Raw genomic sequence first — 72089 nt, 5'->3', positions numbered from 1 at the left:
GTGGCTGGATGACTCTCTGTAAAGGACAAAACATACGAATGGTTAAAAGAAATGAGTGTCCACCTGCTGGGTGCCACTCAACACGTAGAATCGTTGGTAAATGAACAGAAAATGATGTCCGATGTTCTGGTTACAGGCAATAGCACGACCACCCACTGCATTTAACCGTTCGTTGGCACAGTGTGTTTCGTCATTTAGTCCCCCTGACCCTTCAAGGACATCATAGACTTACTCACTTGTATGTGTCAACCTGTAAGAGGTTGCAGAAGGCAAAATTACAGCAGTTGTCCAACATTGATGATCAACAACAGTATATGTCTGATTAAACCATTTCCTTTTACTATATGTTTGATGAAGGACTGGGACTTAAGTGCTCTATAACAATTAAGGGATTCAATTGATTATAAGTGGTGCAAATTCCCTCAAAATGTAGCTCTAGGCATTATGGTGTCTATAGTAGGACAACCTGCTGAGACTGAGGCTGCCCTAATATGGGTACCATACTCTACAAGATGATTTTCAGATGAGAGTTTCGTCATCATGACTAAACTTCTACCTCGCTATGAGACTGTGAAAGTCAATTTCGAACTCGTTTTTACACAATTCAACCCCTGGTCCCACTGACAACGCAACTAGCTCTAGCCTAGTAAATCTGAAGCAAAGATGTATCCGTTGTCCACTCTATTCTGTCTATTTTCTTTTCACGTTTTTCAAGTTATTTTTTTCAAGTCTGTGTGACCCAGTAAGAGGATGATACAGTAGTGTTAGTACCTACTGTGCTGGCTAGGCAGCGAGGAGCCAGTGCCGGTAAGTGTGAGTAGCAGATAGCTAACTGACACATTAGCCTCTAGTTCTACTGGCCGCCTCCTGGACTCTGTTTCCCTCTCCGCCCTTGTTCCTACATGATTTACAGGGCCCTGTCAGGTTTCACGCTGCTAGTCTCAGGTTCTAGCCCCAGTATAACTAGATCCCACCATTACCTAAGCACATGGGCTCCCTGGTCTCAGTCTCTCTCTCGCTCTCTTTCTCTCTCTCTCCTCCAGGAACTCAGCAGCCACGTCAATTATTCAAGCCTAACAAGCTGTGGGAACACCAAACTCAATTGCGCATTTTAATTAAATCTCTCTCTTGTTCTTTGCTTTGAGGAAGAAGTGTTAATGCCAACACTCAATAAAAATCTATAAAAAAGTTCAACAATGCCTGCACAGACTGAGAACTGAATGTCAACACCCGGATACTCTCCAACTACTACAGCTGTCATATAGAGAGTGTGCGTCTGTCTGTTTCCTGGCCTGGTACACTTGGCTGTCAGCAGCCAACAAGGGCATCCTCAGGAGAACTGTAAACCTGGGGTCCAAGCTCTGTGGGCTGCAGTGCAGGAGGCTTCAGGGCCTCTATAATAGACGGGTAAGGGACAAGGCCAAACGCATCATAGAGGACCCTACACACAATCTTGCCCAATGTTTTCAGCAAGAATAGGAGCAAGGCAAGTTTCATTCCGATGGCCATCAGGCTGCTGAACAGTGGGACATAGGACAGATGTAGACCAATACATGGTCGGGCAGTAGACTGCAGAGACGGAATAATGATGTTGTACATTAATTCATCTTTCCAGTGTTTTCCATATTGAATGTATTATAGTGTATTGTATCGTTTTGTGTATTTGTATGCTGGCTTCACAAAATGAATTTCCATGTAAATGTATATCGTATGGTATGATATGTGGGGTGATGATGTCATGATGTACGGTGTAACAGGACTCAGTCCACTAAGACAGAGAGGTCCCTTGACAGAGGAGTGAGGGGAGGAAGGTGGGAGGTGAACCAAAACAGGTGTAACATGTTAGAGGAGGTGCTGTGGGGTCTAATGCTGTGCCAGCTCTCTTGTCTCTGCTGCTTGCTTTCAGGTTATTCCTGGAGTGGGGGAATGATTGTGTTTCCAAATAATTTAATCAAATTATCTCCTGTTATTGAAATACTTTATTTAAGCAACTTACAGTACATACAGTTCATTATTTAAATAATCGGGACAGTACTGTTTTTTGTTTTGTATGTATTTTTAAATATTTTATTTGTTCAAAGGACAGTGACAGTAGAAAGTGAGACGGATTTTTATTTTTATTTAACCTTCATTTATCTAGTTTAGTCTCATTGAGATAAAAATCAATTTTTCAAGAGAGACCTGGTCCAACCAAGACAGCAGCATGGGAGAATCATTTTTTGAGACAAATATCAGACATACTGTAACAACGTACAGACATAGACACACCATAAAAAAGTTTTCAATTACAGAAACATACAAGCATCATAGATAAAAAACACTTTTAGCCATGATCCGTTCTGATTTTAGGAACCGTTAAAAGTAAGTAGGAGTGAGACCGTAACTGGTATTTATTTTCTGACCTTATCAAAGAAGAACAGAGATAAAGTGGCAGTTTTCCCAAAATGGCCTTACAGATCATAGTATACCAATGTTTAAGCCTACGTAGAGTCAACGAAGACCAGCCAGCAGCACTATAGAGATCACAGTGATGTGTCAGATGCTTTTGGTTGGTAATAAACCTAAGAGTTGCATGATACACGGAATCAAGCACCTTCAGGGTAGTGCTTGAAGTCTGCATAGAAATGACATCACTGTAGTCCAAGACTGTCACGATCGTCATAATGAGTGGACCAAGGCGCAGCGTGATATGCGTACATCTTTTTTAATGAGTACTTAAACAATGATTACAAAACAACAAAACAAAACGTTAAGTCCTCGGTCATAAACAAACCTACACGGAACAAGATCTCACAAAACACAAGTGCACAACAGGCTGCCTAAGTATGGTTCCCAATCAGAGACAACAAGCAACAGCTGATTCTCGTTGCCTCTGATTGAGAACCACCCCGGCCAACATAGAACCACATAACCTAGAACAGAACATAGAAAACGAAACATAGACACTACACAAAGAAACTAACACCCTGGCTCAACATACAAGAGTCCCCAGAGCCAGGGCGTGACAGTACCCCCCCCCCCCCCAAAGGCGCGGACTGCGACCGCGCCAACATAAACCCAACAGGGGAGGGGCCGGGTGGGCATTCCTCCTCGGAGGCGGATCCGGCTCCGGGCGTGACCACCACCCTCTAACAACCCCCCCGTAGCGCCCCTGGTCTGGTCCCGCTGGCTGGAGCTGGACTGGACATCGGTGGAGCGGATTGCTTAGGCTCCGGTGTGGAGCAGCTGACCGGTACCTGACCAGGCACCGGTGAAACAGGCACGGGCTGTGCCGGACTGACGACGCGCACCACAGGCTTGGTGCGGAGAGCAGGAACGGGCCGGACCGGGCTGACGACGCGCACCATTGGCTTGGTGCGGGGAGCAGGGACGGGCCGGACCGGGCTGACGAAGCGCACCACTGGCTTGGTGCGGGGAGCAGGAACAGGCCGGGCCGGGCTGGCGACGCGCACCATTGGCTTGGTGCGGGGAGCAGGGATGGGCCGGACCGGGCTGACGAAGCGCACCACTGGCTTGGTGCGGGGAGCAGGAACAGGCCGGACCGGGCTGACGACGCGCACCATTGGCTTGGTGCGAGGGGAAGGAGCAGGCCGGGCCGGGCTGGTGACGCGCACCACAGCCTTGGTGCGGGGAGCAGGAACAGGCCGGGCCGGGCTGGCGACGCGCACCATTGGCTTGGTGCGAGGGGCAGGAACAGGCCGGGCCGGGCTGGCGACGCGCACCATTGGCTTGGTGCGAGGGGCAGGAACAGGCCAGACCGGGCTGGCGATGCGCACCATTGGCTTGGTGCGAGGGGCAGGAACAGGCCGGGCCGGGCTGGCGACGCGCACCATTGGCTTGGTGCGAGGGGCAGGAACAGGCCGGGTCGGGCTGGCGACGCGCACCATTGGCTTGGTGCGAGGGGCAGGAACAGGCCGGGCCGGGCTGGCGACGCGCACCATTGGCTTGGTGTGAGGGGCAGGAACAGGCCGGGCCGGGCTGGCGACGCGCACCACAGGCTTGGTGCGAGGGGCAGGAACAGGCCGGGCCGGGCTAGCGACGCGCACCACAGACTTGGTGCGAGGGACAGGAACAGGCAGGGCCGGGCTGGCGACGCGCATCACAGGCTTGGTGCGAGGAACAGGAACAGGCCGGACCGTACTGGGAACACACACCACTGGCCTTGTGTGGGGATCATGAACGGGCCGGACCGGACTGGTAACACACCTCACTACCTCTCGCCGTGCCGCTACACTCTCCTTCCCTCTACTGACCAATGGCCCCCGTAACCTGGTGGCCTTCTCTCCTCGTCCACAAACTCGCCCTTTATCTGCCTCCAGCAGCCCCGTCGTCCATGCCGTGTGCCCCCCCCAAAAAATGTTTTGGGGGTGCCTCTCGCCTGTCCGACGACGGCCCGGTTGGCGCCGCTTCTCCTCTCCTGCCTGGGTCTCCCCCTTCATCGCCCTCCGGTAACGGACGGCCTCCTCCTCCGTGATCTGCCCCCAACCGAGGAGGACATCCACTAACGTTACCTCCGGCGTTTGCTCCTGGACACGCTGCTTGGTCCTGTATTGGTGGGATCTTCTGTCACGATCGTCATAATGAGTGGACCAAGGTGCAGCGTACATCTTTTTTAATGAGTACTTAAACAATGATTACAAAACAACAAAACGAAACGTGAAGTCCTCGGTCATAAACAAACCTACACGGAACAAGATCCCACAAAACACAAGTGCACAACAGGCTGCCTAAGTATGGGCCCCAATCAGAGACAACAAGCAACAGCTGATTCTCGTTGCCTCTGATTGAGAACCACCCCGGCCAACATAGAACCACATAACCTAGAACAGAACATAGAAAATGAAACATAGACACTACACAAAGAAACTAACACCCTGGCTCAACATACAAGAGTCCCCAGAGCCAGGGCGTGACAAAGACAGACAGGAATGTACACCGTACCAGCTCTTTTCTGGCCTCCGAAGAAAAACAAGCTTTATGCCGGTAATAAAAACCTATGATCAATTTGAGCTTCTTTACCAGGTTCTCAACATGATTAGTGAAGCTCAGCTTCTCACCCACCCAAACTCCCAGATATTTGTACGTCTTGACTTGCTCTATGGAATTTCCTTCCAAGGTAGTAATGGCATGGTTTTCAGAGTGTTTAGTATTGGAAAATACTAGGGGTGTAACGATTCGTTTTAACAACGATTCGATTTGTATCACGATTCGTGGTTGTCGATACGATTCAAGGACGATATTGGTTCATTTAGAACGATACGATCCGAAACGATTCAGTGACTTGAAATCGATTCAGTAACCTTTTAGCCAAAAATTCATCCAGTGTGACTGAAATAAATACCTGGATACTGGACAGTGCAGGTGAAGTTTCCTAGATTCCTGTTTCTTGTAAGGACCGCAATGGTGGCTTGATAATTTCTCGCTCGTCGGCTTCTCCTCTGTCGTCCGCTATGTTTTGTTGTCTTTGCGCCTTTGCGCTGCTGTTGGCGCGATGACGTCACGGATAGGCAGACTGAATCGAGTAATGTTTAAAGCCTTTATCATTAAAAGTGCTAAGAAAAAACATCCATATAAAGTCTGACGTGCTTAAATCCAATGGGTTATTTCCTAGTATCGATACAATCGATTTATTACATTTTAAAACGATGTTAGATCGATATATGTTGTCCAAAAGCCCAACTCGCCGAGCACAGATCGATGTAGTTGGATCATAGGAATATAAATCGATACATCGATGTAGTAGATGGATCGTTACACCCCTAGAAAATACCATGTATTTTGTTTTAGAGGAATGATGTTAAAAGCTGTTTGAGCTTTTTCAATAGAAATCAGTGTCATCCGCACTACATTTTTACATCAGCTGTCTCAATATGTCTCCCAATGTTGTTGATATAGATAATAAACAACAGGGGACCTAAAATTGATCCTTGAGGAACACTTGAGTGCAGCTCTATGATGTCAGACTTACAACCATCTGCTTTATCAAACTGGGTTCTATTTGACAGGTAGTTCACAAACCACTCTAGAGCATGACCAGTAATCCCAATACATTTCAGTCTCTGCACCAATACAGTATATTCCACAGTGTCAAAACCTTTGACAAATCTATGAACACAGATACACAATGCAACTTCTTATCCAGAGCACAGTGAATATCATCCAAAACCTTAAATGTTGTTGTAACAGTGCTGTGACTTGACCTGAAACCTGATTGCATACCACTCAAAATATTGTTTTCCTGAAGGTAGGCCTTCAGCTATTATTGACTAGGAACTCCAATACTTTTGCCAAAACAGACAATTTAGATATGGGTCAATAGAGTGGAATCACCACCTTTCAAAACAGGTTGGACAAAAGCCATCCAATCATCAGCCGTATCAGACCTTCTTGCTTTAGCTCACACAGCATTCTGTTTCCTTATGATTTCAGCTAGTTCACCTGAGAACCAAGGGTTGTCTCTGCCCTTAATTCTGTATTGTTTGAAAGGGGCATGCTTGTTGCATACAGTGCATTCGGAAAGTATTGACTTTTTCCACATTTTGTTACGTTACAGCCTTATTCTAAAATGGATTAAATCAGGGGTTTTTCTCATCAATCTCAAATCAAATCAAATTTTATTTGTCACATACACGTTTTTAGCAGATGTTATTGTGGGTGTAGCGAAATGCTTGTGCTTCTAGCTCCGACAGTGCAGTAATATCTAACAAGTAATATCTAACAATTTCACAACATATACCCAATACACACACATCTAGTAAGGAATGGAATTTAAGAATACATATATGGACAAGCAATGACAGAGCGGCATGGACTAAGATACAATATAATATTATAGAATAGAATACAGTATATACATATGAGATGAGTAGTGCAAGATATGTAAACATTATTAAAGTGACTAGTGTTCCATCTCTTAAAGTGGCCAGTAATTTCAATAGGCTGCAGCAGCCTCTAATGGGCTAGTGATGGCTTTTTAACAGTCTGATGGCCTTGAGATAGAAGCTGTTTTTCATTCTATCGGTCCCAGTTTTGATGCACCTGTACTGACCTCGCCTTCTGGATGATAGCGGGGTGAACAGGCAGTGGCTCGGGTGGTTGATGTCCTTGATGATCTTTTTGGCCTTCCTATGACATCGGGTGCCGTAGGTGTCTTGGAGGACGGGTAGTTTAATAATAATAATAATAATGGTAATGCATTCGGCAGACCGCACCACCCTTTGGAGAGCCCTGCGGTTGCGGCGGTGCAGTTGCCGTACCAGGTGGTGATACAGCCCGACAGGATGCTCTCAATTGGGCATCTGTAAAAGTTTGCGAGGGTTTTAGGTGCCAAGCCAAATTTCTTCAGCCTCCTGAGGTTGAAGAGGCTCTGTTGCGCCTTCTTCACTACACTGTTTCTCCCAATCTACACACAATACCCTGTAATGACAAAGCAAAAACAGGTTTTTAGAAATGTTTGCTAATTTATTAAAAATAAAAGACTGAAATATCACATTTACTTAAGTATTCAGATCCTTTACTCAGTACTTTGTTGAATCACCTTTGGCAGTGATTACAGCCTCGATTCTTCTTGGATATAACGCTACAAGCTTGGCACACCTGTATTTGGGAAGTTTCTCCCATTCTTCTTTGCAGATCCTCTTAAGCTCTGTCAGGTTGGATGGGGAGCATCGCTGCACAGCTATTTTCAAGTCTATCCAAAGATGTTCGATTGGGTTCAAGTCCGGGCTCTGGCTGGGCCGCTCAAGGAAATTCAGAGACTTGTCCCGAAGCCACTCCTGCGTTGTCCTGGCTGTGTGCTTAGGGTCATTGTCCTGTTGTAAGGTCAACCTTCGCCCCAGTCTGAGGTCCTGAGCGCTCTGGAGCAGGTTTTCATCAAGGATCTCGCTGTACTTTACTCCGTTCATCTTTCCTTCAATCCTGACTAGTCTCCCAGTCCCTGCCGCTGAAAAACATCCCCGCAGCATGATGCTGCCACCACCATGCTTCACCGTAGGGATGGTGCCAGGTGTCCTCCAGACGTGATGCTTGGCATTCAGGCCAAAGAGTTGGTTTCATCAAACCAGAGAATCTGGTTTTTCATGATCTGAGAGTCCTTTAGGTGCCTTTTGGCAAACTCCAAGCAGGCTGTCATGTGCTTTTTACTGAGGAGTAGCTTCCGTCTGGCCACTCTACCATAAAGGCCTGATTGGTGGAGTGCTGCAGAGATGGTTGTCCTTCTGGAAGATTCTCCCATCTTCACAGAGGAACTCTGGAGCTCTGTCAGAGTGACCATTGGGTTCTTGGACACCTCCCTGACCAAGGCCCTTCCCCGATTGCTGTTCACCTTCCTGTTGGAAGGTGAACCTTCGCCCCAGTCTGAGGTCCTGAGCGCTCTGGAGCAGCTCTAGGAAGAGTCTTGGTGGTTCTAAACTGCCTCCATTTAAGAATGATGGAGGCCACTGTGTTCTTGGGGACCTTCAATGCTGCAGACATTTTTCAGTACCTTTCCCCAGATCTGTGCCTTGACACAATCCTGTCTCGGAGCTCTACGGACAATTCCTTTGACCTCATGGCTTGGTCTTTGCTCTGACATGCACTTTCAACTGTGAGACGTTATATAGACAGGTGTGTGCCTTTCCAAATCATGTCCAGTCAATTCAATTTATGACAGGTGGACTCCAATCAAAATGTAGAAACCTCTCAAGGATGATCAATAGAAACAGGATGCACCTGAGCTCAATTTCGAGTCTCAAAGTAAAGGGTCTGAATACTTATGAAAATAAGGTATTTCTGTTTTTTAAAATAAATTAGCAAACATTTCTAAAAACCTGTTTTCACTTTGTCATTATGGGGTATTGTGTGTAGATTGATGAGGGAAAACAAGTATTTAATCAATTTTAGAATAAGGCTGTAACTTAACAAAATGTGGATCAAGTTAAGGGGTCTGAATACTTTCAGAATCACTGTACATCCTGGAATGCTTTGTGGAAGTAATAAAAGGCTAATTGAATGGAGGGAGACAGAGTAAGGGCCGAGGTAGGATTCGTAACACCGTCGCCAGCGGGTATGTGTGGTCCGGCAGCAGCACTACCACAAGACCAGAGTCTGGTACGTTGACATTTACATACAGTGAGGGAAAAAAGTATTTGATCCCCTGCTGATTTTGTATGTTTGCCCACTGACAAAGAAATTATCAGTCTATAATTTTAATGGTAGGTTTATTTGAACAGTGAGAGACAGAATAACAACAAAAAAATCCAGAAAAACGCACGTCAACAATGTTATAAATTGATTTGCATTTTAATGAGGGAAATAAGTATTTGACCCCCTCTCAATCAGAAAGATTTCTGGCTCCCAGGTGTCTTTTATACAGGTAACGAGCTGAGATTAGGAGCACACTCTTAAAGGGAGTGCTCCTAATCTCAGCTTGTTACATGTATAAAAGACACCTGTCCACAGAAGCAATCAATCAATCAGATTCCAAACTCTCCACCATGGCCAAGACCAAAGAGCTCTCCAAGGATGTCAGGGACAAGATTGTAGACCTACACAAGGCTGGAATGGGCTACAAGACCATCGCCAAGCAGCTTGGTGAGAAGGTGACAACAGTTGGTGCGATTATTCGCAAATGGAAGAAACACAAAATAACTGTCAATCTCCCTCGGCCTGGGGCTCCATGCAAGATCTCACCTCGTGGAGTTGCAATGATCATGAGAATGGTGAGGAATCAGCCCAGAACTACACAGGAGGATCTTGTCAATGATCTCAAGGCAGCTGGGACCATAGTCACCAAGAAAACAATTGGTAACACACTACGCCAAAAGGACTGAAATCCTGAAGCGCCCGCAAGGTCCCCCTGCTCAAGAAAACACATATACAGGCCCATCTGAAGTTTGCCAATGAACATCTGAATGATTCAGAGGAGAACTGGGTGAAAGTGTTGTGGTCAGATGAGACCAAAATCGAGCTCTTTGGCATCAACTCAACTCGCCATGTTTGGAGGAGGAGGAATGCTGCCTATGACCCCAAGAACACCATCCCCGCCGTCAAACACGGAGGTGGAAACATTATGCTTTGGGGGGTTTTTTCTGCTAAGGGGACAGGACAACTTCACCGCATCAAAGGGACGATGGACGGGGCCATGTATCGTCAAATCTTGGGTGAGAACCTCCTTCCCTCAGCCAGGGCATTGAAAATGGATCGTGGATGGGTATTCCAGCATGACAATGACCCAAAACACACGGCCAAGGCAACAAAGGAGTGGCTCAAGAAGAAGCCCATTAAGGTCCTGGAGTGGCCTAGCCAGTCTCCAGACCTTAATCCCATAGAAAATCTGTGGAGGGAGCTGAAGGTTCGAGTTGCCAAACGTCAGCCTCGAAACCTTATTGACTTGGAGAAGATCTGCAAAGAGGAGTGGGACAAAATCCCTCTTGAGATGTGTGCAAACCTGGTGGCCAACTACAAGAAACGTCTGACCTCTGTGATTGCCAACAAGGGTTTTGCCACCAAGTACTAAGTGATGTTTTGCAGAGGGGTCAAATATTTATTTCCCGCATTAAAATGCAAATCAATTTATAACATTTTTGACATGCATTTTTCTGGATTTTGTTGTTGTTATTCTGTCTCTCACTGTTCAAATAAACCTACCATTAAAATTATAGACTGATCATGTCTTTGTCAGTGGGCAAACGTACAAAATCAGCAGGGGATCAAATACTTTTTTCCCTCACTGTAGCTATTCAAATATAACCACTCAGTTTTTTTCTATTTGGTTCTGCCACTAGAAACCATCCCATAGCCCTAAACATGTAGTTCCAATGGCTCAGTGGGTAGAGCATGGTGCTGGCAACACCAGGGTTTGATTCCCGCATGGGCCATATATAGTTAATAAATGTGACATGCTGTATACGCACACACACAGACTAGAAACAGTGAAAGAGACAGTCACACATTCAACCTTTACCGTGAACACGCACATACACATAAACTCATACAAGTCCCTGTGTGTGTGTGTGTGTGCGTGCGTTTGTGTGCGCTCGTGTCCGTGTGTGTGTTTGGGAATACTGTATGACTCTGTCAATGTCAACAATTCTGTAAGTCACATTGGTTAAAACAACTGCTAAATGCCTATGTCATTATTACTATGGTAGACAGCTGGAATGAGCCAATACAGTATACAGGAAAACAAACTGGAAAAAGGAAGAGAGACAGACACACATTCACCCTTTACACTTAGAAACTCACACTATACCCCTGTCCTGTCTGCACCTATAAGGTTAACGTTACTGCAACATAGGATTTGGCCCTGTGGTCTCAGCAATAATAAACGCAGACTATCTTGTCATTGAAGACAGGTGACGCTGTCCTTTGGTTTCAGGTCTCAAATACACACACACATGCATGCACGCGCACGCACACACACACACCTCTTATTTTTCTACCTCTATGTTTAGCCTACTGCGAGATACAAATTATACCCAATGAAATAACCAATGGGATGGATGATTCCAGGCTCTGCTGAATTCCACATGACCAGAAACATATATTTAGCTAGGGCCTAGAGTTTTTCCTGGTCCGGTCACCTAGTCAGGGGGACTTGGCTAGTGGGCTCTAATGAGAGCGTCTATGAGTCTATCAGAGATGTGCTGCTGTGTCATAGAGATAGAGGACTCATCATGGATATAACCCGTTTCAGCATGGACATTGCCATTGAGTGCTTCCACCATGCTTCCGCCATTTTAAAGTAGTCAAAGTAGTCAACTGGGCAGGGATTGCAATGGGTTGTAGCCTCAATTGAACTGCCCATGCTGTCACAGACGCTATAATAGCACAGATATAAAGATGAGTCCTCTATCTATCTCTATGTGGTGTGCTGACATCTTTCCCTGCTTCTCCAGACGTCATCATGGTGGTATGAGGCCCTCTAGTGGATGTATGATGGAGTGCAGCAGAACAGTATTTCAGGATTCAAATCAAATCACATTTTATTTGTCACATGCGCCGAATACAACAGGAGTAGACCTTACAGTGAAATGCTTACTTACAAGCCCTTAACCAACAATGCAGCTTTAAGAAAGAATACCCCCCCCCAAAAAAATCACAACAAAATATACAATATAAAATAATACAAAATAAAAGTAAAAAAGAACCGAGTCAATGTGCGGGGGCACCGGTTAGTCGAGAAAGAGGGGGGGAGGGGGGGGCAATGCAAATAGTCAGGGTAGCCATTTGATTACATGTTCAGGAGTCTTATGGCTTGGGGGTAGAAGCTGTTGAGAAGCCTCTTGGACCTAGACTTGGCGCTCCGGTACCGCTTGCCGTGCAGTATCAGAGAGAACAGTCTATGACTAGGCTGGCTGGAGTCTTTGACAATTTTTAGGGCCTTCCTCTGACACCGCCTGGTATAGAGGTCCAGGATGGCAGGAAGCTTGGCCCCAGTGATGTACTGGGCTGTACGCACTACCCTCTGTAGTGCCTTGCGGTCGGAGGCCGAGCAGTTGCCATAACAGGCAGTGATGCAACCAGTCAGGATGCTCTCGATGGTGCAGCTGTAGAACCTTTGGAGGATCTGAGGACCCATGCCAAATCTTTTCAGTCTTCTTAGGGGGAAGAGGATTTGTCGTGCCCTCTTCACGACTGTCTTGGTGTGCTTGTGTAAGGGTTGGGGTGAAGTGTGACCCAGGCGCGGTGCAGGATAGACAGTAGGCAGTAGGCAGAGATGGTGAAACAAGGATCTTTACTGGTGGTCCCAAAACCAGGATACAAAAGCATGGAAAAAATAAAGGAGGAGCAAATTGGTCTCCAAAAACAGGCTGACAGCAAACATTCGAAATACTAACTATGACTGAAAACAACAATGAAACAGGGAGAACACTTCTCAAGTACCTGTACATATGTCTCGTGATCAGACACTGATTAGTACTGTTTGGCATCGAGAACTAGCAGAGAAAACAGAGCAAGGGAACACAGGGAAGTGAGGGCATAAATACACAGGTGAACAGGTAGACACAGGTGACACCAATAAGATAATGATTAGTCCAGACTGTGATTGAGGAGGTGCCTAAGGTTGTCGGAGGTTGACACCTAGTGGGTCGCTCCGGAACTGCGACCCCCCTCCTGTAACATGCCTGGACCATGTTAGTTTGTTGGTGATGTGGACACCAAGGAACTTGAAGCTCTCAACCTGCTCCACTACAGCCCCGTCGATGAGAATGGGGGCGTGCTCGGTCCTCTTCTTTTTCCTGTAGTCCACAATCATCTCCTTTGTCTTAAGCATGTTTGGTTAAGAGTCCATAAAACGGCAGCCATCTCTTCCGGCGCCATTTTAGCATTTAAATCTTGGTGGGGCAACCTAAACAAAAAATGTTTTATGCATGCCAGCAAAGCCACTACACAACATAACACTAAACAATACATTCATTGCACTATAACGGTGACAAACGGTGCCCACAAACTGTTAGAGCTTACATAAAGCTGTCCCAACAGCAGAGCTTTCTTTTCAACTCCATGGATTGAATCCTTACCACCGCTACACCTGGCTATCAGCGGAGCCTTGTCTGGCAGCGAAAAAGTTAATTCAGCCTCATTTATTGCCTTTTAAAAAAACATCGCTGATATGGCTGACTTGCTTCAACAAATGTGGTTCCTACTGACATTTTACATTTACATTTACGTCATTTAGCAGACGCTCTTATCCAGAGCGACTTACAGTTGCAACTCCCCTACGTTATTCTTTTATTTTCATACTGGCCCCCCGTGGGAATCGAACCCACAACCCTGGCATTGCAAACGCCATGCTCTACCAACTGAGCTACCTCCCTGCCGGCCATTCCCTCCCCGCCGGCCATTCCCTCCCCTACCCTGGACGAATTGTGCGCCGCCCCATTGGTCTCCCGATTGCGGCCGGCTACAGCAGAGCCTGGATTCGAACCAGGATCTCTAGTGGCACAGACCACTGCGCCACTCGGGAGTAGACAATTGAGATGTACAAACTATGGCATAAGGGAATGACGAGCGGATAAGAGGCAATCCGTAATTTCAATTAGAGACATTAATGAGCGAGCTAGGATGGATGTAGTCAATATAACTATTTGTTCAGCACTTTTGAAATGTACAGCGTCAGAATTCAGAACATGGGCCGTTCTTACAGTGTTCTCCCTGTACACCAAGTCAGAACCGTAGGATAAATAAAGGGAGATATAAGCGGACTATGAAAGCTCTTACAATATTTGATGATTACATTTCTCTAAAACAGGCTATAGGCTACATGTGCACCATCAAGTCAGAACAGTAGGCTAAGTTATGAGGGAGGAAAGGGACCACAATATTAGGGTGAGGCACATGGGCTACTAACAGCTTACTACACAACATACACTTAGTATTACTTTCTTGACTACAGTATACATATCTCCCTGGCATATTACATCATTTATGTAGCAGCATACAATACATTTTTGGACTCACCTTGTTGCGCTGTGCTCACTTGAACAGAAGGTGGCACGGCGGTCCTTCTTCTGGGCTCTAGAAAGAGGCCCAAAATCTCGATATGGAATTCCGAGTTCAAAATTATTTTCCATATTTTCCCAGTCTGAGCTAGTTTTATCCAAATTCCCAGTTGTCTTGAACTCACTGAAGTCTGAGATTTCCTAGTTCCGAGTTTCCAGTTGTTTTGAACGCAGCAGAAGTCATGCTGGATTGACAGCATGGCCAATTTATTCAAACTCTTTTGGCCCATGGCGTTACCCCCTTTTTCGTGATATCCAATGTGTAGTTACGATCTTGTCTCATCGCTGCAACTCCCCTACGGACTCAGCGCAGGGTGAGAGCCAAGCCGCTGCTTCTTGACACACTGCTCGCTTAACCCGGAAGCCAGCCGCACCAATGTGTCGGAGGAAACACTGTCGAACTGACGACCAAAGTCAGCTTGCAGGCACCCGGCCCGCCACAAGGAGTCGCTAGAGCACAATGAGACAAGGAAATCCCGGCCGGCCAAACCCTCCCCTAACCCGGACGACGCTGGGCCAGTTGTGTGCCGTCCCATTGGTCTCCCGGTCACGGCCGGCTGTGACACAGCCTGGGATCGAACCTGGGGCTGCAGTGGCGCCTTAGCACTCATTGTTGAATTTGTGATTTCGAACTTGTTGTGTATTGTTTATGTCCAATTGCCAATGAGCACCGATACGTTTTATCTATAATTTATCTTCATATGACAAGGATTGAAAAGGATTTGCCAGTAGATTGCCGACTTGATGCATGATGATGACTGCTTGTCTAGCTTGCTAGCTAAGATTTTGAAAATATGGATGTTGACATGATCAGTCCAATCAAAGCTACGGTAGATATAACGTGATTTGACGTAATTTTATCTGTGGCGAATGACCTTGAGCCTTCTTGGATGGGCACTTCTAATGTAAGTCTATGGCAGCACCCAAGGGGCTTGAATTTTCGAGCTATACCCGTAGATTTTGCGGTGACGTATTGTCCCCATGAGTGACAGAACACTGAGCCGATCATGGCGCAACTAGAGAACATTATCAACCCCTATGCTCCATATTTGGTGGCTGCCCCACCACCACAGAAGTGATGTAAAGTACTTAAGTAAAAATATTTTAAAGTACTACTTAAGTCGTTTTTTGGGGTATCTGTAGTTTACTTTGCTATTTATATTGTTGACAATTTTTACTTTTACTTCACTACATTCCTAAAGAAAAGAATGTACTTTTTACTCCATACATTTTCCTGACACCCAAAAATACTCCTTACATTTTGAATGCTTGGCAGGACAGATAGTTCAATTCACGGATTTATCAAGAGAACATCCCTGGTCTACTCTACTGCCTTTGATCTGGCGGACTCACTAAACACAAATGCTTCATTTGTGAATTATGTCTGAGTGTTGGAGTGTGCCCCTGGCTATCCATAAATGAAAAATAAATAAAACTGTGCCATCTGGTTTGCTTAATATAAGCAATTTGAAATGATTTATACTTAAGTATATTTTTGCACTTACATTTACTTTTGATACTTAAGTATATTTAAAACCAAATACTTTTAGACTTTTACTCAAGTAGTATTTTACTGGGTGACATTCACTTTTACTTGCTCTGCCCCACCTCCCCTGAATAACGCGTCGCCACTGCTGCTGATATTAAGCAATAACTGCAGTAGCTACAGTGTATTAGACCAGGACTAGTCATTAGCTGCATATGGAGAAATGTAGCTTTATACACACAAAATCGTACCTGGTCTGGATGGACCTGACCAAATCAAAGATTTCGGTAGCAGCTACACCTCTGTGAGCAAATCACCGGATGTGACGTAAGACACAGAGTCAGGCATCCTTCCTTTTGGTCCCAGGCTGCACGTAGCTGCGGCGGTCTGACAACATAACGTCTCCAGAAGTCAACTGTTGCTGGATTATTGGTTGTGATTTTTATTTTGGAGGGCACTAACCACCCGACAATATGCCCATGTACCAGGTAAAGCCCGTCTTTGGGGTTGACGTAAAGATTAATTTGCCAACCTGCATGTACAAGTTACAGAATATCCACGGGCAGGGAAGTGCAAGTGGCTGCTCCGAACATGCGCTTCAGGTAACTCATTTCATTCCGTCCATAAATGGACAAGCTAATCTCACTAATGTCATAAATTAACTAGCCAGCTAATAAATGTGACATTTGTCGTCAAAAATGAGCTAGCTACATAGCCCCACCCCCACAACAACAACAGTCAGCAGCTAGATACTTTTCCAACTAGTTAGCTAACGTTAGCCTAGCTTCAATCCTACCAATCTCGGCTGATGCAATGATGTGTGGCTGACTAGCTGAGTTAGCTACTGTAGCTAGATGTTTTGGTTGTGCCCCCCAGAATGTGACAGGACGTTACCAGTACACTACACAGAAAATATATTTGCCTCTACAGAGTAAGTTAGATTTTAGCAGCCAGCATATGATCTGCACAGTTCAGACCTTTTGTGTCCTAGACTGAGTCTTGATTATATGGGTGGGTGTACTGACTGCCAGGAATGTACTACTGTAGCTAGCTAACGTTGGCGAGACCGCAGCAACAACATGTCATTATACAGTATGATGAACAGCTAGGTTATATAGCCGAGTAGTCTATTCTAGTAGCCTTTTTCTAAAGGCTACTAGTTAAATCTAAGTTAAATCTAGAATCGGCTTCCTATTTCGCAACAAAGCCTCCTTCACTCATGCTGCCAAACATGCCCTCGTAAAACTGACTATCCTACCGATCCTTGACTTCGGCGATGTCATTTACAAAATAGCCTCCAACACTCTACTCAGCAAATTGGATGTAGTCTATCACAGTGCCATCCGTTTTGTCTCCAAAGCCCCATACACTACCCACCACTGTGACCTGTACGCTCTTGTTGGCTGGTCCTCACTACATGTTCGTTGTCAAACCCACTGGCTCCAGGCCATCTATAAATCACTGCTAGGCAAATCCCCGCCTTATCTTAGCTCATTGGTCACCATAGCAGCACCCACCCGTAGTCTGCGCTCCAGCAGGTATATCTCACTGGTCATTCCCAAAGCCAACACCTCCTTTGGCCGCCATTCCTTCCAGTTCTCTGCTGCCAATGACTGGAACGAATTGCAAAAATCTCTGAAGCTGGAGACTCTTATCTCCCTCACTAACTTTAAGCATCAGTTGTCAGAGCACCTTACCGATCACTGCACCTGTACACAGCCCATCTGAAATTAGCCCACCCAACTACCTCATCCCTATATTGTTATTTATTTTGCTCTTTTGCACCCCAGTATCTCTATTTGCACATAATCTCTTGCACATCTAGCATTCCAGTGTTAATACTATTGTAATTATTTTGCACTATAGCCTATTTATTGCCTTACCTCCATAACTTGCTACATTTGCACACACTGTATATATATTTTCTGTTGTATTTTTGACTTTATGTTTTTTTACCCCATATGTAACTCTGTGTTGTTTTTATCGCACTGCTTTGCTTTATCTTGGCCAGGTCGCAGTTGTAAATGAGAACTTGTTCTCAACTGGCTTACCTGGTTAAATAAAGGTGAAAAAAAAAAATGCCATGTAACGTTAAGCTAATGGATTCAGCCATAGCCGAACGTTATATTATAATGTTGCTAGCTGGCTATAGAAATGGCTCTGAATTCAGCCTTATCGACAATTACTCTCCGTTTACAATCATCAGACCAAATTATCTAGTTAGTTTATAAGAATGCCTCAATGCCACAGAAAATGCCACATTTCTCTTTTCACCTAAAGACTTCCTCAGTAAACACAGCTTTCTTGGCAATCAACCCCTTCACCCTCTCAGTATTCATTCCCCCTCAAACAATTATCTGACTGACTACATAGCTAGTCCCTCAGTGTGACATAGGCCTAACCAATGTTCCCTCTAATTTTCTAAGGCGGTCAGCAAATTTCAGGTCTGCTGTAAGCAAACTTGAATGTTGGGAAAATTCTGTGCAGCTTCCAGCTCACATTTACTGTGAACACTGAGGCTGTACCCGCTTTAAGTTACAGTTTTAACGGTGGCCAAGTAGGCTACTGTGACTATTTGATCATAATGTAGGCCTACCAGAGTGACCTACCATCAAAAACAATGGAGAAAATCCATCCCATAACATTTTAACTTTGAAATAGCTGTTCTATCATTCAGCCTACAGCAGAAGCCAATGTGTGGTGTTCAACGTAGGCCTACATTCCATGAGACTTTTGAAAAAAAACATACAGGGCTTGACATTAACCTGTTTATCCATTTGTCCTTAAGACAAGGAGGTGACTGAACATTTTATTAATAATATAATTATTATAATAATATGCCATTGAGCAGACGTTTGTGTTGTTATTGTGTTGTTTGATGCAAGAAACCACTTCACAAAATAAAATGCATTATTATTCCCATACCATTATTACAGAGAATGAGACAAATTATGCTACGCTCTGGCTATTGGCTACTTAGCTTATTCAAGCCTGTGTCAAAATACAACACTGACCCTTTATGACCAAAAAAAAGATCTTTACCTGACTGGCTTTTCAAAGATGTCTTGAAATGTATACGTTTTGTGCTCTTGTAGGAAGCAATCACTCCCCCATAGCTGACTACAAATAATGTATAACTGGGCTATTAACTCACTAACTAGCAAACAATATGAACAACATGTGCAGACGTGGCTACATGCAGCTCTTGCTTTGATCTCAAAACAAGCGCATCTACTCAAGACCACAGCTGTAAACACAGTCCAGTTCAAAATAAATGGCACAGATCCATATATGGCAATGGTCTATTTGCATATAGGCCTATTGCAGCTATGATTGGTTATGCCGCACTGGTCTGTGTAGAGTACAGGCTGAGTCGTGCGCAATAGGCCTACTCCGAAGTGTTCTCCCTACAACAAAATCTCTTGCATAGTTAGTTTTGTTTCGGTATGTTGCATTGAAAGTGGCTAATATTGCGTTGATTCGATCACAATTGCCACAGTAAAGGGAAACGTTGATAGTGCTAACTAACAGGGAAAACTCTAGAAAGTTGAGAAGTTCAATCAAGCGGCAGTCCCGGGGGAGCTGTGCGGCAGTCTCGGGGCTACTGCGCACCCGCGTGCGGCTTGGAGGGAAGATTGGGCTAAGCCAACCATGTTTAGAGAATGATCATGTAATGTGTGTTTGTGTGTATTGTGTTAACACATTTCTTTCACAGGGCCCTGAGGGCAGCGTGGGTGTGTTTACTTTCTCTTCCTGTCCTGAATAACAGACAGGTAGACCCTGCAGTGCAGGCTTTGGAGCTGCGTCAGCATAAAATCAAGACCGCTGATGTGTGTGAGTTTGTCTTAATGTACAGTATATACCGTATTGGTCCGAATATAAGACGGCCTTTTTTCCCCTCGAAATAGGTCCAAAAAAGTCGGGTCGTCTTATATTCGGGGTCTAGTATTCAGAGCGCAGTTTCTCTTCTTCGGCGCTCCCTTTAAATGTCAATACACATTCGCGGGCACAGATGGCGCCAAAAATTCGTTCCGGACGGAGGGAAGAGGCGTCCTTAACAACCAGCCCGTTACCGGTGTTTAAAGATGGAAAGACAGGCTGACCATTTAGAGACAAGTGGCTCAAAAGTGGGCCAGGTCAATAAACAACAGCGGAGGAGCTATGATGCCAATTTCAAAATAATGGTTGTCAATAAGGCAGAGTCATCTAACAACTGCCAAGCTGCCAAGACATTCGGGGTCACTGAGTGTAATGTAAGAAGATGGCGAGCAGAAAAACAACGTCTAAAAGATGCTAACAGTCAGCGAAAATCCTTCCGTGGTCCTCAAAGTGGTCGTTTCATTGAGGTTGACCGGAGGGTTTTTGAATATGTCAGGGAAAAAAGAAGTGAGGGAATGCCCATTACCAGAGCTGTCATCCAGGTTAAGGCCCTGGAAATCGCCAGAGAGCTCAACATCACTGGATTTAAAGCCAGCCTCGGCTGGTGTCGTAGGATGATGCGGCGTAATGGACTGTCACTTAGACGGAGAACGAGTTTGGCCCAACGCCTGCCGTCAGACTTCGGAGAGAAGCTGCTTTCGTTTCAGCGCTTTGTTATCAACCTGAGGAAGAAGCACTCCTACCCGCTGGATCAGATCGGCAATGCTGATCAGACACCCGTTTATTTCGACATGCCAACATCGGTGACTGTCAATAGAAAGGGAGATGTTGCTTTATTATTGCTTGATATTAATTTTGAATCATACTGTACATAGTTTGCCTTTGTGTTTAATTCACTGTGTTTTTAATATTGTTATTTTAAAATAAAATGAAGTTCTTTGTTCGGCAAATCTAGTCTGCAAATCTGTTTTTCTAAATGTTTGTGTTGAAAAACGGGGGGTCGTCTTATAATCAGGGTCGTCTTATATTCGGACCAATACGGTATGTGGTAACCATAGCTCTCCATCCCTCTCTCCCCCCTCCCCCTGTAGAACGGAGGGACAGAGGTGGACCCTGCGTTCAGAGACCTGGAGGCACGTCAGGATGAGATAATGCGCAGGCTCTATGAGCTGAAGGCAGCCGTGGACGGCCTAGCCAAGACCGTGACCACACCGGACGCTGACCTGGACCAGACAGTGACCTCTCTCTCCCAGAGCCCCACAGCCTTCAGAGGCACTGCAGACCTGGACTCCCTACTGGGCAAGGTGAGGAATAGAGCTCTTGTCAATTAGAGTTCTGATAGGAATAGAGCTATTTTCTGTTAGAGATCTTATAGCAACAGAGCTCTTGTCAATTAGAGCTCTGATAAGAAAAGAGCTCTTGTCTGTTAGAGATCTTATAGGAATAGAGCTCTTGTCAATTAGAGTTCTGATAAGAATAGAGCTATTTTCTGTTAGAGATCTTATAGCAACAGAGCTCTTGTCAATTAGAGCTCTGATAAGAAAAGAGCTCTTGTCTGTTAGAGATCTTATAGGAATAGAGCTCTTGTCAATTAAGAGTTCTGATAGGAATAGAGCTCTCTTCTGTTAGAGATCTTATAGCAATAGAGCTCTTGTCAATTAGAGCTCTCATAGGAACATCAATTCATTAAGTTGAGTTTCGCCTATACTCTGCTTTATTTGTCTATTTCGGCTATGCCACGACTCAAGATTGGTGGAAACACCTTATGATGGTATCATCATCATTTGCCCTCTACCCATTAGGACCTGGGTGCCCTCCGGGACATTGTGATCAACGCCAATCCGGCACGACCGCCCCTCACCCTGCTGGTGCTCCATGCAATGCTATGCCATCGCTACCGGGTGCTCTCCAGCGTGCATGTCCACTCGTCATTGTCTGGTGTGCCCGCGCAGCTCCTCTCCTGCCTGGGGCCGCGCCACACAGACAGCTACGTCCGCCAGAGTTTCCAGCTGGGCTTCACCCTTATATGGAAAGATGGTAAGGGTGGGGGTGGTCAGAGACAGGGTAGAAAAATAGTAGAAGGTTTATGGGGGGACAGTAGGTGGAGAAATATGGGGTGGGCAGATTGGGTTAGGATTGTCACCTAGCCATAGCTCCTGACAGAGAGTCTGCTCACCATTTACTATTCATATGTATAGTCAATGTGTCCTTTCGTTGTTAGCTGCTTTCAACATTTTTAACATCTATTTAGATTGACTCTGGATTAAATGTACCTTTCTCCTCTCATACCTTGCCCTCACTCATTGCCCTTCCTCTCTCTCTCTGTCTCCCCTCTCTCTGTCTCCCCTCTCTCTGTCTCCTCTCTCTCTGTCTCCTCTCTCTCGCCTCTCTGTCTCTTCTCTCTCTGTCTCCTCGCTCTCTTTGTCTCCCCTCTCTCTGTCTCTCTGTCTCTCTCTCTATGTCTCCTCTCTCTCTGTCTCCCCCCCCCTCTCTCTCTCTCTCTCTCTCTCTCTCTCTCTCTCTCTCTCTCTCTCTCTCTCTCTCTGTCTCTCTCTCTCTGTCTCCCACCTCTCTCTCCCCTCTCTGTCTCTCTAGTCCCCAAGCTGCAGATGAAGTTCAGCATCCAGAACATGTGCCCCATCGAGGGCGAGGCCAACGTGGCACGCTTCCTGTTCCGCCTCATTGCCCCTTACCCCAGCGACCCCACCCTGGCTACACTGGTGGACAGTTGGGTGGACACGGCTTTCTTCCAGCTGGCCGAGGGCAGCGCTAAGGAGCGGTCTGCCGTACTCAGCGCCCTCAACAGCGCTTTGGGTCGCGACCCCTGGCTGGCCGGTCCCGAGTTCTCGCTGGCTGACATCGCCTGTTACTGCTGCGTCCTCCAGACAGGCCCCGCCTCCTCCTCCTCTCCGGCCAACGTCCAGCGCTGGCTTAAAGCGTGTGAGAACCTGGGCCACTTTGGCCCGGCCCACCCTCTACTGCAGTGACCACAGCTGCCTAGCAGATCTGAGGGCGCTTCCAGGGAGTAGTTAGAAGATACCCCCTAACCACTGATCCAGAGTCAGATATTGCCCCAGTCCCCTTGTTGGGAATAGGAGTTTGGTGGTGAAGTAGTCGGATCCTAGATCTGTGTGTACGGGTGACTTCTACCTGGAGCGCCACCAGGGCCCAGCCTATGGGGTTTAAATATATCTCTGCACTGTGCTCAGAACGAAAAGAGAAAAATGGAATACCCAGGCCACGTCCCAATACTCTATAAATTCTCCCTTGCTCACTTGGGTATCTAAGCTTCGCAATGACTGAACAGATATAGATAGTGAAAGCAGTATGGTGGAACCGGAAATGTCATTGTTTCTGCCACATTACTTTCACCTGTTTTTAGTCATTGTGGATTGTTGATATCTTGAAGGGAGCATTTTAAGATGATTTGGACACTGCCATGGTCAAGAATTGAATTATAAGCTATGAAAAATACAGTAAACACACATGCACACATAGATCTCCCTCCCACCTCGTGCCTAACAAGATGATCTAATGAGATGCTGTGTGTTTGTGTGTCATAATGGGGTGTTACTTGCTGTTTAACAAAAGAAGCGGTTGAAAATTGTGATGCAACAGGACCTACTGATGTGATATCTACAGTACGAGAAGTAAAACTTTGTAGAGTTTTTGTTCTTAAATCACTAAAATGTCCACTTTGGATCAAACTTTGAACTGTGGTTTCGCCCGTTTCTTTTGTCAGTATGTATGGTTAGTTTCAGCTTTCGTTCATCGCTTGAACCCTACTTCTCTTATATAACCTGAGAAAGAATGAGATTGTTACTTTGTGACATCAATGAGTGTAACTACACTGTACAAAACATGACATAGACTGACCAGGTGAATACAGGTGAAAGCTATGATCCCTTATTGATGTCACTTGTTAAATTCACTTCATTCCGTGTAGATGAAGGGGAGGAGACTGATTAAAGAAGGATTTTTAAGCCTTGAGACAGTTGAGACATGGATTGTGTATGTGTGCCATTCAGAGGGTGACTGGGCAAGACAAAAGGTTTAAGTGCCTTTGAACGGGGTATGGTAGTAGGTGTCAGGCGCACCGGTTTGTGTCAAGAACTGCAACGATGCTAGGTTTTTGATGCTCAACAGTCTCCCGTGTGTATCAAGAATGGTCCACCACCCAAAGGACATCCAGCAAACTGGAGTCAACATGGGCCAGCATCCCTGTGGAACGCTTTCGACACCTTATGGAGTCCATGCCCCAATGAATTGAGGCTATTCTGAGGGCAAAAGAGGGGGCAACTCAATATTAGGAAGTTGTTCCTAATGTTTTGTAGACTCAGTGTATGTGTTAGGTGTTACACACAGACTAGGCTTAAAGATATAGTTCACCCAAATTACAAAATGACATAGTGGTTTCCTTAACCTGCAAGCAGTCTATGGACAAGGTAAGACATCAATCCATGCTTTTGTTTACCTAGTCACTGTCTCGAAATGCTAACTTTTTAGCATATGTGACACAAATCCAATGCAAATCAATATCCCCTATATTAGTTTTTTTTGCGCTTTGTCTCCGCATCATCTTAAAGTAACTTAATTGAGCTACACAATCACTTTTAGACTCATGAATATGAACTTAATGCCACATCTGATCTACTGTAAGTAAGGTTGGTAAAGGAAGCACTTACTACTGCAGTAGGTTGTCTGGTGTTTCACAGCAGGTGTGACAAACTCTTAAGAGGAAGAAAATGTACTGTCTGACTGAAACACTTTTGTTATGTCATAACATAATGGTATCTCTATGTCCTTCCTGGACTCTTAAGGTTATTTTCTATATTACATTATTCTATATTAAACCCAGTGGTGGAAAAAGTACCCAATTGTCATACTTGAGTAAAAGTAAAGATACCTTAATAGAAAATGACTCAAGTAAAAGTAAGTCACCCAGTAAAATACTACTTGAGTAAAAGTCTAAAAGTATTTGGTTTTAAATATACTTAATTATCAAAGTAAATGTAATTGCAAAAATATACTTAAGTAACAAAAGTAAAAGTATAACTCATTTCAAATTCCTTATATTAAGCAAACCAGACAGCACCATATTATTTATTTTTATGATAGCCAGGGGCATACGACAACACAGGCATAATTGACAAACGACGCATTTGTGTTTAGTGAGTCTGCCAGATCAGAGGCAGTAGGGATGACCAGGGATTTTCTCTTGATAAGCGCTAGAATTGGACTATTGTCCTGTCCTGCTAAGCATTCAAACTGTAATGAGTACTTTTGGGTGTCAGGGAAAATGTATGGAGTAAAAAGTACATTATTTTCTTTAGGAATGTAGTGAAGTAAAAGGTGTCAAAAATATAAATAGTAAAGTAGAATACAGATACCCCCAAAATACTACTTAAGTAGTACTTTATAAAGTATTTTTACTTAAGTACTTTACACCACTGATTAAATCACATGGATCTGGAAATCTGGATTGCCAAGAAAGTGTGTATTTTTAGAGTAGTATCCCATCTGTCCAGTAGGTGGCAGGTGAGTCATTTACTATGGCTTGACAAACTAATCTTGTTGGCCTTCCAGACTTCACAGATCAGTTCATCAGTATGCCAAGAGGTGGGAACAGAATAATCCAGCAGGTAAAAAGTTAATTGTTTATACTGTAGACATTTTTCCAAAAGTTATTCACTAAACATGAATGTACTTACAGTACCAGTCAAAAGTTTGGACACACCTACTCATTCAAGGGTTTTTCTTTATTTTTTACTATTTTCTACATTGTAGAATAATAGTGAAGACATCAAAACTATGAAATAACACACATGGAATCATGTAGTAACAAATCAAAAATATTTTAGATTCTTCAAAATGTAGCCACCCTTTGCCTTGATGATAGCTTTGCACACTCTTGGCATTCTCTCAACCAGCTTCATGAGGAATGCCTTTCCAACAGTCTTGAAGGAGTTCCCACATATGCTGAGCACTTGTTGGCTGCTTTTCGTTCACTCTGGTCCAACTCATCCCAAACCATCTCAATTGGGTTGAGGTCAGGTGACTGTGGAGGCTAGGTCATCTGATGCAGCACTCCATCACTCTCCTTGGTCAAATAGCCCTTACACAGCCTGGAGGTGTGTTTTTGGGTCATTGTCCTGTTGAAAAACAAATGATAGTCCCACTAAGCGCAAACCAGATGGGATGGCGTATCACTGCAGAATGCTGTGGTAGCCATGCTGGTTAAGTGTGCCTTGAGTTCTAAATATTTCACAGACAGTGTCGCCAGCAATGCACCCCCACGCCATCACACCTCCTCCTCCATGCTTCACGGTGGGAACCACACATGCGGAGAACATCCGTTCACCTGCTCTGCGTCTCACAAAGACACGGTGGTTGGAACCAAAAATCTCAAATTTGGACTCATCAGACCAAAGGACAGATTTCCACCGGTCTAATGTCCATTGCTCGTGTTTCTTGGCCCAAGCAAGTCTCTTCTTATTATTGGTGTCCTTTAGTAGTGGTTTCTTTGCAGCAATTCAACCATGAAGGCCTGATTCATGCAGTCTCCTCTGAACAGTTGATGTTGAGATGTGTCTGTTACTTGAACTCTGTGAAGCATTTATTTGGGCTGCAATCTGAGGTGTAGTTAACTCTAATGAACTTATCCTCTGCAGCAGAGGTAATCTTCCTTTCCTGTGGCAGTCCTCATGAGAGCCAGTTTCATCATAGCTCTTGATGTTTTGAGGCTGCACTTGAAGAAACTGACTCGTATTGACTGACCTTCATGTCTTAAAGTAATTATGGACTGTTGTTTCTCTTTGCTTATTTGAGCTGTTCTTGCAATAATATGGACTTGGTCTTTTACCAAATAGGGCTATATTCTGTATACCACCCCTACCTTGTCACAACACAACTGATTGGCTCAAACGTAAGAAGGAAAGAAATTCCACATATTAACTTTTAACAAGGCACACCTGTTAATTGAAATTAATTCCAGGTGACTATCTCATGAAGCTGGTTGAGAGAATGCCAAGAGTGTGCAAAGCTGTCATCAAGGCAAAGGGTGGCTACTTTGAAGAATCTCAAATATAAAATAGATTTTTATTTGTTTAACACTTTTTTTGGTTACTACATGATTCCATATCTGTTATTTCATAGTTTTGATTTCTTCACTATTATTCTACAATGTAGAAAATAGTAAAAATAAAGCAAAACCCTTGAATGAGTAGGTGTGTCCAAACCTTTGACTGGTATTGTATGTTGTCTGTGTATCCTGTTTATCGTCTGTCTGTGTATTGTGGCAGCACCATTTCACTGAGTCATATTCCTGTACATGCAAATATATTTGTTCGTCTGTCCATCTGTCCGTCCTCCCACCCGTCTGTCTGTCTGTCTGTCTGTCGGTCTGTCTATCTATCTGCGTGTATCTGTCTGACTGGGCATACGTATTGAACAGGAGTCAGGAGAGTGCAGGAAGTCTCTGTCTTGTCTCCTGGCGACCGCCTGATGAGACCAAACCTCCTGTCTGTCTGACAGCTGGCTGTGAGGCTCAGAATACACTGTGAATGCAGTCACACACACGCTGGCACGGTCGGCAGCTGATTTGTTCTGTACACACTACTGTGGGTTTTAGATCTTGAATAAAATCACTCTATATAGTCTGTCTTGGGGGGAATATAAGAAAGAAGAAAAAACTTGTTTTACTGCTCATCATATAAGGAAAGTTATGATTCCATTCATATTTTAATCTTTATGTTCCTCAGTCTTGACACCACATCAAGAAACAAAGCATTACGCATGTCTCTAATCTGAACTTCACGGCGTTTACGCAGCCATGGATATTGCTGTTGCATGTTTACTAAAACTATTTGTCAGCTGTCTGATCACACTCACTGTGGAGCGCGGGAGGATGGGCTTTGGGGAATCAGTGTGTATAGGAGGGGGGGTTGGTGGAAGATGATAGTAGGGGTGTATAGATGAGCGAGGGAGAACACCAGGAATTGTGTGAGCGTCTAAGAAGGGAAAAGAAGGTGTATGGTTGAGGGAGGGAGGTGACGTGATATGGACGTATGAAGCAACATCAGGAAGCATGGTTGAGGGGGGAGGTGACGTGGTATGGATGTATGAAGCAACATCAGGGAGTATAGTTGAGGGGGGAGTGGTCGACAGTGAAGAACAGAACAACAACAGAAAGAGGTGGGGGGAGGAGGATAGAACAGTAGATGTTAGGGAGTGGGCTGGACATAAATATACATGGGAAAGAATGAAGGAAAGCGTTGATGAGGGGATAGATTATATTAAAAAGGAGATGCTCAGTTGAAAAATTATCTAAGGTGAATTAGAGTCTGAAATGACAGCATATTCCCTATAAAGTGCTATGGGCCCTGGTCAAAAGTAGTGCACTATAAAAGGAATAGGGTGCCGTTTGGGACACAACCCTAGAGTGAACATGTTTACGAGTGTGATAACAATGACATAAAGACACTAAACCCTCTACTAATCAATGCCAGGGGAACTGTGCCTAGATCAGCACTCTTACTCTGAGACACTTTTTGAATAAGGACCCAGGAGTTTTTCTTGATCAGGCCACATGGTCATAAAAGACTCCAGGCCCTAATTATTTGCTGTACAGCTTACAGCCAGCCACACAATTAACTGACTCTCTGTTGCCACAGGGTTTGCTTCCATATCAACTATAGTAAATGCTCCTCAGCTGCAACAGGTAATTGTGCTCGGCTCTCTTCAGACTCCGGTAAGTGATCGACCATCGCGTCAGGCACACACACACACAAGCTATTGACCCCCAGACTACATCTACTGGGCCTGGTGGAAGCCAACCAATCAGAAGCCCAGCATGAGGTCTGGGGTAGATGGTGCTTCCTGTTGCTCCCTCACAGAGGGACAATAGCCTGTAAATTCTGGCCACCGTGACTTTTACTGCCTCTCGTTACATGCTGTGCCTACATACAGTATCAGTCATTGTGGCACACCTGTGTGTCACAGGCTGGCTAGCACAGGCAGGTAGCTCTGTGTATGTCCCACATGGCACCATATTCCCTATATAGTGCACTACTTTGACCAGAACCCTATGGGTCCTGGTCAAAGTACTGCAATAAAAAGGGAATTGTGTGCCATTTGAGATGCAGCCTGTGTCTTATTGCCTTGTGTCTAGTCTTCTCCAAAGGTTAATGTGGCATGAGGTTGTAATATTATTTCATCAATAGCTATAATAACGTACAGGCCTCAGGCTCCATGTGAAGCACAGTGGTGTCCTACAGTCTGATAATACAGCACAAGGGTCATGTTCATTAGGGCAGGCAACGTTTCAAAACATTTTGCAATAGTCCCATCCTGTTTGTCTGTTTTTGTAAGTTTAGTGCCTAAATGTACACCAGGGAGTAAGTAGCCTAAGCTTCCTCTCCAATATATTAGTCTGCTGTGATTTATAGTGTGCTTGATAGTACCATGTACTCAGTAAACATCTAATTGCTTTTTTAACAGCCTGTACAGAGGGCTTGGGCTATCCTGATTGCCAGTCTGTTTAGCTTACATTCCACTCCTTGTACTCCATGTCTTTGGCACATGAACTAGGCTAGGCTTGGGCTGGCTTGGGAGGTAGACCACAGAGAGAGATGTGTCAATACCTGACTGTCATTATTTCTCTGCAGCCCCTCCCTCCCTACCTAATCTCTTCATAGATCAGTGATATTGACAGGTTCTGATTCCAATAAAATGATGTCTATAGAGCAGGAGCAAACCAACTAAAGTGAGTGAGAATGACTTTGTTTGGCTAAAGGGTTTATGTCCCAATTCTCTGCCTTCTATAAAATGTGTATATCGTTAAATTACTTGAATTGGCTGTTTAATCAATTGCATTGTGGTTAACAAGTATCTAGATATTTTCCCCATTGGTTAGTTTCGCTGAGGGTGGGGTCTCGTTTGGTTCCATCGAACTGCCATCTGTGGTATTTCATTTGAGTTTGTACAAGAAGATTCTACCATGGAAGTACAAATCGGGCGAAGCAGAGCTGGAACATAAAATTAACGTGGGGTTAAATATCAGGCGATTCAGAAACTATGAATGGCCATACATGTGGTCCGTCTGCGCGCGTCAGATCAGTGTGGACACCGATTTCTCTCCCGTTCGGAACACTCAAGCTGGCTGTCACACGGAGTGAGTGCTACAGCTCCAAGTGAACATTTTGATCCTGTGTCACCCATAGTCAACACGTAACCTACGTCTCAGCTCCTTGGAGAGGAGAGAAGAGCAAGCAACGCGCAGTGGTCAGGCGGTATGACCAGAGGACCCGCCGCAGCGGTGACGCTGTCCAGGTGTGTGTAGACGGGGCTCTGTGGAATAATATGAAGCGCCATGGCGTGGTGTGACCGTGGGGTTCAGACACTGCTGGCTACCGTTGGGGCTTTCGCCGCTTTCAGCCTCATGACCATAGCCATCGGGACGGACTACTGGCTGTACTCACGGGCGTACCTATGCAACGAAACCAATGCCAGTACTGATGACTCCCAATTACAACCCAAGAAGGCAATGGGAGATCTTACGCACTCTGGGCTGTGGAGAATATGTTGTATTGAAGGTAAGGCAAGTAGAAATAGGCTACTCTTTCTTTCATACTTTGGTCATGTGAAGTCATGTTGAGTTCATGTGGAGAAAGGGTGCTGGTGGGGAGCCTAATATATTAAAAACAAGAAAATGTGAAAAAGTATTTGTCTTTATGTTACATATTTGGGAGAAGAATGATCAAGATAATTGTCTGTCTTAAAGAGGGCGTTATTTTGTTTCTACAATCTGTATTGGCTCCTCTTCGCTAAGAGAGAGGAAGAGACTCCGTCAAAGGGTGCGTTTTTACGCGCTCCAAACAAGGTGAGAGTAAATAGGGTAGTCTTTAATAAGCACTGTTTGTTAGTGATTTGAGTTATACAGGATTGAAATGTTCTGAGCATGACAAACACACTAAAAGCAGCAGGTGTTGGCCGTAAGAATTATCTAGTTTAAATACAGGGAATATGTTTATATCAGAAACGGCGCTATAATTATTTGAGTGGATTATGGGCGATAAGGGAGAAAACAAGTTTATCAACACACTTGTTTAAAAAGTTTATAAATCACTGACAGAGTGAAGTAGGTTGATATTTTCACGACACTGTTGCTGTTTCCAAAACTAAAAGACGCTCTGAGGACCTTTGAGTCCTCTCAATGGAGACTGCTGCGCAAGCAGCCAGTCAGGAGAAGATGCACTCGCACTGCACGAGCCCTGCCTTCATTCACGTCTTTATTGTATTTGAGGCTGTTGCTTGGCAACGTCTCTGTAATTGCTATGGAAACATGAGACTAGGTTTAAAAAATAAAGACGAATCTGTACAGAGAGCTCATTGTCCAAGCAAAGTAAAATATGATGTTCTTATGCCATTAATGATGTACAAATGCATATATTTTCTATAGGTATAGCTAGACATCCTTGTTTAATGTAGTTTTATGTGAAGTATTTTGATATGACGTCTTGTGTAGGCCAGAGCCAATAGGCCTACATGGCTCGTAGTCTAATTGGTCAGAGGCAGAGGCAAGGGAAGCAATACATTACCATTCATCCACTGCCTTTCAGAACAATTGCAATTAAGACTTTTTCGAGGTTTAGGTTCTTTCATCAAACTCTACTTGAATCCTGTGTTTGAAAATGTTCCATGACAGTTTGAGGTTGTTTAGCTTAAGTGGGTGAAACAAATCTGCTAGAATTGCTGTCCAACAAATCACTGACTTTAACCTGTACTTGTTTTGCTTTTTCCAAGGCTTTGGGCTTTATCCTAGCCTATATGACAAGGTTGTCTTATCTCCATGGGACCTTAGGGCTTACCACCCCCTTTTGCAAGTCAAGTGTCCCTTCAGTCAACCCACAGTCACTCCAGATCTCAATGCTGTCAGTAATGGGTTGAGAATACATGTGCTGAGGGGTGTGGATATCACTAGCATGTAGACATACATAAATTAGCGCGCGTCACTATTCTATAAGCACTTTGTTGTGTTCCAATCACTGGTTCCAATCGCAGACAGAGCATAGCGCTCGAGCAGCTGTCCATGGCGTGTGTTGCTGAACTGCGCGGCCAGAATGTTTGACGTAGACTAAAGCCATATGTTGGCCTCCTTACAGTGAATGCATGTGCTCATAAGTAACACTGTTGAAATTATAAATATGGACTCAATTTTAACACACTATCAATTTGAAAAAGTTTACAAGATTAGCCAGGTTACATGATCCTTCGGCGGTATAATCAATTTATGTCATCCAAAGGGTAGGCCTATGTCTGTGTCTGTGTGTTCAGCTCCTCATCCAACACAAATGATTAATCTTTCCTGATCTATCCTTGACCGCTCCACAACACAGACATCCACGACCTGATGCAGGTCATTTTCTGAAAGTCAGGCTTGGCTTGGTCCCTCTCCACGAGGCTTGGACATGCCCAGGGTTGAAGTGTTATCTTTGTAGAGATTTTAAGAGATATCAGAGATTACAAATGGCATGGCAGCGGGAGTGCAGTATCTCTGATGTAGTTATCACACGGTGCTGTCACTGCATGAGTGTTTTATTGCCCCTGCCTGCTGCTTTCTATAGGAAAAGAACAGCTGCAAAAGGTTGATGAGCATGGATGATAGCAGGCCTTTTGATTGGTATAGCTCTTAATAAGATAACAGTGCTTGATGTGTATGATGTAAACGTGTGACGAAATGTTCGCATACCATTATGACGCCACGCTCCAAAAGCGCTGCATCGTCCATCAACCATCACACATTCATCAGACATGGACACCCACATCGACTTAGTTGACTCCGACATGGACACCCACATCGACTTAGTTGACTCCTTGACTCTGTCAATCAAAATGGCTATTGAAATGGACAAGAGAGTGAAGTCTCGAGAATTAACTGAGCTTTTGAAACGAGTCGTGGCGACCGCCCAAGGAGTGAGCCTTCGACCTGAGGCTGGGGATTGGAGCCCCATTCCCAATACTACCACCGCGGAGAAACTCGCTCCAAAAACCATTCAGAACCTTGAGACCCAGCCGGGTTCAAGTGATTTCCACGTGACTACTGCTTCGGCCATCGACTGTGACCTCGCCGCTGCTGCCATTGGTACGACCATTGCTCATGGACTCGCCGCGGCCATCGCTTCGTCTTCTGGTAACCGTGGCACCGCCGCAGCAGCTGCCAAGACCTCAGAGACCCTCGAGATCATTGAGACCCCTGGAGCGCGTGCAACCGACTCCCAGTCGGTGCAGACATCGGGTTATCAGCAAGCAGGTTACATACACATGGCCTATGGCTGCGGCTGCTATGTGCCACCTCAGGTGTACTGTAACACATACAGCTGGGAGATGTACACCTATGTCACATAAAGACGAGCATTATTTTTTCTTACAAGATTTTGTTGTAACCTTTATTTTTACCCATGCGTTGTAGCAAAATAAAAGTCTGAAAAGAGAATACAGTCTCTGTATTTCTTTTTATTTAGGATAGTTTAGTTTAGCCAAGTTTCATTTTTATAATGTAGCCTATACATTGCCAGGTAAAAGCTGAATGGGGCAGTATGCAGCACTATAAGTAGGCTAAAGAAACCAGAAACCATCAATAGTAGTTCAATTTACCACTATCAACACACCAGAAGCCATTTGAGTGGAAAACTGTCCCTCGGTTGTCATGGGGACAATCATCAGTAGATAAGAAAACAAGAGGACGAGACTCTGCCCAGGCGTTGTTGACGCGTGCCAGATCTTAGAGCAAGCAAGAAAGGCATTTCACTGTACTAGTGCACGTGACAATAACTCTGCTGCTACTCTGTTTATCATATATCCTGATGCCTAGTCACTTTACCCCTATACATATCTACGCCTACCACTCCAGTATCCCTGCACATTGTAAATATGGTATTGGAACTGACCCTGTATATAGCTTACTTACTTTCTCCTGTTCTTCTTATTTCTATTTCTCATGTGTTTTGGTTCTACTTGACTTTTGTATTTTTTTATATATATTTTTTTACAGTACTTCTTGATTACTGCGTTGTTGGGAAAGAGCAAGCAAGAAAAGTATTTCACTGTAGGCCTACTTGTGACAATATAAACTAAGATTTTTTATAACTACCCCAAGATAGACCAAAGTCTGTTGTTTCCAATGGGAACAAATTAATCATAGTGGGCAGAACAAGCACGGAGGTGGGCAGAGCCAAGGATGAGCTAGTGAGATCCTATTGGCGCTTTCTAGCATTTATTTGCATATTTCTGTTAGGGAACGCCTACTCGGTGCGCGTGTGCAATAACTCAATCCGTCCTTGCACTACTTCTAAACAACGCCATTTTTAGAAACTTTGGCAAAGGGTAAAGTCTACAAAACACAGTCCACTCTGTTTGTTATATATTGTAGTTTTGGAAACAGAAAACTGTATGAAGATCAAATGTTCCATCGATGAGAAAATTTGCAGAATGTCGGCCAAAATCCATCTCACTCCATTTTCTCCCACTGCTGGCCACTGGGCTTCCTCTAATCACCATATTTGGTAGTGAGTGGAAACGCCAACCGGATGCTTCACATTTATACATCTGGTGAAATATCTGTTTCATTGTTCTATCTGTGATAAAAACTTGAAACTTGAAAATGAATTCTGGGTAATGCTATTGATAGTGTAGTCAGTGAGAAAAGTTATTTGTCACCTGACCTCACAATCCAACCTCCAACTCCATGCATTAAGGAGCAAACAGGATATGTGAGATATGCAGCCTCTCTAGGAGTCAGCGGCTGTGACACCAGACAGTAGAAACACATTGTAACACATCTAAAACATGGGGACAGTAAGCACTTGTTGAGCAGAGTGAATCTAGAGCTGCCCAGTGTTGAAATTAAAGTAGCACATAAGCTAGAGCTATTAGCATGAACACAGCCCACTAATGATGGGGAGATATGCTGGGTTGTGTTCATATTAGCCTCTGTGCTAGTTTGATTTCAGCACTGGACAGCTCATTTCTCAGTGTTCTGCTCAACAAGTGTTCATACTTTCGCCATGTAGATGAATGGGATAAAAATGTATAAGCAGCATGTAGCCTAGCGGCTTGTTTCATTTCACTAATGATAACTTCAGATTGGTCAATGGCCATCTTTAATTATATTCCCTTGTGATTGTAATTTCAGAAATTCATAATTTAGTGCTCTGGAAATCACTATTCCACAAGCACTTTGTGTTCCAATCACTGGTTCCAATCGCAGACAGAGCAGAGAGCTCGAGCGCTGTCCACAGCGTGTGGTGCCAGAAATCTTTGAATACATTTACCAGGCAGAAGAAACACATTTGTCCAGCATCCCTGCCCATCTATGCTATTAGCTGTAGCATAGAGTAAGGAGCCGTCCGGTGCTGAAATCAAACCCTTGTCTTTTACATTTTACATTTTAGTCATTTAGCAGACGCTCTTATCCAGAGCGACTTACAGTTAGTGAGTGCATACATTTTCATACTGGCCCCCCGTGGGAATCGAACCCATAACCCTGGCGTTGCAAACGCCATGCTCTACCAACTGAGCTACACAGGGGGCTTTTGTTAGTTAATTTCAGCGCTGGACAGCTCCATTCTCACTACTGCGCTCCCAATTAGCTTATTTTGAATCTCGCTTGCCATTCTCAGCATGCTCAACAGGTCTGTAATTAAAATGTGTCAGCCGAAAGGCCACAAGGGTGCTAATTAGCCACTGGGCCCTCACTTCCGCCAGCACTGCCACTTTTCTACTCTCCTCTGTTTTCCTCTCTTTTTATCTCCTCTCCCCTCTTTTCCTCTCATCTTTACCTTTTCCTTCCTTCTCCACCTTACACCTCCTAACCTCCCCTCTCCTCCCATCCCCTCTTCTCTTCTCTTCTCTTCTCTTCTCTTCTCTTCTCTTCTCTTCTCTTCTCTTCTCTTCTCTTCTCTTCTCTTCTCTTCTCTTCTCTTCTCTTCTCTTCTCTTCTCTTCTCTTCTCTTCTCTTCTCTTCTTCTCTCTTGCATGCTGCCCTCAACTATGCCCCTCCCCACCCTTCTCCTCCTATTCTCTCCTCTTTGCTTCACTCACTCATAATCTTCTCTCTTCTACACCTCTCTTCTCTTCTTCTCTGTCACTCTTCTGTCCACTATGCTGTCCTTCTCTATGGGGCGTTATTGAGCCAATAACGGGACAATACCATGACATTTGAACCCTGATTACTAACTATAGGCCAATGGAGCACACAATCAGGTGGAGCGCTGCTTGGTTCCATGTGATACAAATTACACATGGGTGACATTTCAATCGGTGAACCGCCACTCAAACTATCATTACTGAATTATTCATTTATTCCTATATTTAGTTTTGAAGCTCAAACCTAAGAGCCAGCTTATTATGTGGGTGGGCTGGATCTATAAAGTGGCTTCCTCACCTCTCATTCAGTTGTACTGATATGAAAACACAGGTTTGAATGCAAAATGGAGGATGCTTACCGGTGACTTGAATTGAACCTATCCAGTTTTATCACATTGTAGCAGACTGCAGATGCAGGAAAAGAGACAAGAAGAGAAAGCTACTTTAGCCTATTGAGATGCACCCCAGTATTCACGTTGGTGCAGATGAAGACAAGGAGAGGAAGCCACTTTGCACTATTGAGTCGCACCCCTAGCGATGCCAGCCTTCAGCACTCCCAGCTGCCTATACCACCATAGAAACAGATTAATATGGCCGCTGGGAGCTGGACCACCCATCACAGAATAATTGTCCCTTCTAGTAATTACATTTCTATGCTACCACCTGAGAGGACCAGGGAACAGTTGCTGGTTGTTTTACAGGCTGGGGAACAGTGTCCTATCTGTTTACAGCTCTATAAAACCAGATTACTCCCCCTGATAGACTCCAACCCACAGCCTCCCTGGCCCCTTTTCACAATGTAATGGTATACGAGGCGGCTGTATAGTACACTCAGTGAATGTAAGGCTGAGTCCCAAATTGCACCATATTCCCTATATAGTGCACTACTTTTGACCAGAGCCCTATGGGCCTGGTCAAAAGTAGTGTAGTAGTTTACTATAAAGGGAATAAGGTGCCATTTGGGACTCTGCTTGTACTATACAGCCGCCTCGTATACCATTAAATTATAGCCCCCAGGCAGTATTAATGACGTTAATTTGGAGGGTTTCCTTAATTAATCTGCTCATAAAAATATTCAACTGGAGAGATTATATGTCTTGAGGATAGGAAAAAGGCAGGGTAGAAACAAGGGAGAGCTGAGAGAGTGTAGGATATGATGCTGTGATAGCCTACAGGGAGGAGGTGAGGGCTCTAGGAGTGTGGTGTCAGGAAAATAACCTCTCACTCAATGTAAAAAAAACTAAGGAGATGATCGTGGACTTCAGGAAACAGCAGAGGGAGTACCCCCTATCCACATCGATGGGACAGCAGTGGAGAAGGTGGAAAGTTCATTGGCATACATACAGTTGAAGTCGGAAGTTTACATACACCTTAGCCAAATAAATTTAAACTCAGTTTTTCACAATTCCTGACATTTAATCCTAGTAACAATTCCCTGTCTTAGGTCAGTTAGGTTCACCACTTCATTTTAAGAATGTGAAATGTCAGAATAATAGTAGAGAGAATGATTTATTTCAGCTTTTATTTCTTTCATCACATTCCCAGTGGGTCAGAAGTTTACATACACTCAATTAGTATTTGGTAACATTGCCTTTAAATTGTTTAACTTGGGTCAAACGTTTCGGGTAGCCTTCCACAAGCTTCCCACATTAAGTTGGGTGAATTTTGTCCCATTCCTCCTGACAGAGCTGGTGTAACTGAGTCAGGTTTGTAGGCCTACTTGCTCGCACACGCTTTTTCAGTTCTGAACACAAATGTTCTATAGGATTGAGGTCAGGGCTTTGTGATGGCCACTCCAATACCTTGACTTTGTTGTCCTTAAGCCATTTTGCCACAACTTTGGAAGTCTGCTTGGGGTCATTGTCCATTTGGAAGACCCATTTGCGACCAAGCTTTAACTTCCTGACTGATGTCTTGAGATGTTGCTTCAATATATCCACATAATTTTCCTTCCTCATGATGCCATCTATTTTGTGAAGTGCACCAGTCCCTCCTGCAGCAAAGCACCCCCACAACATGATGCTGACACCCCCGTGCTTCACGGTTGGGATGGTGTTCTTCGGCTTGCAAGTGACCCCCTTTTTCCTCCAAACATAACAATGTCATTATGGCCAAACAGTTCTATTTTTGTTTCACCAGACCAGAGGACATTTTTCCGAAAAGTACAATCTTTGTCCCCATGTGCAGTTGCTGTCACGGAATCAGCCGAGGCTGCTCCTCCTCCTTGCTCTGGCAGGTTTCGGCGTTCGTCGTCCCCGGAGTACTAGCTGCCACCGATCTATGTTTCGGTGTTTGACTTGTTTTGTCCTGATTGTGTACATCTGTTCCCCATTATGTTGTATTGTTTCCCCTATTTAACCCTCTGTCGTGCATTGTGTGTTGTGTGTTCTTGCATTCGTCTTCTGGAGTGTTAGTGTGCGGGTTGTTCTATATCATGGAGCTCCGCCCCATAGGGGAGCTCTGCTCCTAGTGGTTTACCCTCTGCCCTAAGGCAGCAACAGCCTGAGACAAAATTATGCACACACCTGCAGCCAATAGGAGCACAGGTGTCCCTATAAGAGGGGATGCCTCCCCTCAATCAGCCTCCCTTTATCTTCAGCGACTGGATGACTAGACTGAAGAGCCAAGAAGAGACGAAGCACGAAGACTCAGGACGAAAAAACGCAGTTGATATTCCAGTCATCAACGTCGTCTAAATGAGCACACCGGGAGATTTTCCACCCCCAAAAGCTATTTTCAGAGCTCAGTGCAGATGCACTTCCATGGCGGCCGGTGACCACCACGACCTGTGTTTCGTGTGTTTGGGATCCCAGCATGCCAAGGAAGGCGTCTGCAGTCCCCCGAATTGCGCCTCCTGCGCCCTCCTTTCTTTAAAGGAGAGGAAGCAGCGTTGGGCATTTTTCAGGGAGGACATCCCCCTTGAGGACGTGCTGTCGATACTAGCCTCTGCTTCAGAGGCGTCGTCCGACGGTGCAGACTCGGGGGAAGATAGGGACTTTGAGGAGGGGTCTGGCATTCCAATGGAACAGTCGGACCCCATCCCTCATATTTTCAAGCCCCCCTTTCCTTTGGAGAGCGAGAGTGCTTGTAGTCCCTATAGCGAAGGGTATACGAACTCTGAGAGATCAGAAGCTCTCTCTTTCGCTGCAGCCTCTCTGAGAGCGGATTTTCCGGGTCTCATTGAGAGAGCTGCGCAACGTCTGGAGATAGGGCTGCCCCCTCTTCCCTCCGCACCGGAGGTTGATATGATGGAGGGCGGTCCTTATTCCAGGCCAAGGAAGGCGGCAGAGCCAGTGGCTCCTGCCATGCCTTCTTTGGCTAGGTACGTTGAGGGCTCGTGGGAGGCACCTTTAGCGGCGCGTTCGCCAGTAAAAGCGTATCTCCCATTCACGAGAGTGGAAGGAAGATTCCAGGGTCAGGGAATCCCCAGGTTAGAGAGCGCCATGGCGGCGTATCTCGTACCAGGTTCGAGCCCTTGGCCCTCTTCCAAGAAGGCCACGTTGCCATCCCAGAAGGACCGACTCACAGCGTCGCTGTTAGAGAAGTCCTTTGGGTTGGGAGCCCAAGCTGTAGCAGCAGCTAACAACATTGCCCTCTTGGCGGCCTCTCTGTCCCGTTTAACCACGGGCAAGACAGAGCTGGCACCGGAGGAGGTGGAGGAGGCGTCCAGAATTTCTGGTGCCATACTCCACCTGACACAGGTGTCCGCAGTCTGCGCGGGGAGGTCCATGGCCACTTCGGTGGTCGGGGAACGACACCTCTGGTTGTCCTTGACATCCATGAAAGAGGCAGACAGGACGTCTCTCTTGAACGCCCCCCTCTCTGACGACGGCCTCTTTGGGGTCGCAGTCAAAGAGGCGACGGAGCGTTTTTCCAAGCTAGAGGAGGAGAAGAAACAGCTGGCCAAGCACCTGCCGTTGGCAGGACGACTCGGCCCGCTCCATCCCAAAGGCCATCTACCTCCGCCCCTCCAAGTAGACCGAGGTCTGCGGCGTAATCGGCGTCATCCGGCGGCCACGAGCAGCAAGGGAACGGGCCCCGCCCTTCCAGCAGCTACGGTAGCCCCACTACAGCCGGCGAGGGAGGTGAAGAGGACGCCGACCTGGCCCTCCAAGGGAGGCAAGAGGAGGCGTACGTGACGGGACGCGGGGGAGTGGATAGAGGATGCATCGATGGTGTCGAACATGCCCACTGTTCCCCCCCACCCTTCGGTTGAAGGGATGGGTGTTGATGTAAATGCCTTTGTTGATGTATTTAATAAAGAGTTGGCTCCACCTGACTTTGTCAAAAAAGAGCCTCTTTTCCATAATACGTCCGAGAGCGTTCAAATCTCACCCTCTCTTCCTTACCACTCTAAGAGCCGTTCAGCCCACCGAGGGTGCGTTGCTGAACAGGCACTTAGAGTAGGTATCCATAAGACCTCAATCAGGTCGTCACATCACACTTCACGTATAAGAAGTGCTTTACATAGAAGGCAGCAGTCCCGGTCAGATTCTGACATGAGGACGCAGCCGCTATTTGGGGATGGCGCACTAGCACAGACTAAGGTCTCCGCTAGTACGAGCCAGACTCATGCTGCGTTCACGGAGGGCCCGATTACCGCGGTCACGAAGGTGTCCAGAGTATCGGCGCCCCCAGGCATTGTAACACAGCAGCTATCTGGGGACGGCGCATTATCGCAGACCAAGGTCTCGGTTAATGCGATTCAGACCCATGCTACGTTCACGGGGGGCCGGATTACTAGGGTTATGGGTATAACCAAAGTATCAGCTCCCCTGACAGAACGAGCCAGTACTCACCACACTGAGCGTGAATCAACCCACCAGGGGTGCAGAGTTGAACACACACAGAAGGTGAAAGTTAAGAAGGTATCAAGGCGCCGCCTTGTTTTACCTCATAGAGACCTCATACTACAGACTTCTAGGAGTACTGTAGTGAAGGGCTCTGATAGCGAATTGCAGTCACCTAAGATGACGCAATCGCTTGCTGGGGATGGTGCCCTGCCGCAGGCTGTGACCTCGGTCAGCGCAATTCAGACCCGCGATGCGTTCAAGGAGGGCAGGAATACGACGGTTACGGGTTTAAACGACGTCCCTGCTCCTCTTTCTTTCTCAGAACGCATTGATGGTTCCTCTCCCTTTCACGGGAGGCCCACCTTGGGCTGTTCCACCACTTCAATGTCGGGGAACAGTGGCGGTAAGGGCCATAGAGGAATACAGGTCCTTCCTACTGGATGCACCACAGCTTCGTGCTCAGCCACTTTCTCTGCATTGTTGGCAGTGGCGAAGAAGCTGCACCCTCTCACGCTGGCTAGAACAGACGTTGCAGAAGGGTTATGCCCTCCAATTCCACCGGACCCCACCCCCGTTCAGGGGAGTGGTGGAGACGGTGATGAAAACGCCAGACAAAGTGGCCGCTCTGATGACAGAGATTACGGAACTTTTGGCGAAGGAGGCGGTGACAGTAGTTCCCCGGGAGCAAAGGAACAAAGGGCTATATTCGCCTTATTTCCTAGTGCCCAAAAAGACGGGGGGAGTGAGGCCGATTTTGGACTTACGCATTCTCAACGAGAGCATAACCAAACGGCCCTTCCGAATGCTAACGACAAAACGTCTGCTGGAATGTGTCCAGAGAGGGGACTTTTGTACGAGCATAGACCTAAAGGACGTGTACTTTCATGTGCTGGTTCAGCCGCGTCACAGGAAGTTTCTGCGGTTCGCCTTTCAAGGGGTGGCGTACGAATACACGAGGATGCCATTTGGGTACGCCCTGGCACCTCGCACATTTTCCAAATGTGTGGAGACAGCATTGGAACCGTTGCGTCGTCAGGGAATACGGCTACTAGCCTACCTGGACGATCTACTGGTTCTCGCCCCGTCAGCAGAGCTGGCGATCACTCACACAACACAGACAGTGATGCATCTCACAAGTCTGGGGTTTGCTGTGAATTGGAAAAAGAGCGCGCCCTGGCCCACTCATCAGATTGTCTACCTGGGGATACAGCTAGACACTGTGAGGATGAGGGCTCGAATTTCGGACCCCCGAAGGGTAGCCTTGTTGCTAGCCCTGAGGAAGTGTCGTCCGAATCACACGGTGACGGCGCTGTCGATCATGTCACTTTTGGGTCTCATGTCGTCAGCCCACTCTGTGGTTCCGCTGGGACTCCTGCATATGCGCAGGATGCAGCGATGGTTCGCCCAACTAAGACTAGACCCATTGCGTCAACGTCATCGGTTGGTGGTGGTTCCCCTCTCGCTCAGTGCAGATCTGAACTATTGGAGAAACCCGCGCGTTCTCACGCACGGAGTCCCGATAGGAAAGGTGTCCTCTCACATCCCAGTATTCACGGATGCGTCCCTGACGGGATGGGGAGGGACATGTCAGACCCAAGCGATAGGAGGTGTGTGGCCTCAATCAGGTCGTCATATCAACCTCTTGGAGTTGGAAACGGTTTGACTGGTTCTGACCCACTTCACGTCTACCCTTCGGGGTCGCGATGTGCTGGTCTGGTCAGACAACCGGACCACAGTAGCTCACATAAATCGCCAGGGAGGAGTCAGGTCTCCTGCTCTCCATCGGGCGGCAGAGGAATTGTGGCTGTGGGCTCACGAGCACCTTCACTCATTGAGAGCAGCACACATTCCGGGCTACTTGAACGTAGGAGCAGACCTCATGTCAAGAGGGGGTCCTCGAGACGACGAGTGGTGTCTGCATCCGGACATTGTTCTCCAGATTTGGGAACAATTCGGGAGAGCCGAGGTGGACCTATTCGCGTCACGCGTGAACGCGCACTGTCCTCTGTGGTTCTCTCTGAGGGAACAGGACGAACCGCCACTGGGAAGGGACGCCTTTGCGCACCAACCGTGGCCGAGAGTTCTCCTGTATGCATTCCTCCGCTGTCCTGCATTCTCCCAATGCTAGCCAGGGTGAGGTCAGGGGGGCTGTCAGTGATACTGATAGTGCCCGATCGCCCGGGGGCTCCTTGGTTTGCGGAGATGAGTCAGATGTTGATTGCGCCATCTTGGCCAATTCCACATCGACGGGACAAGTTGTCTCAGGCGGAAGGCACGATAGGGAAGTTGCCCATAATCGGCCAACCACTGAAGGCCTGGCTGCTGAGAGGGACAGGCTAGAGCGCCGTGGGTTATCTGATGCAGTGATCAGGACCATACAGGGTTCACGTGCCAGTTCCACTTCTAAGATGTATGCCAGTAGATGGAACGTGTTTTCACGATGGTGTGTTACACAAGGTGTAGACCCCATGAGCTGTCAGGTGGAGAGTATTCTCTCTTTTCTACAGCTCATGTTTGATAAGCAAAAATCGCCGGCCACTATTAGGGTGTTTGCAGCAGCGATTTCAGCTTGTCATGAGGGGTTTGGCAGAGACAATGTCTTTAGCCACCCTCTAGTGAAACGCTTCCTATTAGGAACGCGGCGACTTAGGCCAACACCTAGAGTCACGCTTCCTCAGTGGGATTTGGCTTTGGTACTCGAAGCGCTATGTAAGTCGCCGTTCGAGCCATTGAATCAAATACCCCTCAAGATGCTGTCTATTAAGACAGCACTGTTGCTCGCTTTGACTACAGCTAAGCGGGTCAGTGATTTGTGTGCTCTTTCGACGAGACCTGACTGCTTGGCCATCAATGGTGACCTGAGCAGAGCAGTGTTACGTCCTAACCCGGCATTTGTGCCGAAGGTTATTAAGAGTTCATATAGGTCACAGACCGTGGAGCTGTGGGCTTTTTCTCCTCCTCCTCATAGAGAGAGGAGTGAGGAAAAGCTCCATCGCCTGTGCCCGGTACGCGCTTTGGCGTGTTACGTCGAGCGCACAGCAGCGATTAGGTCATCGCCTCAGTTGTTTGTGTGTCACGGTGCGGCTGCACTAGGTAGACCACTATCAAAACAGCGGTTGTCTCACTGGCTTTGTGAAGGCATTGAGACAGCTTATGAGGCAGCGGGGCGGCAATTGCCTCAGGGTATCAGAGCTCACTCCACTCGTGGGGTAGCGGCTTCTACTGCCCTTTTCAGAGGAACAGGGGTAGAGGATATCTGTAGAGCAGCATCATGGTCGACGCCGTCTCCATTTATCCGTTTCTATCTCTTAGATATGTCTTCTAACTCTCTGGCTCGATCTGTACTCAGCGTGGCTGAAGGGAGATCTTGAGCAAGAAAAGAGAGGAGAAGCAGGACTGTGGACACAGGTTTCCATCAGGTCCGCTTTGGTTAGGAAGACATGTTTTTGGACAGATGTGTTTTCTAACTCGTTGGCTCGGTCTGTACTCAGCATAGCTGAAGGGAGATCTTGAGCTAGGAAGAGAGGAAAAAGCAGGACTATGGACAAGGTTTCCATCAGGTCCGCTTTGGTTAGGAAAACGTGTTTTTGGACAAATGTGTTTTCTAACTCTTTGGCTCGGTCGGTACTCAGCATAGCTGAAGGGAGATCTTGAGCTAGGAAGAGAGGAAAAAGCAGGACTATGGACAAGGTTTCCATCAGGTCCGCTTTGGATAAGAAAACATATTTTGTAGCATGACTCCTGACTGACAGGTTCAGTACAGTAGAAGCATGCGTTGATTGACAGAATGTGAGGTCATCTATCTGCTTGTTCAGTTTAGTATGACCCATGTTTTGTTCCTGTACACTAATCTCTGGGATTCCATTGAGTGAGTGAGGCGGTCTACCGCGTTCACAAATGTAGAGTGACATTTGGTGTCATTCCATTAGTGGTTGGTAGTGTTTTCACAGGATATTGAGGCACATCTATCTGCTAGTACAGATTAGTATGGCTTCTATTCTGGTGATCTGCCCACTAGTCATTGGCATTGCCATTGGACTAGGTGGGGCGGTTCTTTAACCGATGACGCGGTATATTGTGACGCCCGTAGGGGTTTTTAGTTGCAGTACTGCGGGACTTGGTTGCAGCCATTGCCAGGCCTGACCTTTTCGTTTCAATGGGAAGTGTTAGGCTCGGCAGGGAGTACATTTTGGAGCGCTACGCTCCGCCTTAAACCACTAGGAGCAGAGCTCCCCTATGGGGCGGAGCTCCACGATATAGAACGATTAGTTACCGGAGTGTAACTCCAGTTCTATGAGTGGAGCGGAGCCCCATAGGACTTAAGGCCCTGCCGACCCTCTCTAGTCTCGCTGAAGATAAATATCTCGGGAGGCTGATTGAGGGGAGGCATCCCCTCTTATAGGGACACCTGTGCTCCTATTGGCTGCAGGTGTGTGCATAATTTTGTCTCAGGCTGTTGCTGCCTTAGGGCAGAGGGTAAACCACTAGGAGCAGAGCTCCCCTATGGGGCTCCGCTCCACTCATAGAACTGGAGTTACACTCCGGTAACTAATCGTTTTCCTCCTTGTATGGAGATGGTTTTCTTCTCTGGTTACTTTCAAGTAAAGTACGTTTCCAGTAAGCTCTGTGTCCTGCGTTTGACTTCGCCTACCGCATGTCACCGTCGCCTTCTGACAGTTGCAAACTGTAGTCTGGCTTTTTTATGGCGGTTTTGGAGCAGTGGCTTCTTCCTTGCTGAGCGGCCTTTCAGGTTATGTCGATATAGGACTTGTTTTACTGTGGATATAGATACTTTTGTACCTGTTTCCTCCAGCATCTTCACAAGGTCCTTTGCTGTTGTTCTGGGATTGATTTGCACTTTTCGCACCAAAGTACGTTCATCTCTAGGAGACAGAACGCATCTCCTTCCTGAGCGGTATGACAGCTGCGTGGTCCCATGGTGTTTATACTTGCGTACTATTGTTTGTACAGATGAACGTGGTACCTTCAGGCGTTTGGAAATTGCTCCCAAGGATGAACCAGACTTGTGGAGGTCTACAATTGTTTTTCTGAGGTCTTGGCTGATTTCTTTTGATTTTCCCATGATGTCAAGCAAAGAGGCACTGAGTTTGAAGGTAGGCCTTGAAATACATCCACAGGTACACCTCCAATTGACTCAAATGATGTCAATTAGTCTATCAGAAGCTTCTAAAACCATGACATCATATTCTGGAATTTTCCGAGCTGTTTAAAGGCACAGTCAACTTAGTGTATGTAAACTTCTGATTACTTGTGTCATGCACAAAGTAGATGTCCTAACTGACTTGCCAAAACGATAGTTTGTTAACAAGAAATTTGTGGAGTGGTTGAAAAACGAGTTGTGTAAACTTCCGACTTCAACTACTGTATCACTGACAAACTGAAATGGTCCACCCACAGAGACAGTGTGGTGAAGAAGGCGCAACAGAGCCTCTTCAACCTCAGGAGGCTGAAGAAATTTGGCCTGTCACCTAAAACCCTCACAAACTTTTACAGATGCGCAATTGAGAGCATTCTGTTGGGCTGCATTACTGCCTGGTACGGCAACTGCACCGCCCACAATCGCAGGGCTCTCCAGAGGGTGGTGGGGTCTGCATAACGCATCACCGGGGGCAAACTACCTGCCCTCCAGGACACCTACAGCACCCGATGTCACAAGAAGGCCAAAAAGATAATCAAGGACAACTACCACCCGAGCCACTGCCTGTTCACCCTGCTATCATCCAGAAGGCGAGGTCAGTACAGGTGCATCAAAGCTGGGACCGAGAGACTGAAAAACAGCTTCTATCTCAAGGCCATCAGACTGTTAAACAGCCATCACTAGCACAGAGAGGCTGCTGCCTACATACAGACTTGAAAATCACTGGCCACTTTAATACATGGAACACTAGTCACTTTAATAATGCCACTTTAATAATGTTTACATATCTTGCATTACCCATCTCATGTGTATATACTGTATTCTATACTATCTATTGCATCTTAGCCTATGCCACTCTGATAATGACATTGCTCATCCATTTATTTATGTATTCTTATTCCATTCCTTTTCTTAGATTGTGTGTAATAGGTTTTTGTTGTGTAACTGTTAGATATTACTAGCTAGATATTGCTGCACTGTCGGAACTAGAACCACAAGCATTTCGCTACACTCGCAATAGCATCTGCTAACCATGTGACCAATACATTTCATTTTGATTTGATACTGTCATTTGATTGGTCTATTCCACTGAGGCTCTCGCGTTATTGGCTGAGCTGAGTTAATTCACAATAATGGCAAAGTACATCACCCTGTTGCCCACAGCAATGCTGTGCTGTGATAGCTGTTTCACTCACAGGGCGTGTGTATGTGTGTGTGTGGGTTCATCATGTAATGTTTGTGTTTCAAATCAAAATGTATTTGTCACATGCTAGGTAAACAATAGGTGTAGACTAACAGGGAAATGTGTTTCTGTGTGTGTGTTGGGGGATATATTTCTTCAGGGGTTAGGGGGCTGTTGACAGGGAGTCATGTGACAGGCTGTCGGTGGTTGCCAGCTGTACTAAAGCACAATGAAGATGTCAAAGGCATCCTTGGAGACATTATGGAAATCAGGCTATTGGAACAGAGCTGGGGTTGCCATGGAGAGAATGTGCCCAGCCTCCGTCTCTAATCGGATTACCGGTCAGATGCAATATTCTCTTTACCTCTTCCACTAGACAGACAGACACACACACACACACACACACACACACACACACACACACACACACACACACACACACACAGGTGGAAGGGGCCATGGCGGCAGACAGACTGGAGAGATAGGAGCTGGGGTCTGAGTGAGACGGTCTGGGGCACTGGGGGAGGGAGGAGGGCGATTCGATGAGATGGGTGAGGAGGGAAGAGACAAGAAAGGGGAAATGCTGGACATGACGTCCAAACACAGATAAATAAATGACTGCTCACCCATTACGTCCATTCTAGCAATGTCATTGTTATGTCCAAACATCTCTTCTTTTAGGAAGAACAAAACACAGATGTGAATAACAGTCTTGGTAACGACAGTGGTGTGTATTCATGGAGCCAAGAGAAGCCAGGCTTCCCCAAAATATTGACCAAGAAAAAAAGAAAAAACATCAAATAATTTATCTTTCGTCTCTGTGTGTTTCATAATTTTCCTTACATTCGCAAGAGTCTGAATGTATCTCACCAGAGAAAGCATCCGAGCAAGCAAAACAGCGCCTCTCTGTTTCTCTATGTTTAGCCCATCAATCTGATGCTGTCTGGTCATAGAGTATGACATTGTTGCCGCCCATAGCATTGAAGGCAAGGTAAGCCAGCGGCCATTTGGCCTCCCTTGACAAAAAAAGTATAAAATCATAGCCAATCAGCGTTGAGCTAAACTGAGTGAGTTCAACTGTGAATGCTCCTGGCGCACCAAAAAAAAGTGTCAAGGGAAGCCAGTTTGGATTTGGCATCACTCCTATGAAATCGCATCGAGAGCATACGTCATTGACAGAAACAACTTGAATTGTTGCATCTCGTTGTGTTGTTGTCCTCCAGTGGCTAGCTAGCCTTCTAAAATTGGCCCTTTCCTAAATTAGCCATGGATGGAGATAGGGATTTGGACTTGTGGTTTTACTTAATTCTCCGTACTGGCCAATGATTATAACGGCGATTCTGATCCAACCATTAATTAATACATTGTGCCCCTGGACTGAGAGGATGGAAGTTGAATATGTAGCTAGATGTAGAAGGCTAATGTTAACTAGCTAACATTGCCCATGAATGGAAGTTAGGCTAGCAAGCAAGCATTTTAGCTAGGTAGCCTAGGACAACAAAAACTAAAAGCGTGTACTGTATGACAGAGTCATAGACCATTTTGTCAACCTGAAAGAGAGGATGGCATTGGCATTTCTCTACAAGTAGGGTGAGTCAACATGATTTTTCCACTTGCACGAACACACACACACAGAAATCAGAAACATGGACTGCCACATCATATTTAGCTTACGTTGATTGGACTAAATCGTTTTTGGTATCTTTTAGTTGTCACTGTATTAGACTAAGCATACAGTGGCTTGCGAAAGTATTCACCCCCCCTGGCATTTTTCATATTATGTTGCCTTACAACCTGGAATTAAAATGGATTTTTGGGGGGTTTGTATCATTTGATTTACACAACATGCCTACCACTTTGAAGATGCAAAATATTTTTTATTGTGAAACAAACAAGAAATAAGACAAAAAAAAGGAAAACTTGAGCGTGCATAACTATTCACCCCCCCCCCCGTAGGTCATGTAACTGTTTGTTACGTGCAATACGCTTTGTGGACTTCACCGGACAGAGGTTACTCTCCGGTTTTGTGATGAAACAAAGGTGTGGTTGAATTTATTCTGCCACTGTGTCTTCTTATTGTCTCGGCCTTTAGACCTATATACACAACATGACCAAAAGTATGTGGACACCTGCTCGTCGAGCATCTCATTCCAAATTCATGGGCAATAATATGGAGTTGGTCCCCCCTTGATGCTATAACAGCCTCCACTCTTCTGGGAAGGCTTTCCACTAGATGTTGGAACATTGCTGTGGGGACTTGCTTCCATTCAGCCACAAGAGCATTAGTGATGTCGGGCACTGATGTTGGGCGATTAGGCCTGGCTCGCAGTCTGCTTTCCAATTCTTCCCAAAGGTGTTCGATGGGGTTGATGTGAGGGCTCGGTGCTTGCCAGTCAAGTTCTTCCACACCGATCTCAACAAACTATTTCTGTATTGACCTTGCTTTGTGCACAGGGGCATTGTCTTACTGAAACAGGAAAGGGCCTTCCCCAAACTGTTGCCACAAAGTCGGAAGCACAGAATTGTCTAGAATGTCATTGTATGCTGTAGAGTTAAGATTTCCCCTCATTGGAAGTAAGGGGCCTAGCCCGATCCATGAAAACAGCCCCAGACCATTATTCCTCCTCCACCAAACTTTACAGTTGGCACTATGCATTCGGGCAGGTAGCATTCTTCTGGCATCCGCCAAACCCAGATTAGTCCGTCGGCCTGCCAGATGGTGAAGTGGGATTCATCACTCCAGAGAGCGTGTTTCCACTACTTCAGAGTCCAATGGCGGCGAGCTTTACACCACTCCAGCCAACGCTTGACATTGCGCATGGTGATCTTAGGCTTGTGTGCGGCTGCTCGGCCATGGAAACCCATTTCATGAAGCTCCCGACTAACAGTTCTTGTGCTGACGTTGCTTCCAGAGGCAGTTTGGAACTCGGTAGTAAGTGTTGCAACTGAGGATATATGATTTCTATGCGCGGACCCGTTCTGTGAGTTTGTGTGGCCTACCACTTTGTGGCTGAGCCGTTGTTGCTCCTAGATGTTTCCACTTCACAATAACAGCACTTACAGTTGATGGGGGCAGCTCTAGCAGGGTAGAAATGAGATGAACTGACTTGTCAGCAACGGGTGTGGCTGAAATAACCAAATCCAGTAATTTGAAGGGATTTATCACGGTCGCTAGGCACATTAACTAACAGGTTATAGAGCAAACAATTCAATTATCACAACATATATGTGGAAATATGGCTTTTTCTGGGGGAGCTTCCCCAGTGACTTTACCCACCCACCATTACTGGGTAACGATGCTCTTCTTCCAGACTATTATCAGTTACATGAGGTTTATTTGGCATATAAAACCCTTTACATACAGACAGACTGTATGATTTTATGGTCCTTATTAAACAGCAGACCCAGTTAATGGCTATGTGTGCGTCTCAAGGCCCCTGCTCTGTGAGTCACCCTGGGTGTACAGAGAGGGTGTCCTGGGTCTCTGACTAGCTGTCAGGTTCCTCCTTGGTGGTTACTCACCTAATAAGGCTTTTATACAGTCGGGAGGAAACTGTGTCAACCCTGTCGCTGGTGTTCAGCCATTAGGGATCTGAGGGAGGAAATAAGATGGTTAAAGGGTTTGTCCATGGAATCTTACAACATTCGTTCAAGACACGAGTGCACACATGCACGCACGCACAAACACACAAACACACACACACACCACAGTAACTGTTAACAGTGACACTGCTGAGTGCTGGCTGTGCTCAACGCTGCCAATAAACTCAGGTACAGTCCAGTCCAGCCCAAGGCAGAGATGGTAAGTAGTCTATTTATGTTTGAATGGGAGGCTGAACAGCAATACCACAACAACAGTATGTATCCATTAACCCTCCTCCTCTTCTCCCCTCTCTCTCTATTACCTCCCTCCCTCCCTCCCTTGAGTGTGTACAGACCCAGACAATATTACAGCTATAGGTCACTCCCCTTCCCAACACTCACACACACATCCTCAGACAGGTACTTAAAGCCATCATAGAGCCCACTCCTTAGTTGTTCCAATAAGGTGGTTGTTTCCCCTGAGCTCACCCAATCAGTGATTCACCTCAGATTAATTTGGACATGCACTGAAATGCACCAAGTACCTCTGGGTAATGCATTCTTAATCACACTGTGGTGTAATATCAGTGTGTGTGCTGTTCCTCCAGCGATCTAACTCAAATTGGGTTTGTGGTGGCCCACGATTCACGTGTTGTGCAATGAGCTGGAATCTTAATTTGCATGCCCCAGAGAGACGCAAGGCATTGACTGCACCTTTTTGAAAGCCATAATCAATAACCATTGCCTCACCTTAGGTGAGGTTCTCATTGGCTGCTTGCTGCTTTACCCAAAGCCAATGTAGGGAGAAGGTAATGGGTTGAGGTGAGACAAACATGGCCTTGTCGTGTTGAACACACACACAGCTCCATCTAGGTCTGAGGACAAACCATTCCTCATTCTTTTCCACTTCCTCCCAATCCCACTTCTGACACCAGTGTAACGAACCAAGAGGGGGAGTAATGGAATAATGTATTCCGCCGTCAAGGAGGAGATGAAGTTTAGTTGAACAAGCTCTCAATGAGCTTCAACAGCTTGTTATAGTGGATGAATATCTCCGTGTTAAACAGCTTGTTATAGTGGATGAATAAAAGATTGAGTCCTATTGCATCCTACAGTGCTATTCATCACTAAGTTATGAGAATCTAGAGCTTTTCAATACAATACGTTTTTTAAATGAGATGCTAGTTTCTAATCTCTTATATTGTCCCCCTGGTGTCCTTCTCTTCAAGTACTGTATTAGTCTAATGTGTTAGAAATGAACTGGGGTCAGTTCCTCAGCTTTTTCACTCACTGTGTGTAAATATAGACAGTACCGTGCAATATTGAAGAGCCCTCACTGCTGCTTGATCAGCTACTTGTCCAACCTGATTGAGGAGAATAAAAACAATCCAACATGTATTTTTGATACTGTCACAAAGCTAAGTAAAAAGCAGCATTCCCCAAGAGAGGATGTCCTTCACTTCAGCAGTGATGAATTCATGAATTTCTTCGACGAATAGATCATGATCATTAGAAAGCAAATTATGGACTCTTTGAATCTGCCTATTTTTCCAAAACTCAGTTGTCCTGCATCTGCACAGAACTGCCAAGACCTAGGATCAATGGAGACACTCAAGTTTTAAGAAATCCTGTATCTCTCGACACATTCACGAAAATAGTCATGGCCTCTAAACCTTCCAGCTGCCTACTGGACCAGTAGCAGGTAAAATCACTGAGGAAGCAACCTCTGTCCAGTGAAGTCCACAAAGCATATTGCATGTACAGAAACAGACAGTTACATGACCTACAGCATGGTCAAGCAAGTTAATGTTTCCGACAACTAAACAACTATTGATTTAGAACCATGGATAGTTACCGCAAATTGCAAAGAAAACAGGAGCTGCCTCCACTATTCCAGCTCCATTTCAACTTCAACATTTCAACATCATCAAATCACCTCTGCTTAGTCTAATACAGTGACAACTAAAAGATACCAAAAACAATTTAGTCCAATCAACATAAGCTAAATATGATGTGGCTGTCCATTGTTCTGATTTCTGTGTGTGTGCCAATGCCATCCTGTCACGATCGTCTAATGAGGAGGACCAATGCGCAGCGTTGAAGGTGAACATATTATATTTATTAAGTGATCACACGATCAAAACAATAAACGATGCGTGACGTCTATGGTTACAACACAAACCAACACAAACAAAATCCCACAAACCCGAATGAAAAACAGACAGTTTAAATATGGCTCCCAATCAGAGACAACCAACGAACAGCTGACACTCGTTGCCTCTGATTGGGAGTCACTAAGGCAAACATAGAAAACAACAAACCAGAACCCCCAACATAGAAACACACCACATAGAACAAACACACCCTGGCTCAACAACTAGAGTCCCATTGCCAGGGTGTGACAGTACCCCCCCCTAAAGGCGCGGACTGCGACCGCGCCTCAAAAAGAGCAACACAGGGGAGGGCTGGGTGGGCATACCTCCTCGGCGGCGGTTCTGGCTCCGGGCTTGACCCCCCCCCAAGTACCCCTGGTCCGGTCCGGCCCTGCTGGCCGGAACACTGGTGGAGCGGATCGCTCCAGCTCCGACGTGAAGCCTCTGACCGGTGCCGGACCAGCCACCGGTGGAACAGGCACGGGCCGTGCCGGACTGACGACGCACACCACTGGCTTGGTGTGGGGAGCAGGAGCGGGCCGAGCCGGGCTGTCGAAGCGCACCCCTGACCTGGTGCGGGGAGCAGAAACGGGCCGAGCCGGGCCGACGAAACGCACCACTGACTTGGCGCGGGGAGCAGGAACGGGCCGGACCGGGCTGACGACGCGCACCACTGACTTGGTGCGGGGAGCAGGAATGGGCCGGACCGGGCTGATGACGCGCACCACTGACTTGGTGCGGGGAGCAGGAATGGGCCGGACCGGGCTGACGACGCGCACCACTGACTTGGTGCGGGGAGCAGGAATGGGCCGGACCGGGCTGACGACGCGCACCACTGACTTGGTGCGAGTGGCAGGAACAGGCCGGACCGTACTGGGAACACACACCACTGGCCCTATGTGGGGATCAGGAACAGGCCGGACCGGACTGGCAACACACGCCAGTACCTCTCGCCGTGCCTCTACAACCTCCTTCCCCCTGGTGACCAGTGACTCCCGTAACCTGGCGTCCTCCTCTGCCAATCCGCTGGGCCGCTCTGCCGCGGTCTCCTGCTGGCCCGTCGTCCACGGCGTTAGCCCCCCCCTTAGAATTTTCTGGGCGTCTCCCCTACCCGTGGACCAGGTCTCCATGTCCCTCGCCAGCCTTTCGCCCTTCTGCCACAAGGTCAAGCCCTTCTCCTCCTCACTCGGCTTGACCCAGTCGAGGAGGCGAAGGAGATCTGTTAGGGATCTCCCCGGCGATGGCTCCTGGACACGCTGCTTGGTCACATCTTGGTGGGATTTTCTGTCACGATCGTCTAATGAGGAGGACCAATGCGCAGCGTTGAAGGTGAACATATTATATTTATTAAGTGATCACACGATCAAAACAATAAACAACGATGCGTGACGTCTATGGTTACAACACGAACAAAATCCCACAAACCCGAATGAAAAACAGACAGTTTAAATATGGCTCCCAATCAGAGACAACCAACGAACAGCTGACACTCGTTGCCTCTGATTGGGAGTCACTAAGGCAAACATAGAAAACAACAAACCAGAACCCCCAACATAGAAACACACCACATAGAACAAACACACCCTGGCTCAACAACTAGAGTCCCATTGCCAGGGTGTGACACATCCTCTCCTTCATGTTGACAAAACGGTCTATGACTCTGTCACACAGTACACGCTTTTAGTTTTTGTTGTCCTAGGCTACCTGGCTAAAATGCTTGCTAGTTAGCCTAACTTCCATTCATGGGCAACGTTAGCTAGTTAACATTAGCCTTCTACATCTAGTTACAGTTGAAGTCGGAAGTTTACATACACCTTAGCCAAATACATTTAAACTCAGTTTGTCACAATTCCTGACATTTAATCCTAGTAAAAATGCCCTGTCTTAGGTCAGATAGGATCACCACTTTATTTTAAGAATGTGAAATGTCAGAATAATAGTAGAGAGTGATTTATTTCAGCTTTTATTTATTTCATCACATTCCCAGTGGGTCAGAAGTTTACATACACTCAATTAGTATTTGGTAGCATTGCCTTTAAATTGTTTAACCTGGGTTCAAACGTTTCGGGTAGCCTTCCACAAGCTTCCCACAATAAGTTGGGTGAATTTTGTCCCATTCCTCCTGACAGAGCTGGTGTAACTGAGTCAGGTTTGTAGGCCACCTTGCTCGCACACGCTTTTTCAGTTCTGCCCACACATTTTCTATAGGATTGAGGTCAGGGCTTTGTGATGGCCACTCCAATACCTTGACTTTGTTGTCCTTAAGCCATTTTGCCACAACTTTAGAAGTATGCTTGGGGTCATTGTCCATTTGGAAGACCCATTTGCGACCAAGCTTTAACTTCCTGACCGATGTCTTGAGATGTTGCTTCAATATATCCACCCCCACAGCATGATGCTGCCACCCCTGTGCTTCACGGTTGGGATGGTGTTCTTCGGCTTGCAAGCGACCCCCTTTTTCCTCCAAACATAACGATGGTCATTATGGCCAAACAGTTCTATTTTTGTTTCATCAGACCAGAGGACATTTCTCCAAAAAGTATGATCTAAAACGAGTTTTAATGACTCCAACCTAAGTGTATGTAAACTTCCGACTTCAACTGTACATATTGAACTTCCATCCTCTCAGGCCAGTGGCACAACAACGTATAAATTAATGGTTGGATCAGAATCGTCGTTATAATCATTGGCCAGAACGGAGAATTAAGTAAAACCACAAGTTCCAAATCCCTGTCTCCATCCATCGCTAATTTAGGAAAGGGCCCATTTTAGCTAGCTAGCCACTGGAGGACAACAACACAACGAGATGCAACAATTCAAGTTTTTCTGTCAATGAAGTATGCTCTCAATGGGATTTGATAGGATTGACGCCAAATCAAAGCTGGCTTCCATTAACACTTTTATTTAATGCGCCAGGACCATACACAGTTTAGTTCACTCAGTTTAGCGAAATTCTGATTGGCTAATTTTGTATACTTTTTTTGTCAAGGGAGGCCAGATGCTTGCTGGCTTCCCTTGCCTTCAAAGCTACGGGCGGCAACAATGTCATACTCGTTTGGACTAGACAGCATCAGATAGATGGCCTACACGTAGAGAGAGACGCTGTTTCGCTCGCTTATAATATATAAATAATATGCCATTTAGCAGACGCTTTTATCCAAAGCGACTTACAGTCATGCGTGCATACATTTTTTTGTGTATGGGTGGTCCCGGGGATCGAACCCACTACCTTGGCGTTACAAGCGCCATGCTCTACCAGCTGAGCTACAGAGGACCACGCTTGGATGCTTTCTCCTGTGAGATACATTCAGCCTCTTGCGAATTGAAAGAAAATTATGAAACAGATAGACAAAAGATTTAAAAAATATATGGTAATCTATTTTTCGGTACCTTTTTTTTGGAAGCCTGGCCTCCCTTGGCATCCATGAATACACGTCACTGTACTGGACCCTATTCCAACTAAACTACTGAAAGAGCTACTCCCTGTGCTTGGCCCTCCTATGTTGAACATAATGTGTATCAAACTCACTAAAAGTGGCAGTAATAAAGCCTCTCCTGAAAAAGCCAAACCTTGACCCGGAAAATAGTAAAAAGCTATCGGCCTAGATTGAATCTCCCATTCCTCTCAATCATTTAAAAAAAAACTGTTGTGCAGCAACTCATTGCCTTCCTGAAGACACATAATGTATACGGAACACTCCAGTCTGGTTTTAGACCCCATCATAGTAAATTACCTTTTAATGGCGTCAGACCAAGGCTCTGCATCTGTCCTCGTGCTTCTAGACCTTAGTGCCGCTTTTGACACGATCTATCATTACATTATTTTGGAGAGATTGGAAACCCTAATTTGTCTACACGGACAAGTTCTTGCCTGGTTTAGATCTTATCTGTCGGAAAGATATCAGTTAGTCTCTGTGGATGGTTTATCCTCTGACAAATCAATTGTAAGTTTCAGTGTTCGTCAAGGTTCCATTGTAGGACCACTATTGTTTTCACTATATATTCTACCTCTTGGTGATGTCATTTGGCAACACAATGTCAACTTTGACTGCTATGTGGACGACAGACTGCTGTACATTTCGATGAAACATGGTGAAGCCCCAAAATTGCCTACCCTGGAAGCCTGTGTTTCAGACATAAGGAAGTGGATGGCGGCACATTTTTTACTTTTGAACACGGACAAAACAGAGATGCTAGTTCTACGTCCCAAGAAACAAAGAGATCTGCTGTTTGATCTGACAATCTTGATGGTTGTACAGTCGTCTCAGATAAAATTGTGAAGGATTTCGGTGTTACTATGGACCCTGATCTCACTTTTGACGAACATATCAAGAATATTTCAAGGGCAGCTTTTTTCCATCTTCGTAACATTGCAAAAATCTGAAACTTTTTGTCCAAAACTGATGCAGAAAAGCTAATCCATGCTTTTGTCAGTTCTAGATCAGACTACTGCAATGCTCTACTCTCCGGCTACCCGGATAAACCACTAAATAAACTTCAATTAGTGCTAAATATGGCTGCTAGAATCTTGACTAGAACCCCAAAATTCAATCATATTCCTCCAGTGCTAGCCTCTTCCTGTTAAGGCTAGGGCTGATTTCAAGGTTTTACTGCTAACCTACAAAGCAGTACATGGATTTGCTCCTACCTATCTCTCCGATTTGGTCCTGCTGTATATACCTACATGTACGCTACAGTCACAAGACGCAGGCCTCCTAATTTTCCCTAGAATTTCTAAGCAAACAGCTGGAGGCAGGGCTTTCTCGTACAGAGCTCAATTTTTATGGAATGGTCTGCCTATCCATGTGAGATACGCAGACTCTGTCTCAACCTTTAAGTCTTTACTGAAGACTCATCTCTTCAGTAGGTCCTATGATTGAGTGTAGTCTGGCCCAGGGGTACGAAGGTGAACGCCAAAGGCACTGGAGTGACAAACCGCCCTTGCTGTGTCTGCCTGGCCGGCTCCCCTCTCTCCACTGGGATTCTCTGCCTCTGACACTATTGCGGGGGCTGAGTCACTGGCTTACTAGTGCTCTTCCATGCCGTCCCTAGGAGGGGTGTGTCACGTCGTGCTAGGCTTTTTTCGCTATACGCGACTTGATTGGGTTGACTCACTGACGTGATCTTCCTGTCCGATCTTGCGCCCCTTCGGGCTCATGCGGTGGAGGAGATTTTCATAGGCTATAGTCAGGTCTGTTGATTTTTATTTTATTCATTTTTTATTTCACCTTTATTTAACCAGGTAAGCCAGTTGAGAACAAGTTCTCATTTACAACTGCGACCTGGCCAAGATAAAGCAAAGCAGTGCGATAAAAAACAACAACACAGAGTTACATATGGGGTAAACAAAACATAAAGTCAAAAATACAACAGAAAATATATATACAGTGTGTGCAAATGTAGCAAGTTATGGAGGTAAGGCAAAAATAGGCCACAGTGCAAAATAATTACAATTTAGTATTAACACTGGAATGATAGATGTGCAAGAGATGATGTGCAAATAGAGATACTGGGGTGCAAATGAGCAAAATAAATAACATTATGGGGATGAGGTAGTTGGGTGGGCTAATTTCAGATGGGCTGTGTACAGGTGCAGTGATCGGTAAGGTGCTCTGACAACTGATACTTAAAGTTAGTGAGGGAGATAAGAGTCTCCAGCTTCAGAGATTTTTGCAGTTCGTTCCAGTCATTGGCAGCAGAGAACTGGAAGGAATGGCGGCCAAAGGAGGTGTTGGCTTTGGGGATGACCAGTGAGATATACCTGCTGGAGCGCATACTACGGGTGGGTGATGCTATGGTGACCAATGAGCTAAGATAAGGCGGGTATTTGCCTAGCAGTGATTTATAGATGACCTGGAGCCTGTGGGTTTGGTGACGAATATGTAGTGAGGACCAGCCAACAAGAGCGTACAGGTCATAGTGGTGGGTAGTATATGGGGCTTTGGTGACAAAACGGATGGCACTGTGATAGACTACATCCAATTTGCTGAGTAGAGTGTTGGAGGCTATTTTGTTAATGACATCGCCGAAGTCAAGGATCGGTAGGATAGTCAGTTTAATGAGGGCATGTTTGGCAGCATGAGTGAAGGAGGCTTTGTTGCAAAATTGGAAGCCGATTCTAGGAAGGAGTGTTGTATGGCATTGAAGCTTGTTTGGAGGTTTGTAAACACAGTGTCCAACAGGTCTGTTGATATCCCTCTAGTGGTGTTGGAGCTCTGCTTTGGCAAGGTGGGTGGGGTTATATCCTGCCCGGTTGGACCTGTCCACAGTGTCCCCTGTCTCAGCCTCCAGTATGTACGTTGCAATAGTCCATGTGCCGGTGGGCTAGGGTCAGTCTGTCCTATCTGGTGAAGTTCTCCTGTCTTATCTGGTGTCCTGTGTGAACTTAAGTATGCTCCTTTTAATTCTTCCATCTCTCGCTCTCCCTCTCCCTCTCTCTCTCTCACCGCCTCTCTCTGAGGACATGAGCCGTAGAACCATGCCTCAGGTCTACCTGGCCTGATGACTCTTGTTCATCGAATGTGCTACCTTGTCCCAGACCTGCTGTTTTCGACTCTCTCTCTCTCTCTCTCTCTCTCTCTCTCTCTCTCTCTCTCTCTCTCTCTCTCTCTCTCTCTCTCTCTCTCTCTCTCTCTCTCTCTCTCTCTCTCTCTCTCTCTCTCTCTCTCTCTCTCTCTCTCTCTCTCTCTCTCTCTCTCTCTCTCTCTCTCTCTCTCTCTCTCTCTCTCTCTCTCTCTCTCTCTCTCTCTCTCTCCTCCCTCTCTCTCTCTACCGCACCTGCTGTCTCGACCTCTGAATGCTCAGCTAGGAAAAGCCACCTGACATTTATTGCAGATGTGCTGACCTGTTGCACCCTGTACAACCACTGTGATTGAAGAACGATCTGGCCTTAATTGCCATTTACTCTTATAATCTCCACCTGGCACAGCCAGAAGAGGACTGTTTACCCCTCAGAGCCTGGTTCCTCTCTAGGTTTCTGCCTTTCTAGGGAGTTTTTCCTAGCCACTGTGCTTCTACATCTGCATTGCTTGCTGTTTGGGGTTTTAGGCTGGGTTTCTGTATAAGCACATTGTGACATCTGCTGATGTAAAAAGGGCTTTATAAATACAGTTGAAGTCTGAAGTTTACATACACTTAGGTTGGAGTCATTAAAACTCGTTTTTCAACCACTCCACAAATTTCTTGTTAACAAACTATAGTTTTGGCAAGTCGGTTAGGACATCTACTTTGTGCATGACACATGTAATCTTTCCAACAATTGTTTACAGAGAGATTATTTCACTTATAATTCACTGTATCACAATTCAAGTGGGTCAGAAGTTTACATACACTAAGTTGACTGTGCCTTTAAACAGCTTGGAACATTCCAGAAAATGATGTCATGGATTTAGAAGCTTCTAATAGGCTAATTGACATCATTTGAGTCAATTGGAGGTGTACCTGTGGATGTATTTCAAGGCCTACCTTCAAACTCAGTGCCTCTTTGCTTGACATCATGGGAAAATCAAAAGAAATCAGCCAAGACCTCAGAAAAAAAATTGTAGACCTCCACAAGTCTGGTTCATCCTTGGGAGCAATTTCCAAATGCCTGAAGGTACCACGTTCATCTGTACAAACAATAGTACGCAAGTATGAACACCATGGGACCACGCAGCCGTCATACCACTCAGGAAGGAGACGCGTTTTGTCTCCTAGAGATGAACGTACTTTGGTGCAAAAAGTGCAAATCAATCCCAGAACAACAGCAAAGGACCTTGTGAAATGCTGGAGGAAACAGGTACAAAAGTATCTATATCCACAGTAAAACGAGTCCTATATCGACATAACCTGAAAGGCTGCTCAGCAAGGAAGAAGCCACTGCTCCAAAACCGCCATAAAAAAGCCAGACTACGGTTTGCAACTGCACATGGGGACAAAGGTCGTACTTTTTGGGGAAATGTCCTCTGGTCTGATTAAACAAAATTAGAACTGTTTGGCCATAATGACCATCGTTATGTTTGGAGGAAAAAGGGGTAGGCTTACAACCCGAAGAACACCATCCCTACCGTGAAGCACAGGGGTGGCAACATCATGCTGTGGGGTTGCTTTGCTGCAGGAGGGACTGGTGCACTTCAGAAAATAGATGGCATCACGAGGAAGGAAAATTAAGTGGATATATTGAAGCAACATCTCAAGACATCAGTCAGGAAGTTAAAGCTTGGTCGCAAATGGGTCTTCCAAATGGACAATGACCCCAAGCATACTTCCAAAGTTGTGGCAAAATGGCTTAAGGACAACAAAGTCAAGGTATTGGAGTGGCCATCACAAAGCCCTGACCTCAATCCTATAGAAAATGTGTGGGCAGAACTGAAGAAGCGTGTGTGAGCAAGGAGGCCTACAAACCTGACTCAGTTACACCAGCTCTGTCAGGAGGAATGGGCCAAAATCCACCCAACTTATTGTGGGAAGCTTGTGGAAGGCTACCCGAAACATTTGACCCAAGTTAAACAATTTAAAGGCAATGCTACAAATACTAATTGAGTGTATGTAAACTTCTGACCCACTGGGAATGTGATGAAAGAAATAAAAGCTGAAATAAATCACTCTCTACTATTATTCTGACATTTCACATTCTTAAAATAAAGTAGTGATCCTAACTGACCTAAGACAGGGAGTTTTTCCTAGGATTAAATGTCAGGAATTGTAAAAAACTGAGTTTAAATGTATTTGGCTAAGATGTAAACTTCCGACTTCAACTGTACATTTGATTTGATTTACTGCGTAAGAAATTAGCAGGGATCAGTTCCTCAGCTGTTTCACTCACTGTGTGTAAATTCAATGCAATGTTTCTTTCAATGTCCTGCAGGGATTAACGTAGGGAGCTGTTACCGTATCAACCATTTCCCAGATGATAACGACTATGACACAGACAGCTCAGAATACCTCCTGCGTGAGTGGTCATTGTCTCTCCTCTTCTCTTCTCTTCTCTTCTCTTCTCTTCTCTTCTCTTCTCTTCTCTTCTCTTCTCTTCTCTTCTCTTCTCTTCTCTTCTCTTCTCTTCTCTTCTCTTCTCTTCTCTTCTCTTCTCTTCTCTTCTCTTCCCTTCCCTTCCCTTCCCTTCCCTTCCCTTCCCTTCCCTTCCCTACCCTCATAATAAAGGTTCAGACCTCGTGACTGTATGTGTAATAATTCTAACAGTTTTTACTGCTCGTCATATAAAGTTATGGGTATTTTTTTTCTTATATTTCCCCAAGACATTAGACTATATAGAGTGATTTTATTCAAGATCTAAAACGCACAGTAATGCTCAGTGTGTACAGAAGAAATCAGCTGCTGGGAGTTTTTCTTCTGACTGTTAATCATGCCAGAGTGTGTGTGTGTGGGTGTGTATATGTGTGTGCGTGGGTGTGTGTGTGTGACTAACCATACCTCTATCTACTCCAGGTATTGTGCGGGCGTCTAGTGTGTTTCCTATCCTCAGCACCTGTCTGTTGATGCTGGGGGGGCTGTGTTTGGCCGTGGGACGTATCTATAGCAACAGGAACAGCATCCTGCTTAGCGCCGGCATCCTGCTCGTAGCCGCAGGTAAGCCACACCCCCTTCAGGTACTGACACACACACATGCACACACACACACAGTCATGTATAGCTAACCTTGTGGGGATAGACAATTCATTCACAATCCTATTTTCCCTAACCCCTAACCCTAACCCATACTCTTACCCTTACCCTTTTTTTTTGGGGGGGGGGGGGGGGGGGGGGGTATATCAGCTTTAATATTTCAGATAGATTGTAACTTACATCAATGTAATTGTCTGCATCATTTCCAATCCCCCATATGTTTTTTTCCTCGCAAATATACCAATTGTGCAAGTTCTCCCACTTAAAAAGATGAGAGAGGCCTGTAATTTTCATCATAGGTACACGTCAACTATGACAGACAAAATGAGGAAAAAAAATCCAGAAAATCACATTGTAGGATTTTTAATGAATTGATTTGCAAATTATGGTGGAAAATAAGTATTTGGTCAATAACAAAAGTTTCTCAATACTTTGTTATATACCCTTTGTTGGCAATGACACAGGTCAAATGTTTTCTGTAAGTCTTCACAAGGTTTTCACACACTGTTGCTGGTATTTTGGCCCATTCCTCCATGCAGATCTCCTCTAGAGCAGTGATGTTTTGGGGCTGTCGCTGGGCAACACGGACTTTCAACTCCCTCCAAAGATTTTCTATGGGGTTGAGATCTGGAGACTGGCTAGGCCACTCAAGGACCTTGAAATGCTTCTTACGAAGCCACTCCTTCGTTGCCCGGGCGGTGTGTTTGGGATCATTGTCATGCTGAAAGACCCAGCCACGTTTCATCTTCAATGCCCTTGCTGATGGAAGGAGGTTTTCACTCAAAATCTCACGATACATGGCCCCATTCATTCTTTCCTTTACACGGATCAGTCGTCCTGGTCCCTTTGCAGAAAAACAGCCCCAAAGCATGATGTTTCCACCCCCATGCTTCACAGTAGGTATGGTGTTCTTTGGATGCAACTCAGCATTCTTTGTCCTCCAAACACGACGAGTTGAGTTTTTACCAAAAAGTTATATTTTGGTTTCATCTGACCATATGACATTCTCCCAATCATCTTCTGGATCATCCAAATGCACTCTAGCAAACTTCAGAGGGGCCTGGACATGTACTGGCTTAAGCAGGGGGACACGTCTGGCACTGCAGGATTTGAGTCCCTGGTGGCGTAGTGTGTTACTGATGGTAGGCTTTGTTACTTTGGTCCCAGCTCTCTGCAGGTCATTCACTAGGTCCCCCCGTGTGGTTCTGGGATTTTTGCTCACCGTTCTTGTGATCATTTTGACCCCACAGGGTGAGATCTTGCGTGGAGCCCCAGATCGAGGGAGATTATCAGTGGTCTTGAATGTCTTCCATTTCCTAATAATTGCTCCCACAGTTGATTTCTTCAAACCAAGCTGCTTACCAATTGCAGATTCAGTCTTCCCAGCCTGGTGCAGGTCTACAATTTTGTTTCTGGTGTCCTTTGACAGCTCTTTGGTCTTGGCCATAGTGGAGTTTGGAGTGTGACTGTTTGAGGTTGTGGACAGGTGTCTTTTATACTGATAACAAGTTCAAACAGGTGCCATTAATACAGGTAACGAGTGGAGGACAGAGGAGCCTCTTAAAGAAGAAGTTACAGGTCTGTGAGAGCCAGAAATCTTGCTTGTTTGTAGGTGACCAAATACTTATTTTCCACCATAATTTGCAAATAAATTCATTAAAAATCCTACAATGTGATTTTCTGGAATTTTTTTTCTCAATTTGTCTGTCATAGTTGACGTGTGTCACGCCCTGGCTCTGGGGACTATGTTATGTTGAGCCAGGGTATGTAAGTCTATGTTTGTATATCTATGTGGGCCTGAGTGACTCCCAATCAGAGGCAACGAGTGTCAGCTGGTTGTCTCTGATTGGGAGCCATATTTAACTATCGGTCTTTTCACTTTGTGTTGTGGTTTCTTGTTCCGTTAAGGTTTGTTCGTGTTGTAACCTTAGACGTCACGCATCGTTGGTTATTGTTTTGATCGTGTGATCAGTTAATAAATATATATTATGTTCACCTTCAACGCTGCGCATTGGTCCTCTCTCGTAGACGATCGTGACAACGTGTACCTATGATGAAAATTACAGGCCTCTCTCATCTTTTTAAGTGGGAGAACTTGCACAATTGGTGGCTGACTAAATACTTTTTTCCCCCACTGTATATATATATATATATATATATATATATATATATATATATACACACACACATACACACACATATATATACATACATACATATATACATACATCCATACACACACACATCCTTTTTTAAATTATATATTTCCCTTCATTACTTTCCAACCCCACCACCCCTTCCCCAATTGGAGTAAACTAGTGAACAACAACGCTTAGGCCTCTACTTGCAGCCCATACTATATACATTTTATGGACACAGTCTTATTCTACAATCATTATATTTTGTTTGTTTTTACTCCTGAACTTCCTCCGATCATTTTCATGATCTCCATCTGGTTTGCTTCTATATGCCATATTTTTCAAACAGTGCTCTTTCACAAAAGGTCTCAACCTATAACCTATATACTTATTATGGACACAGTATGCTTTACATTAGTTATCTTGTTGTTATTAGTTGTTGTTATTAGTCCCATCCTTCAGCTCCATTCAACACCTCCCATCTATCTCTTAACACCATCCATATTGGATTTCTATTTGCCATATATGTTTCAACTGTGATGTTTTACAAAAGTTCTGAACCTTTCTATTCTCATTGTTTCTACAGATCGTAAATTGAAAATATTTTTTTTTGCTAAAAGTATTATTATATTATTGATCGATTGACTATGACTTTTCAGATCACCCAGTAGTGCTATCTGCAGGGTTAGCTCCAGGTAAATATTGCAATCCTTTAGCCATTCCTGGACCTGTGTCCAAAAACATGCTACAAATGGACAGTACCAAAACAAATGATCTAATGATTCGGTCTCTTCGCTGCAAAATCTGCAGAGCTGGGAAGATTGTATCCCCCATATAAATAACATTCTATTGGTAGCAAGAATTTTATATAATAATTTAAATTGAAAAATTATAAGTTTTGAATCCGGCGTCGCTTTGCGTATCAATTCATTAACACTATGCCATGGAATCGGTACGTCAAAAATCTCTTCCCAACTATTTTGCAATCTATATGGGACGGCTGTCAATCCTTTGGTCCTTAAATTAAACTGGTATACTTTTTTATTTATCACAATTTTCTTTATCCAATTATATTATTTAATGCAAAGCCGACAGACAAGTTCCTTACTTTTTCCCCCTTCCACTTTCCTCTTCCATTTTTGCGGTAATGCTGCAATTATTTGGTTGTAATTTTGGGTAGAGCAGACATTTCCATATGTTTTTGTTAGCTGTATGTGCGACATAACTCCACCAGTCCTACCGATAATATCATTTACGAAGATTCTACCGTTTTTGTAAATTTTAAAAGTTTTTTTATCAATTAGTATATTTGAGTTTAACCACAATATTTGTTGCATTATTTGTTCTGTCGTTTCTGGAGGATTAAATTGAAATTGCAGCCAACTTTCTATGGCTTGTTTTAGAAATAGTGATATTTGGGAGATTATTTCCTTTTCAAATAACTTAAAGTGAGAGGTTGTAATCTGAATAAAGGGAAAAAGGCCATTCTTGAACATTGGGTGAGACAATCTTACTAATTTGCTAGAGAACCAGTTCGGATTTAAGTATAACTTTTGTATGACTGAAGCTTTTAGTGATAGGTCTAATGCTTTAATATTTAATCATTTCTGTCCTCCGAATTCATATTCATTATATAAATAGGCCTGTTTAATTTTGTCTGGCTTGCCGTTCCAAATTGAATATTTTTTTCTCATATAATTAAAAAAACTGTTCGCTAGGCGTAGGCAAGACCATAAGCAAATAGGTAAACTGGGATAATACTAAAGAGTAAATCAGGGTGATTTTTCCACAAATTGACAGGTATTTACCTTTCCATGGTAGCAAGATCTTATCTATTTTTGCTAACTTTCTAGTAAAATGTATTGGAGTGAGATCATTTATTTCATTTGGGATATGTATTCCAAGTATATCCACATCACCATCAGACCATTTTATTGGTAAACTACATGGTAATGTAAAAATTGTATTTTTTAGGGATCCAATACATTATATAGCACATTTATCATAATTTGGTTGTAATCCAGAGAGGAGGGATTCAAGTTGTGGATTTAAAAGAAAACATGAATCATCAGCGTACAATGACACCTTTGTTTTTAAACCCTGGATTTCTAATCCCCTGATATTATTGTTGAATCTGATTTTAATAGCTAACATCTCGATGGCAATAATAAATAGATATGCCGATAGTGGTCAACCTTGTTTCACTCCTCTTGACAGTTTAAAACTTTCTGAGAAATAGCCATTATTTACTATTTTACACCTAGGGTTACTATACATGATTTTAACCCAATTTATAAGAGATTTTCCAAAATTGAAATGCTCCAGGCATTTATATATAAACCCCAGTCGTACTTTATCAAATGCCTTTCGAATAGTGTTCTATTGTTTCCAGTACTTGCCTTCTATTATCTCCAATGTATCGCCCATGTAAAAAACCTGTCTGATTAGAATTAATAATGTCCGACAATACCTTTTTTATTCTATGCGCTATACATTTTGCTAGAATTTTTGCATTACAACACTTCAGTGTTGGGGCCTCCAATTTTTTAAATGGACTGGATCTTTATATTTTCCATTTGTATCCTGTTTCAGTAATAATGAAATCAGACCTTCTTCTCGAGTGTCTGATAATCTACCATTTACATAGGAGTGGTTAAAACATGCTAATAACGGTCCTCTGAGTATATAAAAAAAGGTTTGGTATACCTTGACTGGTATGCCATCCAACCCTGGAGTTTTCCCGGACTTAAAGTCTTTAATTGCATCCAGAAGTTCCTCCTCTGTAATTTCACCTTCACATGAGTCTTTCTGTATGGCTGTTAATTTTACATTATCAATAAAACAATTTTTGTTATGGTTTATTTGAACAGTGAGAGACAGAATAACAACAAAAAAATCCAGAAAAAACGCATGTCAAAAATGTTATAAATTGATTTGCATTTTAATGAGGGAAATAAGTATTTGACCCCCTCTCAATCAGAAAGATTTCTGGCTCCCAGGTGTCTTTTATGCAGGTAACGAGCTGAGATTAGGAGCACACTCTTAAAGGGAGTGCTCCTAATCTCAGTTTGTTACCTGTATAAAAGACACCTGTCCACAGAAGCAATCAATCAGATTCCAAACTCTCCACCATGGCCAAGACCAAAGAGCTCTCCAAGGATGTCAGGGACAAGATTGTAGACCTACACAAGGCTGGAATGGGCTACAAGACCATCGCCAAGCAGCTTGGTGAGAAGGTGACAACAGTTGGTGCGATCATTCGCAAATGGAAGAAACACAAAATAACTGTCAATCTCCCTCGGCCTGGGGCTCCATGCAAGATCTCACCTCGTGGAGTTGAAATGATCATGAGAACGGTGAGGAATCAGCCTAGAACTACACGGGAGGATCTTGTAAATGATCTCAAGGCAGCTGGGACCATAGTCACCAAGAAAACAATTGGTAACACACTACGCCGTGAAGGACTGAAATTCTGCAGCACACGCAAGGTCCCCCTGCTCAAGAAAGCACATACAGTGGGGAGAACAAGTATTTGATACACTGCTGATTTTGCAGGTTTTCCTACTTACAAAGCATGTAGAGGTCTGTAATTTTTTATCATAGGTACACTTCAACTGTGAGAGACTGAATCTAAAACAAAAATCCAGAAAATCACATTGTATGATTTTTAAGTAATTAATTTGCATTTTATTGCATGACATAAGTATTTGATCACCTACCAACCAGTAAGAATTCCAGCTCTCACAGACCTGTTCGATTTTCTTTAAGAAGCCCTCCTGTTCTCCACTCATTACCTGTTTTAACTGCACCTGTTTGAACTCGTTACCTGTATAAAAGACACCTGTCCACACATTCAATCAAACAGACTCCAACCTCTCCACAATGGCCAAGACCAGAGAGCTGTGCAAGGACATCAGGGATAAAATTGTAGACCTGCACAAGGCTGGGATGGGCTACAGGACAATAGGCAAGCAGCTTGGTGAGAAGGCAACAACTGTTGGCGCAATTATTAGAAAATGGAAGAAGTTCAAGATGACGGTCAATCACCCTCGGTCTGGGGCTCCATGCAAGATCTCACCTCGTGGGGCATCAATGATCATGAGGAAGGTGAGGGATCAGCCCAGAACTACACGGCAGGACCTGGTCAATGACCTGAAGAGAGCTGGGACCACAGTCTCAAAGAAAACCATTAGTAACACACTACGCCGTCATGGATTAAAATCCTGCAGCGCACGCAAGGTCCCCCTGCTCAAGCCAGCGCATGTCCAGGCCCGTCTGAAGTTTGCCAATGACAATCTGGATGATCCAGAGGAGGAATGGGAGATTGTCATGTGGTCTGATGAGACAAAAATAGCGCTTTTTGGTCTTAACTCCACTCGCCGTGTTTGGAGGAAGAAGAAGGATGAGTACAACCCCAAGAACACCATCACAACCGTGAAGCATGAAGGTGGAAACATCATTCTTTTGGGATGCTTTTCTGCAAAGGGGACAGGACGACTTAAACGTATTGAGGGGAGGATGGATGGGGCTGTTTTTCTGTCTTTCTATAACTCTCTCTTTTTCTCTCTTTCTCTCAAACCCACTATGTCTCTCTCAGGCCTGAGTAACATCATCGGCATCATTGTCTACATCTCCAGCAACGCCGGCGACCCCAGTGACAAGCGCGACGAGGACAAGAAGAACACCTACAACTATGGCTGGTCCTTCTACTTCGGAGCCCTGTCCTTCATCATGGCCGAGACAGTGGCCGTCCTGGCCGTCAACATCTACATTGAGAAGAACAAGGAGGTCCGCTTCCACGCTCGCCGTGACTTTATCCGCTCCATGTCCTCCTCCTCGCCCTACTCACGCATACCCAGTTACCGCTTCCGCCGGCGGACGTCCCACTCCAGCTCGCGCTCCTCTGACGCTTCGCGGGAAAACTCGCCGGCGAGGCTAAAGGGTGTGACCTCGGCGATGGGGCCGTTGGGAGAATTGACCATGTACACGTTGACCCGAGAGGGGGGTCTGAAAGGGGGCGTGACGGAGAACGCATACAGCCCCGAGCACGGCTCAGGCGATTTTCTGCAGGTGCATAACTGCTTCCCCAATGACCTGAAGGACGGGGTCAACCGGCGGACCACGCCCGTGTGAGAGGAGCTTTAGACGGGCCGGTGGAGTGAGGAGGCCCCCCTGACGTGAAGGGTCATGGATGGAGGTGGACCTTTGGGGTTGGAGGGCCCCATGGTAGCCCGTCACACTGGATAATCAGAGTCAGAGTCATTGGTTCTAGGGAAAGACGGAGCCAGTGAAAAGACGGAGCCCCTCAGTGAAAAACAACATGAGGACGATTACTAAGGACATGGACAGAGATATAAGGTTTGAAAATGTTGCTCTTGACATGGTTTCTAAGGGTTCACTGGACAGAAAGAGCGCTTGGTTCTTTCATGGCATTCCTTTGAGCTTTTAGACAGCATCGCAACAGACTACAGTCACCGTCATTGTTTGTGTCGTACACTACATACAAGAAAACCATTCCCTTTAAAATGTGTCCTTGAACCGCTTAAAAGAGAAGAGAGTGGAATGTTCTCTCGTTTATGTATTTTGATTGCTAATGTGTGTGGGGAAATTGTTGAGTGAATTCTTCAATGTACAACATTTCACACTATTTTACCTGCTTTAAGTATCAAACGTAGCTAAACTGAATGTATTGTCCAACCTGAAGCCCTCTGTCACCTTTGCATGCTACTGAATAGCCTACTTGAGTAGAGCTCTGTGTCTTTGTGTTATCTGTTAGTAGCTACTGTTGTCCAGCCTTACTCTGTGTCACTGTCAGTTTTATAGAGAAAAAAAATCAAGGCTTGAGTTCTCATCAAAGCCATTAATTTGTATCTGGGAAAAACTAAAGGGACATGACTGACCAGCGAACCCATGTTAAACTTAATTGGTTATGGTTAAGGTCAGGATTAAGGTCAGGGTTAAGGTGCCAGTCACAATGTCCCTTTGTTTTTCTGCAACCATAGCCATTTAATTCTAGACACTGTTATTAAAGTGTTTTTAAAAAACACATCCAAACGACTGCTAATTTCCCGATTTAAGAAGGTGTTGTTGTACAATTTCAAGTTTAAAAGAGAAATAGCACCCTTGAATGTGCATAAACTGAGTGTACAAAACATGAAGAACACCTGCTCTTTCCATGGCATACACTGACCAGGTGAATCCAGGTGAAGGCTATGATCCCTTATTGATGTCACCTGTTAAATCCACTTCAATCAGTGTAGATGAAGGAGAGGAGACAGTTTAAAGAAGGATTTTTAAGCCTTGAGACAATTGAGACATGGATTGTGTATGTGTGCCATTCAGAGGGTGGATGGGCAAGACAAAACATTTAAGTGCCTTTGAATGACGCATGATAGCAGGTGCCAGGCGCACCGGTTTGTGTCAAGTACTGCAATGCTGCTGGGTTTTTCATGCTCAACAGTTTCCCGTGTGTATCAAGAATGGTCCACCACCCAAAGGACATCCAGCCAACTTGACACAACTGTGAGAAGCATTGGAGTCAACATGTGCCAGCATCCATGTGGAACGCTTTCAACACCTTGTAGAGTCCATGCCCTGACGAATTGAGGCTGTTCTGAGGGCAAAATGGGGGGTGCAACTCAATATTAGGAAGGTGTTACTAATGTTTGGTATACTCAGTGTATGTTTAATGTTTTTTTAAATTGATACTGGATGGATGACATGTAATCCATAACTGCTAAATCTAACCAGCTGTCTTAAAACCTATCTCTGATACCCTTCATCCTATAGCAATCTCAATTCATCCCCATCTCATGTCATCTCTGTGTCAAAGGTCATTCCTACTGCTCAGTCCCCATAGAGTCCAGTCCAATATTGCCGACCTGATGAGGTCCATGGAACATCTATGGACATTCTGCAATCTTCATTTCTTTCTATGTCAGTCCCCTTCCTTCAGTGTTCTAATCTAAAACCCTACTAAGATATGACATTGTGTGTGCACTGGTCACAGGAAAAGAGCAGCTAACAAAAGCCGACTCGCCCAGGAATTGAGAGAGCACAGGACTTAATTCAGCTCTTCAATAGCCAGGCCGGTGGTTGGATAAGGATCGAGGACAGACAGAGAATGAAGTGGCTGAAAGGCTACCTGTCTGTCTGCTTTCTGCCTGGGTGGATGTTTTCTAGGTCTCCACCCTCCAGTGCAGAACAGAGAAGTCGATATGAAGGTTGGCAAAACAAAGTGAGCCATCTCTCGAGAGGCCTTGTGCCCATCCACATCCGTAACCTGGAGCTCCAGTCCTCCATGGCATCCTTGTCCTCCAAACTTTTCTTTCATTTTGGTTTCTTACTCATCTGTTACAGTTGGAAACAAATGTGTGGTGGTTTGAAATGTGAAAATGTATATATAAAAGTCAAGCCAACACAAACCGTGTATAGAGTATAGCTGAATTCAAATCACATCTTTTAATAGAACTACAGTTGAAGTAGGAAGTT

At 45.2% G+C, this 72089-nt stretch overlaps 2 protein-coding genes across 3 annotated transcripts; both read left to right on the top strand.

Moving 5' to 3' along the window:
• Positions 1-16306: 16306 nt before the first annotated feature.
• Positions 16307-23562, top strand: LOC311146288 (aminoacyl tRNA synthase complex-interacting multifunctional protein 2-like). 2 transcript variants are annotated; one of them, XM_084182779.1, is made up of 4 exons: positions 16307-16571; positions 20940-21152; positions 21651-21885; positions 22444-23562. In XM_084182779.1, exons 1-4 carry the CDS (start codon positions 16443-16445, stop codon positions 22833-22835), a joined length of 969 nt encoding a protein of 322 aa, XP_084038905.1. In that variant the 5' UTR covers positions 16307-16442; the 3' UTR covers positions 22836-23562. The 2 variants fall into 2 exon arrangements, with proteins under 2 accessions (XP_084038905.1, XP_084038906.1); XM_084182780.1 differs by having other exon boundaries at positions 16328-16457.
• Positions 23563-30217: 6655 nt separating this feature from the next.
• On the top strand, positions 30218-69731 carry LOC311144564 (voltage-dependent calcium channel gamma-4 subunit-like; the record flags this gene model as incomplete). Its single annotated transcript, XM_084180599.1, has 4 exons — positions 30218-30440; positions 61706-61789; positions 62284-62424; positions 69196-69731. 4 exons carry the CDS (start codon positions 30218-30220, stop codon positions 69729-69731), a joined length of 984 nt encoding a protein of 327 aa, XP_084036725.1.
• Positions 69732-72089: the final 2358 nt, after the last annotated feature.

Source organism: Coregonus lavaretus (genome assembly GCF_964263955.1).
Source record: "Coregonus lavaretus genome assembly, chromosome: 2".
NCBI classification, from domain to species: Eukaryota; Metazoa; Chordata; class Actinopteri; order Salmoniformes; family Salmonidae; genus Coregonus; species Coregonus lavaretus.
The sequence above is the reverse complement of the archived record's forward strand: the minus strand, read 5'-3'. Positions and strand labels throughout refer to the sequence as shown.

Excerpts from the sequence above, each read along its gene's own strand:
- LOC311146288 (XM_084182779.1), top strand. The coding sequence starts at position 16,443 with ATGCCCATGTACCAGGTAAAGCCCGTCTTTGGGGTTGACGTAAAGATT. Across the intron at positions 21,153-21,650 it reads TGGACTCCCTACTGGGCAAG|GACCTGGGTGCCCTCCGGGA; the intron begins GTGAGGAATAGA and ends TCTACCCATTAG. Across the intron at positions 21,886-22,443 it reads CACCCTTATATGGAAAGATG|TCCCCAAGCTGCAGATGAAG; the intron begins GTAAGGGTGGGG and ends CTGTCTCTCTAG.